Here is a 72,089-nt window from a genome sequence, read left to right as displayed (position 1 = left end):
TTTCATTGACCTGGCCAAGGCTTTCGACTCTGTCAACCACCGCATTCTTATTGGCAGACTAAATAGCCTTGGTTTCTCAAATGACTGCCTCGCCTGGTTCACCAACTACTTCTCAGATAGAGTTCAATGTGTCAAATCGGAGGGCCTGTTGTCTGGACCTATGGCAGTCTCTATGGGGGTGCCACAGGGTTCAATTCTTGGGCCGACTCTTTTCTCTGTGTATATCAATGACGTCGCTCTTGCTTCTGGTGACTCTCAGATCCACCTCTACGCAGACGACACCATTTTGTATACATCTGGCCCTTCATTGGACACTGTGTTAACAAACCTCCAAACGAGCTTCAATTCCATACAACACTCCTTCAGTAGCCTCCAACTGCTCTTAAACACTAGTAAAACTAAATGCATGCTCTTCAACCGAACGCTGCTTGCACCCGCCCACCCGACTAGAATCACTACTCTCGACGGGTCTGACCTAGAGTATGTGGACAACTACAAATATCTAGGTGTCTGGTTAGACTGTAAACTCTCCTTCCAGACTCACATTAAGAATCTCCAATCCAAAGTTAAATCTAGAATCGGTTTCCTATTTCGCAACAAAGCCTCCTTCACTCATGCTGCCAAACATGCCCTCGTAAAACTGACTATCCTACCGATCCTTGACTTCGGCGATGTCATTTACAAAATAGCCTCCAACACTCTACTCAGCAAATTGGATGTAGTCTATCACAGTGCCATCCGTTTTGTCTCCAAAGCCCCATATAATACCCACCACTGTGACCTGTACGCTCTTGTTGGCTGGTCCTCACTACATATTCGTCGCCAAACCCACTGGCTCCAGGCCATCTATAAATCACTGCTAGGCAAATCCCCGCCTTATCTTAGCTCATTGGTCACCATAGCAACACCCACCCGTAGTCTGCGCTCCAGCGGGTATATCTCACTGGTCATCCCCAAAGCCAACACCTCCTTTGGCCGCAATTCCTTCCAGTTCTCTGCTGCCAATGACTGGAACAAATTGCAAAAATCTCTGAAGCTGGAGACACTTATCTCCCTCACTAACTTTAAGCATCAGTTGTCAGAGCACCTTACCGATCACTGCACCTGTACACAGCCCATCTGAAATTAGCCCGCCCAACTACCTCATCCCTATATTGTTATTTATTTTGCTCATTTGTACCCCAGTATCTCTATTTGCACATCATCTCTTGCACATCTATCATTCCAGTGTTAATACTAATTGTAATTATTTTGCACTATAGCCTATTTTATTGCCTTACCTCCATAACTTGCTAAATTTGCACACACTGTATATTATATGTATTTCTGTTGTATTTTTGACTTTGTTTTGTTTTACCCCATATGTAACTCTGTGTTGTTGTTTTTATCGCACTGCTTTGCTTTATCTTGGCCAGGTCGCAGTTGTAAATGAGAACTTGTTCTCAACTGGTTTACCTGGTTAAATAAAGGTTAAATAAAAAAATAAAATTAAAAAAAAATTAAAAAACGTAGCCATGGAGCAATACAATTGTAAAGGGTCGGCATTAGGACCCATACATGAACTGTGCCTGGTATGCTCTTCTACAAGCATGTGATCGTGTGTCAGAAAGCCAGTCAGAAAGCCAGTCATGCTCAAAGCAAAGCAGTCAGAACCCACTTATAATCAGAACAGAGACCAACACGATCGCATTTGACGACCAGCTCCCACCACCATATCAACATGGATTGCGGAATTATTACATCCAAAACAGTCCTTTTGCTTCTAAGTTTAATATTTTGGGTAAGTGTTTGGTCGACATTCTGTTGCTCCTTTGATTTCTGTGTTGACTTCTTTCCACTGCTCTTAACAGCTACCTAACTTCGTCTATGGTGAGCAGTTGTTGATGAAATGAAACTACTGGTTGGGCAATGGGCATGGTAGGTTGTTGATTGTTATAGCCTGTACGGTTTCTAATATCGATTTCAAATCGTGATAAATAATGTTCGTGACTTATTGAACATTACCAAAAGGTTAGAGGCAGGAATCATTGTTCTTGGTTTGTATTTATGCTTAAATTTCAACATCACCTTACTCGCAGTACACTCATTCTCAAACGTCTCTGAAGTGGACCTACTTCCATGTGCATACAGCGTGGTCTCAAAGACTAGACGTAGTACATTTATATCCGGGACAGCCAAATTAGTATGATATGTTACATTTGGTATGGATACATAAGACCGATGGTTACTTAAGGCAAAAACGGTAGTAGGGTAGTTGGTTGATGGGTGGGTGTATATAACGGAAACGTCTAGCAACCCAAAGGCTGTGAGTTCTAATCTCATCACGGACAACTTTAGCATTTTAGCTAATGAGCAACTTTACAACTACTTAGCATGTTAGCTAACCCTAACGTTAACCCTTTTAGCTAACCCTAACCTTTAACCTAACTCCTAAAATGAACCCCTAGCCTAGCTAATGTTAACCAGCTAGCAAACGTTAGCCACTTAGCTAGAATTCATAACATATAGTCAGTTTTGCATATAGTACGTTTTGCAAATGCGGAAACATATTGTACGTTTTGCAAATGTGTAACATAAAATGTGAATTGTAATTCGTAAAATCAAATGAAATGGGTGATAGACATCCACAAATTAATACATACCATACTAAATGGAGTGTCCTGATTTATGTACAGAATATTACGAAATCCTTTGAGACGAGGTTGATCAAAAATGCACATAAAAGTGACACCACCAACACCACATTTGTCAATTGGAGATTAATCCAGGGATGGACTAGCTAGGGGAGTTCTGGCAAATGCCAGATGGGCAGGTCCATCTTTAGCCAAGTGGGCCTGTCTAAATTGTATTTGTTATTTTAATGAAGAATGACCATTTATTTGGCTAATAATGATGCTTCAAGGAAAAAAATTGACCGGTATGGGGGCCTCAAGGAAAAAAATGGGCCTGTGTGTTAGAAAAAATGACAAACAAATTTGAAATAAGAAGGAATTGGAAAAGAGTTACAACCCTGTCTGTGTATTCACCAGGGGAAATAAACATAGGTCTGTTTGTGGTCAAAGCCACATATATTTTCTCTCTCTCTGAACATATGCTCTGTTGTTCAAATGTAATTCTATACAATTTCTAAATCAGGAAATGCAGCCAATACAGGAGGTAATCTGGTCGAATGCTAGTTGGACGTTGACAAAAAAATTAACAAAATAACAAGAAATCGAAACCAACAGTCTGTTTTTTGGGGCTCTTTTTATTTTCTCACTCATATGAGGCACAAGATCCAAGTTCCTGGAAGGATTAGGAGGGGGGGTGTTCCACTCGGGGTGGGCTGGTGGTGGATCTCGTGACTGAGGACTCATTGTGAGAGAACCGGGTCATGTGCTCTGGAGCCTCGAATCTAAAGGATTATTAGGCAATGAGCAGCTCACCACCTGATCAATGCATTTGGCCAGCACCCTTGTGTCTGTATCATCATGACATAAAAGCATGACCAACTTAAAAGGATTGTTCACCCAAATTACTAAATTACATATTGGTTTCCTTATTCTAATATCAGGAATATCCACATGCATTGGTTTTTGTGCCATAAATGCTAAAAGGTTAGCATTTGGAGACAGTAGTCAGGTGAACAAAACCAAAGCATGGATTCCTGTCTTACCTTGTCCTTATTTTTTATTATTTAACTGGGCAAGTCAGTTAAGAACAAATTCTTATTTACAATGACGGCCTACCCCAGCCAAACCCGGACGACGCTGGGCCAATTGTGCGCCGCCCTATGGGACTCCCAATCACGGCCGGATTGTGATACAGCCTGGAATCGAACCAGGGTCTGTAGTTATGCCTCTAGCACTGAGATGCAGTGCCTTAGACTGCTGCTCCACTCGGGAGCCCACTTCCTTACAGGGTAAGGAAACCAATATGTAATTTGGATGAAATATTCATTTAAACTCTGAATAAACCTCCAGTGGCGTTGAGAGAAAGAAAGGGAAGGAGAACTGCTAAAGGCAGTTACGAATGGCATTCTGAATCCCTTCACGTTATCATCCAAACTTGTTTTTGACAAATCTATCTCTTTCGATACCATGTGCAATAATCACGTTTTCAATGATTTTACAGAGATTAGTTCTATAAGACCAGGGAATTGATTATATACACTGCAATTCATAGGACAATACTGCAATTGTATGAGTTGGCCTCACCCATGATGCATCCCAATTTTCCACCCTTCTCCTAAAGTGTGCACTTGCATACTTTCTGAAATGGATTTAACAATGGTGGAAACTCCCTTCAGCCAATGCTTACACCAATCCTATGCACGTGCACAATTTGGGCAAAGTGTGGAGAATAGGCAACACAGCCTTGATGATCTGTATAAAGTGCTCATGTTGTTGTGTTCTTCATTCTAGGCTGCGGGGGGTGCCCTTGCCTATGTAGGCTCTTATGTGATCAAGAGCTACAACAACTTTGACAACTTCCTGGAGGATAAGTACACGCTGATCCCTGCAGCCATCATCATAGCTGTGGGAGTGGTGATGTTCGTCATCGGGACTGTGGGCTGCTGCGCCACCCTGAGAGAATCCAAAGTGGGCCTTAGCTTTGTGAGTATAAGCTTAAGACACAGTGGTGGTGGCTGGTGGGTGATGGTGAAAGGAGAGACTGGTGGCGCAGCCAGCTAGGTCTGTCATAAGAACACTGGTGTGTGTCCCAAATGGCACCCTATGTCCTACATAGGGAATAGGGTGCCATTTGGGAGGCATTCACTGCAGGGTTGGGGTCAATTCTATTACAATTCCAGTCAATTCAGGAAGTATGCTGAAATTCCAATTCTCTTCAATGCTTTTCAATGAGAATAATTTTACATTGTAATTTTGTTTACTTTAGGAATTGACTGGAATTGAATAGAATTGACCCCCAACCCTGATACACTGTACGGTCTGAGGATCTTAGTGTTTGGTAAGTCCTGCTGCTGCGCCCCTTGTTCTCGTTCTCCTTGCTGACTATTGTCTTTCCCTCTCTTTCCAGTTCCTGCTGCTCATCCTGGCTATCTTTGCAGCAGAGGTCGCTGCTCTAGTGTTTGGGTTCATCTACCAAAGCAGGGTGAGTGAATTCCACATTTGTCTAATAGGTTACAATGAAATAATATACTACGTATTCAATTTGTGCAGGTGCATTACATGTGTAGTAGAGTATCAGTGCAATATTTGAATAGACGTAGATTTATTTTGTTTTGTATGCCTCATCTTTACAGATAAAAGGGGACTTGGAGCGGTCAATGAGTGATGTGTTCATGAAGTATGATGGTGAGAACTCTGACACCCGGGCTGTGGATTACTTGCAGTCTCAGGTCAGTATCATGCCATCTCTGAGCGAGCAGGGGCTTACTAGGTTTTAAACCGAGATTCTGAATGTGCGATTACTTCCTGTAAATAGGCCATTGATGGTGGTCAGAGTCTTTGTTGCGGGCGTTACAGGAAGAAATCACGTGTTCAGTCTCTCGATTTTAAAACCTCTCTGGCGCTAGCAAGCACTGGTTGGCACCAATAATGTATACACTAGATTGCTGATGCTATCTATGTATTGGCTAATGAGAGGCTTTGAAGACACAGGTCGGCTGTATTGGTACTCCTCAGAAGGGGCAGTCCTCCATAAGTATAAGCAGGTTGGCATTTATTGAGATGACTCATGTACTGGAGGCAGCTCTGCAGAATGGTCACTAGCTGGCACAGCCACAGTCATAACATCTGATTTTAAACCTAACCTTAACCACACTGCTAACCCTAATGCCTAACCTTACAATTTTGAATTTGCAGCTGGCCCATCTAGTGGAAACCTCTGAGTTCTGCCTCCAGGGCAAGACCTGCTAGGAATTAATGGAATTCTACTGTATTTCAATTAAACGTCTCAAGGACTAATTTACATGTATTTAAGTATTTTTTTTGTTGACAGTAACACTAGTACACTCTAAAAATGATACTTTATGGAAAATGTTTTTAAAATATATATTTGTATGTTTAGCTCTCATAATATAATTTAAAAGTATGCATTAAGGTGCCTGTAATAAAATAAATGTGGCAAAAACGAATGTAGACATTAATAAATGTATTTTATAGCTTTTTTACAATGGTGGGGGAGTACTAAAATGGAGGTGCAGTGGCTTTAAAACAGTGCCTTGCGCAAAGATTACATGATACAGGAAACTAGGCTTTTGCAAGCTTGGAGCTGATTTAGGACCTATAAATAGGCCTACACATGAACCACATGAAGTCGCTATGAAATGAAACTACCAAACGTTGTTCTTCTCTCTGTATACAGTTGCAGTGTTGTGGAGTGCAGACCTACCTGAACTGGACCACCACCCCCTGGTTCAGCAGCAGGAACAACACTGTGCCCATCTCCTGTTGTAAAGGGAACAACACTGAGTGTACAGGCAGACTGGACCAGCTAGACCTGCTCAATACCCGGGTATGGATCAATGCAGTAAACGTCTAACTAATGCCACCTCTTAAGCTAACTAAACTCGCTGGGGAGACGTAGCCTTTAGGCAGAGATCTAGGATCAGTTTGCCCTCCCCAAAACCTTACTTTACAAAAATAAAAAGCATGACTGGATTTAGATCCGTTTTTGATAGTCTGTCTTATTCCTACCTATTTTCTGTATTTATATTTGATAGTCCTTACACTCTGACTTGAACTTGTTTGTGTGTGTGTGTGTCCAGGGTTGTGAGGGTAAGCTGGAACAGCTCCTTCAGGATGTGATGAGTTATGCCATGCTGGTCATCCTTGGATTTGCCATCATCAAGGTACTGTACCTGGCAGTCCTCTGACTTAACATTTCCAATATCAGACTTTGCACCGGTGTTTGGCCTAAAGCTGCATGCTTTTGTGTTTCCACCTCTGAGGCCACCCCCCCCTCCCCCCACAAAAAAATGGTATTGGTCTGTGAAAGTCTTGGGGCCAGAATGGGGATAGTGGGACTTTTTTTGAGATGCGTGAACCTACTTTAATCTTTGGTGCCAGACAATTTACTCTGTACTGAATTTTACTGCATTTCTTTGTCCTTTCCTTTCAGTTTTTCGGGATGCTCAGTGTGTGCGTGATCACATGTAAAAGTGGCAGGCGAAGTGGCTACCAGCTCCTGCATGCCTGATCCTGCCTGATCCTGCTGGCTTTAAGGATACTTCCAAGGCTTGTCATGCAATATCTCCTGGCCCCTGACTTCTCTCCCCTTTCCAGCACTGAGACCATAGAGCCTTAGGACTTATGTTCCCCACTCCAAGATTTTAGGATCCTTTCAGGAACATTCTTACAGTTTTCATTCAGCTTTCCTCTGCAGTTGTCAGCCCACCAAACTTTGGGCAAACCACTGCTAACATTTGAAGCATTGGAAACCACAAGATGGCATTTTTTAAAAGATAGTTGCAAATAGGAATTACCACTCAAACTTTTAAACAATGAAATTGGTTTTGTAATTTCCTACTGTACAAACTGAAAAAACAAGAAAGGGTTTTCACAGTGATATATCAGTATATGGGGTACACTCCATTTAAAGAGGCAATCTGGGACTCAAACAACAACAAAGTGGCTAACCCTGCAATTATTTAGGTAAACAGCTGATGGATGGTGCTGGAGAAATGTAACCATTCTCAAATTCATAGACAGATCTATGGATGCAAGGACATACCATCCATTAGATCAAAATTAAAGTTGTAGTCTTTTTTTTTTATTTTTTTTAAGCTGTACAGTGTTTGTTTACAATTCTATTTTGGGTTCTGATGGGGTTAGGCAGTTGAACTAAGCTCATGAGGCGTTTAAGTTATTTTTTTCAATAATCAATTGCTATATATCATTAATTTATTGACCAAAAATGTATGTGCCACTCCCAGATTGCCCCTTTAAGGATTGAAATGTTATGTTGAAACTGCCAAGGACTTTTTAAGACTCACTACATCAGCTAGTAGGCTCTGTTTAATCAAGACTGGATTGTCTAGGATATACTGTATTACGTTACAAAAGGACTGTCAAGATTATTTTGGAAATTATTTGATAAACTAAGGGACAGTTTGAAATGTACTGGGGGGTGGGGTGGTGTCATAAAGAAAATGCACCCCCCTCCTCAAAGTAAAAATCTTTTCACATGACCCTCCCCTTGTACTGTAGAAAAACATTGCACACCCTCCCCACTCATAGAATTAACTCAAAATAATGTTTAAGTCCACAAATAACTATAACTGTAGTGACCCTGTGTTTATAAACGTGGATATCGACTTTGCCAATTAGGTATGCTTTTGTGGCACGATGCTACAGGGCTATGGGCCAGAAGGTTGAGGGTTCGCCCACCACCATGGATGAGCTTACTCTCCCTGCCTGTTTCATTAGGGCTTACACTATGATCAGAGCCGGCTGTAGACAATGATCAGCTAGGGGAATCAGATTTTCAACATTTTGATGCTATAATTATATCAAATATATGCGAATTTTCCACCGACAGGTTTCTGTGCTAATGCACCACACAACCAATAAACAAAGCATACCGACTTCGGGCGTTTCAATATCATGGTTTGCGTTTTCAACATCACAATAAATAGACTATGTCAATCTCGCCAATCAGATGAAGAAGGCACAGTGATGCCGAAACGTTGGTGGTTTTTTACCCCATAAATTACTGGGAGGTTATACACATGGAGTGTGCGACTCTTTGTTTTTATAGTTTACAGTTTATTCCCCGTTAGTCAGCACTTCTACACTAAATCATTTTCTCTGGGTGTGCGCCAGCTCATGCATTTTTTATTAATCTCGACAAACAGAAAATAAATCCCTCCCTACCTTGTAGGCCTACCCAGTCTACCCAGTATCGAAGACTTGGCTTGACAATCTCCAAATGTCATTAAACTTTTTGGTGTTTTGTAACAGATGTCTCTTTCCATTCATCAAATGGCTGTTGCACAGTTTGGATTAATTGATAGATTTTATTTGGCAGTAAAAAAATTAAATGCATACAGACACAGTACAAAGATTTTTAAAAGCGACCGGGATTGCACGATAATGTCGGGGACTTATTTCCATTGTGGTCACTATTTTTAACATAACTACATATACAATTACATAGAGACAAAAAAGGTTATACTTTTGACACATTAGCCAGCTTTTTACATTATTTTTTAAAGTGGTTATGGTTGGTATGGCTTTGAGTTGCTGTGGTAGTTTGTTGCAATAACACAGGTATATACAAATTTGTTCTTACCAGATAGACTTTTATATTTAAAACAGTGAACATTAGAGTCTCCGGCTCTGGTATTATGCTGGTGGACATCTCTAACAAATGAAAAATGTGGTACATGGGGGCTGAGTCCGTGGTAATTCTGTGGACCAGACCAAGTAGAATTAATAAAATAAAACAAATTCACAGATAGCTAGCCTAGCTGCTTAAAATGCTCAACCTCCAGATGAGTATGAGGGCGGAGTTTAAGTACAATTCTTACAAGCTTGTTTTGGCTGATCTGTAGCTTAGATGTTTCGGGCTGCTGGTGAACCATGATGCCCAGGCATAATCAAAGTGCCACTGGACTAGTGCACTTGCCAGAGTCTAGGGTGTCTATAGCTAGGTTTCCATCCAATTGGGGAAAGATTTTCATGCAAATATTCAAAAATCTGCATAAAAACAATATGCGCATTTTCCCATCAGAGTTGTGTTTCTATCTAATTGACTTGTTGCGGATAAGTCTGTGCATAAACACATAGTGGACATTCAAATAAATGTTGCGGTTCAATTCCCATGTACCGAAAAATATATATATATATATTTAAATGGGTTTCATCGCATTTTCAACTCTAGGCCTACTGATTGTTTTGTCACTAAAAATGTTGCATAGGTATAGCGAATGTGCCCACTCTGGTATTGGCACATGCGCTCTAGCCAACAGCTCGCAGATACATTCCGGGTATAGCCTACATAAGATTATTATGGACAAAAGTGTGAAATTATTTTTATTTGTCAAATGGCAGCCGAACATCGATCATCATATTGTCACCAGAGTAAGACCCTTGCTATTTATTGAAAGGAGCATCAAGCTTATCACCTTGCACTTTCACCACCCTGTGAAGTTCCTCATCATTTATTTTATCTTCATGCTTTCCAAAGTCGTAGTGGGAGACCACACAACATATTCTCGTGTGACTCCCAAGTTTACTTCAATATGATGGTTATTAAATCAATATTTGCGCATTAAAAGAGTTTCCACTGCCATTTCTCGCATACATTTTACACACACAAACAGATCCCACCTTGTCTAGTGTATTTTGTTTTGTCTACATTTTTATCCAACATGTATTTTACTCGCATAAAAAGTTTGGATGGAAACCTGGTTAATATTGAGGATGCTGGAATTATATTTTCCTACAGGAGACTTTTGAAGTAGCCTAATCAGATTAAAGCATTGTGACTGGTTGTGTTTATGCCACATATAAAAGGTAATACATTTTAAAAGTTAAATGACAAATATTTGGACTAAATTGAAGCTTTAGGTTCTAGGTGCGCGAGGCATTAAGCTTGCATTAAGCTTTCCTGAATAACTGGGCCTGCCGGGAGCATATGTGGCCACATCTTTATAGGATGACTTGGGGGAATGATTATTCGCAACAGACAGTGCACCGCAGTATGACAGGTAAAAAAACTGCCAGACTGGCATGCTACTGTGCCTTTCTAAACCTTATCAACAGTCGAGAGTAGACCCACAACTGATCCAAATGGAATGAAACATTCAAATCACAGGGCTTTTGCGCTGTTATTCCAATGACGTTTCCACTGCAGCCTAGAGTTGAATGTTGTACTCACTTGAAAACAATAATGCAATTATTCATTGCATGCGCACATGTCGCTTTGGATAAAAGCGTCTGCTAAATGGCATAATATCATCCCAGGCACCCTGGACCCACTCCAATTTGCATACCGCACCAACAGACCCACAGATGATGCAATCTCTATTGCACTAAACACTGCCCTCACCCACCTGGACAAAAGGTATACCAATGTAAGAATGATGTTCATTGACTACAGCTCAGCATTCAACACCATAGTCCCCTCCAAGCTCATCACCAAGCTCAGGACCCTGGGACTGAACACCTCAATGCCAGCAAGACAAAGGAGCTGATCGTGGACCACAGGAAACGGAGAGGCGAGCACGCCCCCATCCACATCGATGGGGTTGTAGTGGAGCAGATCGAGAACTTCAAGTTCCTCGGTGAACATATCACTAAGGAATTAACATGGTCCACACACACTCACACAGTTGTGAAGACAGCACCTCTCCCCCTTAGGAGGCTGAAAAGACTTGCCATGGGCCCTCAGATCCTCAAAAAGTCTGCACCATTGAGAGCATCTTGACTGACTGCATCACAACTTGGTACGGCAACTGTAAGGCAACCAACCGCAAGGCGCTACAGAGGGTGGTGAGTATGGACCAGTACATCGCTGGGGCCGAGCTCCCTACCAGCTAGGACCTCAATACCAGGCGGTGTCAGAGGAAGGCCCAACAAATTGTCAAAGACTCCAGCCAGCAATTGCCCTGCCAATGCATTGTTGTTCGGGCCATTAAAAAATGTATATATTAAAAAATTTGAGGTAGGCTATATGATCACACCGGTAGTAGATCCGTTGTTGTATTACTTGTGAAGCACAGCTGAGTGAACATACATTTAAATAATTAGCTTTTTATTTTTATTTTACTGGGCTGATGGTGCCTGCATCTGATGGCCAGTCTCAGCGGAGGGAGAGAGCAGCAGACTGAGGGTCTACCTCTCAACATCCCTACACTTTCCCTTTCCTCCACTGACACTGACCAAAAAGGGACACCGTCTTCCAGCTGATGGCGAAACTCGAGTCGCATCGCATTATTTCTGCTTCATGCACAAATTCAGAGAAAGTGAAATATTCCTGATATTAAAAAAGACCCCAGGAGACAAAATGGCGCCCTAGAGTAAACACTGTGTTTCAGCGAACTCCCGTGGCATTCGTTAATTTCTCTCTTTATATTAATTTCTTAGCTTGAAAAAGTGGTAGAATTAGCTAAATAAGTTACCCTATAATGAGTCTTGACGGCTATTTCTCAAAAGTTTCCGACAACATGCCCAGTAGAACTGCCAAGAACTCGACCAAAACCACCACCCCTGTAGATGTGCAGGATGAGCTAACTAACGTTAGCGAAGCCTACACCGTTGCGGATCCATACACAATGGATCTGGTGATCCAAAAGATTACTGACAACATTACTAAAGTGATTGATGTCAAGATAGGAACGGTCTTGGAAGCAAAAGCAGGCCATTCAGCCAAACTACAGAAGGTGGTCAAGCGTGTTGATGAGGTGGAAGGAAGAATTACTACTGTGGAAACTTCAACTACATCAATGGACACTAAGATAAAGGCAGGTGCGCGAAATGGCTGAGCACATTGATGACTTGGCTAATCAAGGTTGCAGATGCAATTCCGTGTGGTGGGTCTCCCGGAAAATACTGAAGGGACACGCTCAGTTAAATTCTTTGAGGAATGGATTCCTGGCTACCTACAGATGGATACTAAGGCTGGACGTTTGAAGTTGGATAGAGCCCATTGCTCTCAAACATCGTTACCCGGTCCCAACCAGTGCCCACGACCAGTGGTTATAAAGTTCCACAACTTCACCGACAAGCAGCGCGTCACAGACGCGACCAGACGCATCGGATCTGATGGTATTAGGTGGAAGAGCCTCAATGTTCTTTTATTGAGTTTCGTTTTCATATGTATACATGATGAGGCTATAGAGTGGTTATGCAGAATTAAGAGTCTACACTGGAGAGTTGAAATCCCCTGCATGTTAGCTAGTGGGGAAAAACCCATTTTGGAACTTTACATGTTTATTTTTCGAGTGTATTATAGTTCGGGTTCAGGGTTCAAATAGTTTGTTTAGGCTCGGTGAGAAAGGGGAGAGTTCAAAACATGGGGAAAAGGTACCACCCTATCTTTACAGTAGGATTCAGTCTGCATATTGGTTGGTCATAGTGCAATGGCAGGTAACAGACTGTGTCCATGGAACATTAGAGGGAGCCATAATCCCATTGAAAGGAAAAAAAGTACTATTAAAAAAATATATATATATATTGATATTGCTCTGTTGCAAGGGGGGTTTGGAAAAGTGTTTTTCTCATCATTTACATCCAGAAGTAGAGGAGTGGCAATTCTTGGGAAAAAAGAACCTACCACTGAAGGTGTTGAAATGTGTAAAACATTAATTTGGTCATTTTGTTATAATTAAAGCTACTTTACAAGGGCAAGACATTTCCATAATTAATATTTACTTCCTCCCTGCCCACCCCCCTGATTTCCTCTCTAAGGTATTTCTAGACTTCTCAGAATTAAACTCAGACAATGCTGTGGTTGGAGGAGATTTTAATTGTTTGTTGAACCCCCTTATTGACAAGTTTCCCAGCAGCATAGCTTCACCCTCTCCTCAAGCTAGGTCACTTAAAGCTATTTGTGATGATCTGGGGGTATGCTGTTGTCTGGAGAACCTTTCATCCCTCCAACAGAGAGTTTTCCCTTTTCTCTGCACCCCATGGAAGTCAGACTAGAATATATTAATGTTTTATGCCAAGGGCGTCTTTGCAGTCTGTTTTATCTGCTAATATGGGAAGCATAGTCATATCTGATCATGCTGAGGTGATCCTGGACATAAAACTCAAAGGGATACCCAATACATCAAGACACTGGAGCTTGAATACAACCATTCTTAAAGACCATACATTTACATCATATTTTATCACAGAGTTTAAAGCATTTTTGTCTATTAACTCTCAATCAACAGATAACCCCTCACTCCTTTGGGAAACCTGTTAAGCATATGCCAGGGGTCTGATTATGTCATACTCAGCCACTAAGAGGCAGAAAAAACGTGAAAAGCAAAGAACGTTAGAGGGTGAATTGGCAACTAAAGAGAAGGACTACATAAAAATTCCCACTCCTGCCCTATTAAAGGAAATATCAGTCCTTAGATCAACGTTGGACTCTCTCCTAACACAGGACGCTGAAAAGAAAATGAGATTTGGCGGGCAAAAGCTTTATGAACATGGCAATAAACCAGGAAAATTGTCACGTTCGCAGAAGGAGGAAGAGGACCAAGGCGCAGCGTGGAAGGTGAACATAATTATTTATTAAATGATTACACGAACAAAACAACAAATCGATACGTGACGTCCAAAGGTGCAAAACACAAACCTACACAGGAACAAGATCCCACAAACACTGTGGGAAAACAGCCTGTCTAAATATGTTTCCCAATCAGAGACAACCAGCAACAGCTGACACTCGTTGCCTCTGATTGAGAACCACTCTGGCCAACATAGATATACATGAACTAGAATAAACAAAGAACACTCACACCCTGGCTCAACATACAAGCGTCCACAGAGCCAGGGCGTGACAGTACCCCCCCCCCCCAAAGGCGCGGACTCCGACCGCGCCAACCAAATACCACAGGGGAGGGACCGGGTGGGCACTCCGCCTTGGCGGCGGATCCGGCTCCGGGCATGATTCCCACTCCCTCTCTAACCCCCCAAAGTACCCCTGGTCCAGTCTGGCCCTGCTGGCCGGAGCTGGACTGAACACCGGTGGAGCGGACTGCTCTAGCTCCGGCGTGGAGCAGCTGGCTGTGCCGGACTGACGACGCACACCACTGGCTTGGTGTGGGGAGCAGGAACAGGCCGGACCGGGCTGGCGACGCGCACCACCGACTTGGTGCGGGGAGCAGGAACGGGCCGGACCGGGCTGACGACGCGCATCACTGGCTTGGTGCGGGGAGCAGGAATGGGCCGAACCGGGCTGACGACGCGCACCACTGGCTTGGTGCGGGGAGCAGGAATGGGCCGAACCGGGCTGGCGACGCGCATCACCGACTTGGTGCGGGGAGCAGGAACGGGCCGGACCGGGCTGACGACGCGTACCACTGGCTTGGTGCGGGGAGCAGGAATGGGCCGAACCGGGCTGACAACGTGCACCACTGGCTTGGTGCGTGGAGCAGGAACAGGCCGGGCCGGGCTGACGACGCGCACCACAGGCTCGATGCGAGGAACAGGAACAGGCCGGACCGTACTGGGGAAACACACCACTGGCCCTATGCGGGGATCAGGAACGGGCCGGACCGGACTGGTAACACACCCCAGTACCTCTCGCCGTGCCTCTACACTTTCCCTCCCCTCTGTGACCAGTGGCCCCCTTAACCTGGCGGCCTCCTCTGCAAACCCGCTGGACCGCTCTATCGCGGCCTCCTGCTGCCCCGTCGTCCACGGCGTGAGCCCCCCCCCCTAAAAAAGTTCTGGGGGTCTCTCCTCCCCGTGGGCCAGGCCTCCATAGCTCTCGCCAGACTTTCGCTCCTCTGCTTCCAAGTCCAGCCTCTCTCCTCCTCACACGGCTTGACCCAGTCGAGGAGGCAAAGGAGATCCGCTAGAGATTCCCTTGGTGATGGCTCCTGGACACGCTGCTTGGTCCAGTTTTGGTGGGATCTTCTGTCACGTTCGCGGAAGGAGGAAGAGGACCAAGGCGCAGCGTGGAAGGTGAACATACTTATTTATTAAATGATTACACGAACAAAACAACAAATCGATACGTGACGTCCAAAGGTGCAAAACACAAACCTACACAGGAACAAGATCCCACAAACACTGTGGGAAAACAGCCTGTCTAAATATGGTTCCCAATCAGAGACAACCAGCAACAGCTGACACTCGTTGCCTCTGATTGAGAACCACTCTGGCAAACATAGATATACATGAACTAGAATAAACAAAGAACACTCACACCCTGGCTCAACATACAAGCGTCCCCAGAGCCAGGGCGTGACAAAAATATTTGGCGTACCTAGCTAAAAAGAGAGCAGACTCCCAGTCAATTGCTACTATTACTGATTCTGATGGCAACAATTTGTATGAAAATAAATGGATAAATTAGTCATTTAAGAAATGTTATGCAAATCTTTATGCCTCAGAACTGACAAATGATGCACCCAAACTAATAGAGGACTTATTTTCTAAGATTGAGCTCCCAACTATTACAGAAGAACAGAGGTCTCTCCTCAATGCCCCTATTACCAAGGAAGAGATCATGTTTGCAATTGAGAATGGTAGGGCCCCAGGACCAGAAGGGTTTTGTAGTGAGTTCTATAAGGAGTTCCATGGCCTGATCCTTGAGCCATCGCTTGATATATTTAACCACTCATTTTCAAATGACCATCTCCCTCAAACTCTGAGGGAAGCTAACATATCACTTATTCTCAAAAAGAGAAAATGCCCAGAGTCTTGTTCCTCGTACAAACCTATTGCCTTTCTGAACGTGGATAGAAAATTGCTTTCTAAAATCCGAGCCACACGACTAGAGGACTTATTGCCACTAATTGTGAAAGGGGACCAAACTGGCTTCATTAACTCATGTAATAATGTCAGGCGGCTTCTTAATGTTACTCAAGCCTACCAACGAAGTACTGTGGATGGTCTTGTGCTCTCCCTAGATGCTGAAAAAGCATTTTGACCGTGTGGAGTGGTCTTACCTATTATTTTCACTGACTAAATCTGGTCTAGGTGACAACTTTATAAAATGGGTTAAGGTTTTATAAGATGACCCTCAGGCTACTGTCCTTACTAATGGGCTAAGGTCAAATAGCTTCTCCACACACAGAGGTACCAGACAAGGCTGTCCTTTGTCCCCTCTCCTATTTGTGCTCGCTATGGAACCATTGGCCGAGGCCATCAAATCAAATCAAATCAAATTTTATTGGTCACATGCGCCGAATACAACAGGTGCAGACATTACAGTGAAATGCTTACTTACAGCCCTTAACCAACAGTGCATTTATTTTAAACAAAAAAAGTAAGAATAAAACAACAACAAAAAAAGTGTTGAGAAAAAAAGAGCAGAAGTAAAATAAAGTGACAGTAGGGAGGCTATATATACAGGGGGGTACCGTTGCAGAGTCAATGTGCGGGGGCACCGGCTAGTTGAGGTAGTTGAGGTAATATGTACATGTGGGTAGAGTTAAAGTGACTATGCATAAATACTTAACAGAGTAGCAGCAGCATAAAAAGGATGGGGTGGGGGGGCAGTGCAAATAGTCCGGGTAGCCATGATTAGCTGTTCAGGAGTCTTATGGCTTGGGGGTAGAAGCTGTTGAGAAGTCTTTTGGACCTAGACTTGGCACTCCGGTACCGCTTGCCGTGCGGTAGCAGAGAGAACAGTCTATGACTAGGGTGGCTGGAGTCTTTGACAATTTTGAGGGCCTTCCTCTGACACCGCCTGGTATAGAGGTCCTGGATGGCAGGAAGCTTTGCCCCAGTGATGTACTGGGCCGTACGCACTACCCTCTGTAGTGCCTTGCGGTCAGAGGCCAAGCAGTTGCCATACCAGGCGGTGATGCAACCAGTCAGGATGCTCTCGATGGTGCAGCTGTAGAATTTTTTGAGGGTCTGAGGACCCATGCCAAATCTTTTTAGTCTCCTGAGGGGGAATAGGCTTTGTCGTGCCCTCTTCACGACTGTCTTGGTGTGTTTGGACCATAATAGTTCGTTGGTGATGTGGACACCAAGGAACTTGAAGCTCTCAACCTGTTCCACTACAGCCCCGTCGATGAGAATCAGAGTAACGCTTGCTATACAGGGTCTGCTCATTGGTGACGTTCATCATAAAATAAGATTGCTGATGATATTTTGATATTAATCTCTAGCCCTGAGACTTCAATTACATCTCTTGTTAATATTATTGAATTATTCAGTGTATTCTCTCTTTACAACATCCTTACCTTTGCAGCGAGGAAAAACATCCTCTTACAGTGGATTAGTGACAAGGTCCCTTCTATTAAAGATTGGCATAAGATACTATTTGAATGGGTTCCATTGGAATATTTGACTTGTACATTACATTCTGAAACAGATCAGTTGTACAAAGTGTGGGAACCTTATTTGAATGACCTAGAACCTGATTTATCAGCTATTATGCTGCAATGATTTTCTTAGAATGGTGGTTGTTTACTTGTCTCAGGATTACACTGTACATTCCATGTGTTGGACCTAATTTCTTTATTTAAACTGAGCTTTTGTGTTTAATTTCTTTCTGTTTGTTCGTTTAATTTGTATTTTCTTTGTTATTCATATTTTAATCTTTGTTACTGTACTGCTTAATGTGGGAGAAAATTGTGAAATTCCAATAAAAATACTATTTAAAAAATGGAGGTCTGGATGACTCCAAATCCAGACCTCCATGGGTTGATAAATTTGATTTCCATTGATAATTTTTGTGTGATTTTGTTGTCAGCACATTCAACTATGTAAAGAAAAAAGTATTTAATAAGATTATTTCATTCATTCAGATCTAGGATGTGTTATTTTAGTGTTCCCTTTATTTTTTTGAGCAGTGTATAAGGCAGAATGGCAGTCTAGTCTCCCAAGAGTCCGTGTCACTTGTACATAAATCAATTACTGTGAAACTGTGTTTCTGTTTAATTAGCAGTTATTGCTACACCCTTCATTCGGTGATAGGGGGCACTTTTGTCATGATGACAAGTTGACGGTGCTTTCTACTCAAATGGCACAACAGAATCATTCAGACTGACTAAGGCACAGAATATGACAACCATTTTGTCTAACTGAGGGATGTCTCCTTTCATATCTGGAAAAGGATGAAGTAGAAATTGCTGCTGCTGCAGCATTGCTCATCTTCACAGTGGGAATCCAGTCGACATGGGTGTCTTGATATAGGTTAGCTGGTGAACCTACAGTACATAAACAAATGAAAAGCACACCTGATGTTAGGATATCACTTCTTCAGGTCACCTATACCATCAGGGCTCTTGATTGTTTGGTTGTGTTTAATTCATTCAGGTGTTTTAGTGTCATATAAAGATTAAGGGCTCTATTCAATCTGTAAAGCTGAAGCATTACGGATTCTGCGATATCAATTTAAAGGTAATTTCAGATTGAGCCGATATATGCCGGTTTTTTTACGTGAATGCAATGTCTGCTAAAGTGGGAACATTGCCTTTAAATTTCAATCATGCTGTAAAACTGAACTTCTGTGATGCGGATTAAATAGAGCCCTAAATCTATTGTTGGGCTGGAACAACCAATAGTCAACACAGCAGGTTGTCGTATCCCTTTGAGGCCTTTGTCCTATACTCTAATGTCCATACATTTTCCCTCTTATGAATAAAGTTCTCAATAAATTATCATTGGGTCAGTGCCGCTGGAGAGTTTTTTTTGGGGATAATAATGTCCTCATCCAGGTTAGATGGACGTCATATTGTACAATTTGTGTCTCCCCTTTTCGTAGACCTGGATTAAATGGTACCATTCAAGACAAGGTCGTTTTTATTGATCTGTTTGTCAGTGTCAGCAGAGTAGGCCTAGGTTACCCTGTGATTTGTCGTATTAAAAAATATTGTAGGATTGCATGAAATGTGTTTGAAATTGAGTTATATTAATAGCCTACATTATGACTATCCAATCTACTCATCACATTAGGAATAGTAGGCTTACATTAGTCTGAAAATGCGATGAAAGATGCATGCAATGCTTTATTATTAAGGTGCATTTTTATGGGGGAAAAATAGCTTCCCCAAAACTGGAAACTCACGCACCACCTATGAGAGAGACGCATGCCAAATAGATTACAAGCTATCTAGCTAATGTTGGCTAACTTAGTATTGTTGGTAACACTTGGTTAGCATAACAGCTAACAGTTAAACTAAACACAAACTCAATCAGACTTACCAGTGATGAAATCATTGGAGCAAACCCTGTACAGACAGCTGTCTCAGTTCAGGTCTTGACTGGTAAAAAGTTTTCTTGACCATGGTGATGAATCAAGTAGTTTTAGGCACTGTTATCAAGAAGCTTGGGGTAGCCACTCAGCTGTTGTTGTCAGAAGAATTGATGCGGTGGTCTTCCAACATGGCCGCCAGGAGGTGTTGTACATCACCTGGTAACCCTCTATAGGCTGTTTCATCGTCGTCGGTGATCAGTCCTACCACTGTCGTGTTGTCAGTAAACTTGATGATGGTGTTGGAGTCGTGTGCGGCCAAGCAGTCGTGGGTGAACAGGGACTAAGCACACACCCCTGAGGGGCTCCCGTGTTGAAGGTCAGCATGGCGGATGTGCTGTTGCCTACCTTCACCGCCTGGGGATGGCCCGTCAGGAAGTCCAGGATCCAATCGCAGAGGGAGGTGTTCAGTCCCAGGATCCTGAGCTTAGTGATGAGCTTGGAGGGGACTATGGTGTTGAATGTTGAGCTGTAGTCAATGAACAGCATTCTTCCATCAGTATTCCTTTTGTCCAGGTGGGTGATGGCAGTGTGGAGTGCAATAGAGATAGTGTCATCTGTAGATCTGTTGGGACGGTATGTGAAGTGGAGTGGGTCCAAGGTGTCTGAGATGATGGTGTTGATGTGAGCCATAACCAGCCTTTCAAAGCATTTTATGGCCATAGATGTAAGTGCTACATCCCATAGCAGATAGTCATTTAAGAAGGTTACCTTGGCGTTCTTGGGCACAGGGACAATGAAGGTTTGCTTAAAACAAGTTGGTATTACAGACTGGGTCAGGGATAGGCTGAAAATGTCAGTAAAGACACTTGCTAGCTGGTCAGCGCATGCTCTAAGTACGTGTCCTGGTATTCCGTCTGGCCCTGCGGCATGGCGAATGTAAGCCTGTTTAAAGGTCTTACTCAAATCGGCTACGGAGAGCGAGAGCACACAGTCGTCCGGAACAGCTGGTGCTCTCATGCATGGTTCAGTGTTGCTTGCCTCGAAGCGAGCATAGACGGCATTTAGCTCGTCTGGTATAGTCCCACATAATTGTGCATGTCAGCAGTAGAGTTTTCAAGATAGAGCACTTTCAGCACCAACCAAAAAGTGTAATGATGATAAGTTTAGCATCACATGAAATCAGATCTCTCTCAACGTGTACCGCAGCTCACCTCTACTGTCCCCCTCTCCCCAGTCCTCACTGGTGGGGAAAGTTCAGACCTGCTCTTAATTTATTTATTTCCCACCACTTCTGAACAGAGTGTTCGGGCCAGTAACCTGACCCACAGGATGTTGATGCTGCCGCTGTGGGAGAGCGGCCAAACATACTGCCTCTCAAAGGGTATCCAAGGACTCTGCAGATCCCATCTCTGCCAATGGATTCTTCTGTTATTATGCTTAGCCTACTCCCCTACCCTAAAAGCTTTTGTTTGGTCAATGTCGCAAATGATCAGCTCTTTTTACGTCTGTAGCTTTATTTTATAGTAATGACAATATACATTTTGGTCTCAAAACCCACAGACTTTTGTTTGAATCCTCAGCTGAGATGTTACATGATTATTACTGTTTACTCATGTCATAACTCTGCTACATAGGTCAAAGGACGGAGTTGTCCATGAAAATATAGGTTATACGTAATTTACTGCTGTTTACAGCTACCTCGTTCTTTTCGTAATACCAAAATGGTAAAACAAATAATTGAAAGGCAATGTTCCCGCGTCGGTGGATACTGTATTTGCGGTAAACACTGCATATGTCGGCTCAATTGGAAATTACCTTTACATTTATATCACGCAATCTGTAACGCTTCAGCGATACAGGTTGAATAGAGTCCTAAGATCTGTGATGTTGAGGTGATCCCTGCCATGTTTGTCTGTGGAGAAGCAGCAGGAACATTATGCTGAATTCTCATTGGCAGGGACATTAAGTTGGCATCTCTGGATGGTGCTCTCTTCCCTAGTGTTTGTGCTATGCATGAAACCCTAGACTCCAGCCTTCCAAGCAGCGTCCACGCTGTCAAGAATGCTCATGACCTCACGCTCACAGAGTTGCTCCCTGGCAAGCTACATGACCAAACACAAGCAGCCGTCAATGCAGTGGCTGAGTGGGGAAAAACCAACTGCCTTTATGTGAATGAAAAGAAAACCAAGGATATGGTCATCAGCTTCAGAAGGGCTGATGACAAGGCCTCTCCACCAGCGGTTGATGTAAATGGCCACCAGGTGCCGTTTCTAGGCGTAAGTGACATACTAGGGGGGGGCGGCCGCAAGCTAGGGGGCCTCCAACCAAAATGTTTTTGAAATATATATATATATATATATTTATATACAGTTGAAGTCGGAAGTTTACAAACACTTGGTAAGTGTTGGAGTCATTAAAACTCGTTTTTCAACCACTCCACACATTTCTTGTTAACAAACTATAGTTTTGGCAAGTCGGTTACGACATCTACTTTGTGCATGACACAAGTAATTTTTCTAACAATTGTTTAGAGACAGATTATTTTACTTATAATTCACTGTATCACAATTCCAGTGGGTCAGAGGTTAACATACACTAAGTTGACTGTGCCTTTAAACAGCTTGGAAAATTCCAGAAAATTATGTCATGGCTTTAGAAGCTTCTGATAGGCTAATTGACATCAATTGAGTAAATTGGAGGTGTACCTGTGGAATTATTTCAAGGCCTACCTTCAAACTCAGTGCCTCTAACTCTTGACATCATGGGAAAATCAAAAGAAATCAGCCAAGACCTTAGAAAAAAAATTGTAGACCTCCACAAGTCTGGTTCATCCTTGGGAGCAATTTCCAAACGCCTGAAGGTACCACGTTCATCTGTACAAACAGTAGTACGCAAGTATAAACACCATGGGACCACGCAGCCGTCATACCGCTCAGGAAGGAGACGCGTTCTGTCTCCTAGAGATGAACGTACTTTGGTGCGAAAAGTGCAAATCAATCCCAGAACAACAGTAAAGGACCTTGTGGAGATGCTGGAGGAAACAGGTACAAAAGTATCTATATCCACAGTAAAACGAGTCCTATATCGACATAACCTGAAAGGCCGCTCAGCAAGGAAGAAGCCACTGCTCCAAAACCGCCATAAAAAAGCCAGGCTACGGTTTGCAACTGCACATGGGGACAAAGATCTTACTTTTTGGAGAAATATCCTCTGGTCTGATTAAACAAAAATAGAACTGTTTGGCCATAATGACCATCGTTATGTTTGGAGGAGGGAGGCTTGCAAGCCGAAGAACACCATCCCAACCGTGAAGCACGGGGGTGGCAGCATCATGCTGTGGGGGTGCTTTGCTGTAGGAGGGACTGGTGCACTTCACAAAATAGATGGCATCATGAGGAAGGAAAATTATGTGGATATATTGAAGCAACATCTCAAGACATCAGAAAGGAAGTTAAAGCTTGGTCGCAAATGGGTCTTCCAAATGGACAATGACCCCAAGCATACTTCCAAAGTTGTGGCAAAATGGCTTAAGGACAACAAAGTCAAGGTATTGGAGTGGCCATCACAAAGCCCTGACCTCAATCCTGTAGAAATTTTGTGGGGAACTGAAAAAGCGTGTGCGAGGAAGGAGGCCTACAAACCTGACTCAGTTACACCAGCTCTGTCAGGAGGAATGGGCCAGAATTCACCCAACTTATTTTGGGAAGCTTGTGGAAGGCTACCCGAAACGTTTGAACCAAGTTAAACAATTTAAAGGCAATGCTACCATATACTAATTGAGTGTATATAAACTTCTGACCCACTGGGAATGTGATGAAATAAATAAAAGCAGAAATAAATCATTCTCTCTACTATTATTCTGACATTTCACATTCTTAAAATAAAGTGGTGATCCTAACTGACCTAAGACAGGGAATTTTTACTAGGAATAAATGTCAGGAATTTCGAAAAACTGAGTTTAAATGTATTTGGCTAAGGTGTGTGTAAACTTAGGACTTCAACAGTGCATATATATATATATATATATATATATATATATATATATACATACACTGAACCAAAATATAAACGCAACATGCAACAATTTCAATTTTTTTTACTGAGTTACAGTTCATATAAGGAAATCAGTCAATTTAAATAAATAAATTAGGCCCTAATCTACGGATTTCACATGATTGAGAATACAGGTATGCATCTGTTGGTCACAAATAACTAATTTTTTAAAGTAGGGGCGTGGATCAGAAAACCAGTCAGTATCTCCTTTGCATAGAGTTGATCAGGCTGTTGATTGTGGCCTGTGGAATGTTGTCCCACTCCTCTTTAATGGCTGTGCGAAGTTGCTAGATATTGGCGGGAACTGGAACACGCTGTCGTACACGTTGATTCAGAGCATCCCAAACATGCTCAATGGGTGACATGTCTGGTGAGTATGCAGGCCATGGAAGAACTGGGCATTTTCAGCTTCCAGGAACTGTGTACAGATCCTTGCTACATGGGGCCGTGCATTATCATGCTGAAACTTATGGTGATGGTGGCGGATGAATGGCACGACAATGGGCCTCAGGATCTCGTCACGGTATCTCTGTGCATTCAAATTGCCATCGATAAAATGCAATTGTGTTCGTTGTCCGTAGCTTATGCCTGCCCATACTGTATTCCCACCGCCAACATGGGGCAGCAAACCGCTCGCCCGGGATTCAGCAATGAAGAGCACACTTCTCCAGCGTGCCAGTGGCCATCGAAGGTGAGCATTTGCCCACTGAAGTCTGTTACGACGCCGAACTGCAGTCAGGTCAAGACCCTGGTGAGGACGACGAGCACACAGATGCACTTCCCTGAGACGGTTTTTGACAGTTTGTACAGAAATTATTTGGTTGTGCAAACCCACAGTTTCATCAGCTTTCCAGGTGACTGGTCTCAGATGATCCCGCAGGTGAAGAATATGGATGTGGAGGTCCTGGGCTGGCGTGGTTACATGTGGTTTGCGGATGTGCGAGCGTTTGGACGTACTGCCAAATTCTCTAAAACAACGTTGAAGGCAGATTATGGTAGAGAAATTAACATTCCATTCTATGGCAACAGCTCTGATGGACATTCCTGCAGTCAGCATGCCAATTGCATGGCCCCTCAAAACTTGAGACATCTGTGGCATTGTGTTGTGTGACAAAACTGCACATTTTAGAGTGGCCTTTTATTGTCCACAGCACAAGGTGCACCTGTGTAATGATCATGCTGTTTAATCAGCTTCTTGATATGCTACACCTGTCAGGTGGATGGATTATCTTGGCAAAGGAGAAATGCTCACTACCAGGGATGTAAACAAATTTGTCCACAAAAGGTGAGAGAAATAAGCTGTTTGTGTGTATGGAAAATTTCAGAGATCTTTTATTTCAGCTCATGAAACATGGGACCAACACTTTATATGTTACGTTGCTATTTTTGTTCAGTGTATATAGATTAAAAGCTAAAATGAGTATGACATCCTGATGAATTGGAACGCCAACTGCGATCCAGGCTTAATCGCCCAACATCAGTGCCTGACCTCACTAATGCTCTTCTGGCTGAATGGAAGCAAGTCCCCGCAGCAATGTTCCAACATCTAGTGGAAAGCCTTCCCATAAGAGTGGAAGCTGTTAGCAGCAAAGGGGGGACCAACTCCATATTAATGTCCATGATTTTGGAATGAGATGGATGTCCACATACTTTTGGTCATGTAGTGTATCGTTCACTGTTGCTAGTAACATTATAATTCAATCACAATGGATTCTTTAAGAACCATTTTGTATGTATAAAAGAAAATGTATAGGAATTGTTTGTTCTAGAGAAGCTGTTTATTTGTATGGAATATCCCTTTACTGCTATTGTGACACCTGGTGGCCACCTTTTGGGTTTACCTGTAGGACAGCATTTAAAGGGTTATGGGTAATGATGGCGTCGGTTGGTTCGTCGCCACAATCAAGGATCAGGGAGCTGGTTTTTTTCTAACATGGAAGAGGAGGACGGGACGTTGATAGATGTCAAGTATAAAAATGGAAAACCGTATTTCAGTAGCTTGGAAGAAAACATGAGGAAGAACGCGGAAAAGTTGAAGAAACAAAGGGAAAAAGCCTGGGACAAGAGAGGATTTTGAGAGAGAAGAACAATAATGGGAAATCATGCTACAGCAGTTTGGAAGGTGAAACTGACAAGAGGAAGATGGGGAAGGGTCGACGGATCATGGAAAAACACAAGGGAAAGAAAAGTTGTTAGGTGTCAAGTACAAAATAGAACACCGTACTTTAGTATTCTCAGAACGTGAAACTGATGAGAGTGACATTGAGTTTGAAGGAGTTGAAAATACAGAGGATGACGTTTTTTTAAATGGCACTGTGACACCCGCTGTTTGGTGCGACGCAGACCCGCTGGAGAACATGGTGAAACACACTGTCTGTCCTGCTGAGTTTTAAAGCAGTCTTTACCCGACAGTCAAGTTAGGATTGTTCAGTTATCCTGTGAGAGCTTTTGTCCCGAACCCATTATGGTGTTTTAGGTGCCAAGCTTATGGTCATGTTGCAGCAGTGTGTAGGAGGGAAATTCCTAGATGTGAGAAGTGTGCAGGAGGGCATGAGACAAAGGAATGTGTAGTATCTGTGGAAAAAGTTGTGTGTTAATTATAGGAGTACCCATGATGCTGGAGATCAGAAGTGTCCGGTGAAGAAAGGCAGGTTGAGGTTGCCAGGATCAGAGTAGTACAGAAAGTGTTGTATGCTGAGGCAGTGAAGAGAGTAGTAGTGGAAGATGGGTCCAGGGCGAGGGATCCTAAGAGGTATCAACTGGACTACAGAAAATAGATGTTGTTTTAGCAGCTGCATAGAAGTACTTGGGTGTACGAGATTGTACTGCAGAAGAAATACATGGTGTGTTGAACGATAGTGTCCCGTCCTCCCAGGCTGCCAGCCTGGTGTAGGATCAGATAGGGCCAAGCAGTGGAATAGTGGTGAGGTTTTAATGGGTGTAGGGTTAGTTGGTAGGGCAATTTTTCTTCCCTTTTCTCCTTCCCTTTTCCCTTCCTTTTTGTGTCAAAAAGTATAACGAATTCACACTCCAGAACAGTATGCGGAAACACTGGGCTAGATAAGAGAAATAGATGAATAGGGAGGCCGCGACAGGCCTCACACTCAAGTACAGTAGGTGGCGTTGTATGCACCTTTCAGTTGGTTGCGATCCGCCAATACAAATTTAAAGAAGAAGATTGCTTCGGTTGAGACAAGGAGTGTAACGTTAGCTACATGAACTGGGACCGACGTTTATTGCTCATATTTTATCGAAAGCGCTATGAATAAGTGTAGAAAGGGAGAAGTAGGAAGGTAAATGGAGTCCCTTGAGAAAGCAAGAAACAGATGTATGTCAGGAGAAGTGCAGTATTATCATAAGGAAACCATTTGTGGTTTCAAGATGGGTGAAAAGAGCATTGGGTAAAGTGGAATCGGTGAGGGTAACCAGAAGTGGTCTAGTGATAATTGTTTGTGTTTCTGTTGGTCAGAGGGAGAAGGCGCTCAGATTTAGACAAATGGGAAAAATAATGGTGAATTGTTTCGCTCTCAAGAAAAGGGCGCCATAGAAAGAAGTGATTACTGGGGTAGCAGTAAATGTAAAAGTTGACCAACTGAAGGGGAAGATGTGTGTGTGATGCTCGTCGTTTGGTGCGACACAAACAGGGGGGCGAGAGTGGGGAAACAGAGGAGTCATTGTCTGTTCTTTTGTCTTTGCCTGATAACGTGAAGTTAGGGTATGTAAGTTAGGGTATGTAAGTGGACTCCTGAGTGGCGCAGTGGTCTAAGGCGCTGCATCGCAGTGCTAACTGTGCCACTAGATCCTGGTTCGAATCCAGGCTCTGTCGCGACCGGGAGACCCATGGGGCGGCGCACAATTGGCCCAGCGTTGTCCAGGGTAGGGGAGGGAATGGCCGGCAGGGATGTAGCTCAGTTGATAGAGCATGGCGTTTGCAACGCCAGGGTTGTGGGTTCGATTCCCACGGGGGGCCAGTATAAAAAAATATGTATTCACTAACTGTAAGTCGCTCTGGATAAGAGCGTCTGCTAAATTACTAAAATGTAAATGTAAGTTATCCTGTACGAGCTTATGTGCCAAATACATTACGATGTTACAGGTGTCAAACTTATGGGCATGTGGCAGCAGTGTGTAGGAGGGAGGTTCCAAGGTGTGAGAAGTGTGCAGAAGGGCATGAGACAAAGGAATGTGTAGCATTGGGGAAAGTAGTGGTATGTGCTAATTGTAGGGGTGCCCATGGGGCTGGGGATCAGAAATGTCCTGTGCGAGAGAGGCAGGTTGAGGTTTCCAGGGTAAGAGTAGTGAAGAAGTTGTCATATGCTGAGGCAGTGAAGAAAGTAGAGGAAGATGGGTCAAGGGGGAGGACTGGTGAGAGTAGTAGAGATGTACCAATGCAGAGGGATAGGACAACAAGTGATATATGTTTCGGTTGAGAACTCATTAGGACAGGTGATTGCAGCTGATGGAAGATGCCTAGTAGCGCTACAGTTTGCTACCATTTCCTTTGGATTTAATTTGCCTGTTGCTACTAATCATTTTGTACTTTGGGATTTTACCTTTTTGCCATTCTGTGAGTAATCAATTACATTTGAACTGCAATAGCCACTCACCTTTCATCAATGGAATCGCGTAAGGAACCAAACCTGTGTTTTGGCGTTTATAGAAGTTGCCTTTTAGAATCTGGAACCTTGGGCATAACATTGTAGAAAAGGTTCCGATTCGGGGACTTTATTGAATGGATTTATGGACAATGCAACGTACGAAGATTCAGGTGGAAATGTTTGCACGGCATTGAATCAATGGAACACTGTGGAATGCATCGCTCACCTTGGAACACAATGGAATCCTGTGCTTGGTTCGCTGTGGAGAGTGGCATCGTGGCAAGTATCAAAAATGCACTCAGTGGTGGAAATACTTGAGTAAAATTAAAGATACCTTAATAGAAAATGACTCAAGTAAAAGTGAGTCACCCAGTGAAATACTACTTGAGGAAAAGTATTTGGTTTTAAATGTACTTAAAGGGATACTTCGAGATTTTGGCAATGAGGCCCTTCATCTACTTCCCCAGAGTCAGATTAACTCGTGGATACCATTTTTATGTCTCTGTGTCCAGTACACTTATGTATATAATCTCTGGATTGCTGACGCTATGTATTGGCCATTGAGAGGCATTGAAGCCACCGGTCGGCCATATTGGCACTCCCCAGTAGGAGCAGTCAACCATAGGAATGAACGGAATGCTACAGTTTTTCAGTTAAATGGACAAAATTACATGTATTTAAGATTTTTTGTTGTATTGGGGACAGTAACATTAGTACTCTCAAAAATACTTTAAGGAAAATGTTTTTATTTTTGTTTAGCTCACATAATATAATTAAGTATGCTTTACAGTGTCTGTAATATAATAAATGTGTCAAACGAATGTACACATTAATAAATGCATTTCTATAGCTTCCAAAATCTTTTTTACAAATACCAAGATGGCTGAGTGGTGGCTTCAATACAGCGACCCCTGTCAGTCATCCATAATTGGTCCAGTATGAAGGAAGTTGAAGGTAGTTTCACGAGCAAATTCTAACTAATGTTAGCACAATGACTGGAAGTCTATGGGTAACACTAGTTAGCATTGGCTCACGAAACTACCTCTAATATAAATACACTGAACAAAAATATAAATGCAACATGTAAAGTGTTGGTCAGAAAATGTCTATATGCACATAAAGCTTATTACTCTCAATTTGTGCACAAAGTTGTTTACATTCCTGTTAGTGAGCATTTCTCCTTTGCTAAGATAATCCATCCACCTGATAGGTGTGGAATATCAAGAAGCTGATTAAACAGCATGATCATTACACAGGTGCACCTTGTGTTGGGGACATTAACAGGCCACTCTAAAATTGCAGTTTTGTCACACAACACAATGCCACAGATGTCTCAAGTTTTAAGGGAGCGTGCAATTGACATGCTGACTGCAGGAATGTTTACCAGAGAATTGAATGTTCATTTCTCTACCATAAGCCACCTCATTTACATTACATTTACATCATTTAGCAGACGCTCTTATCCAGAGCGACTTACAAATTGGTGCATTCAACTTATGATAGCCAGTGGGACAACTACTTTTTATTTTGTTTTTTGTTTTTTGAATGGGGGGGAGGGGGTGGGGTAGAAGGATTACTTTATACTATTCCAGGTATTCCTTAAAGAGGTAGGGTTTCAAGTGTCTCCGGAAGGTGGTCAGTGACTCCGCTGTCCTGGCATCGTGGGGGAGCTTGTTCCACCATTGGGGTGCCAGAGCAGCAAATAGCTTTGACTGGGCTGAGCGGGAACTGTGCTTCCGTAGAGGTAGGGGAGCTAGCAGGCCAGAGGTGGATGAACGCAGTGCCCTCCAATGTAGTCTTTGAGAATTTGACAGTACGTCCAACAGGCCTCACAACCACAGACCATGTGTATGGCGTTGTGTGGGTGAGCAGTTTGCTGATGTCAACATTGTGAACAGAGTGCCCCAAGGTGGCGATAGGGTTATGGTATGGGCAGGCAAAAGCTACGGACAACGAACACAATTGCATTTATATCGATGGAAATTTGAATGCACAAAGATACCGTGACGAGATCATGCCAGTCATCCGTCCCCATCACCTCATGTTTCAGCATGATGATGCACGGCCCCATGTCGAAAGGATCTGTACAGATTTTCTGGAAGCTGAAAATGTCCCAGTTCTTCAATGGCTTGCATACTCACCAGACATGTCTCCCATTGAGCCTGTTTGGGATGCTCTGGATCGATGTGTACGACAGCATGTTCCAGTTCCCGCCAATATCCAGCAACTTTGCACAGCCATTGAAGAGGAGTGGGACAACATTCCACAGGCCACAATCAACAGCCTAATCAACTCTATGCAAAGGAGATGTGTCGCGCTTCATGAGGCAAATGGTGGTCACACCAGATACTGACAGGTTTTTTCTGATCACGCTTTTTTTATTTTATTTTGTGGCCAACATATGCATATCTGTATTCCCAGTCATGTGAAATCCATAGATTAGGGCCTAATTTATTTATTTCAATTCACTGATTTCTTTATGAACAGTAACTCAGTTAAACCTTTTAAATTGTTGCATATTGCATTTATATTTCTGTTCAGTATAGTACAGATACCCCAAAAACGACTTAAGTGGTACTTTAAAGTACTTTTGTGGTGTACTGTAGTGGTGTACTGAATGCACAGCATAGGCTATTGGAACTGTGTGACTTTGGAAGAGCGGCTTCGTGAGCAATATTTGAATGCATTGCATTTTTTAACTTTATGGAATTGCTGTGAAGATTTGCTTCATGCTTGAATGCTTTGCATATTAGAACTTTGATTGTGGTTTGAAAGCCTTGGAAAGTACACTACAGGTCAAAAGTTTTAGAACACCTACTCATTCAAGGGTTTTTCTTTATTTTTACTATTTTCTACATTGTAGAATAATAGTGAAGACATCAAAACTATAAAATAACACATGGAATCATGTAGTAACCAAAAAAGTGTTTAAAAAATCTAAATATATTTGAGATTCTTCAAATAGCCACCCTTTGCTTTGATGACAGCTTTGCACACTTTTGGCATTCTCTCAACCAGCTTCACCTGGAATGCTTTTCCAACAGTCTTGAAGGAGTTCCCACATATGCTGAGCACTTGTTGGCTGCTTTTCCTTCACTGTGGTCTGACTCATCCCAAACCATCTCAATTGGGTTGAGGTCAGGGGATTGTGGAGGCCAGGTCATCTGATGCAGCACTCCATCACTCTCCTACTTGGTCAAATAGCCCTTACACAGCCTGGAGGTTATTGTCCTGTTAAATAACGAAGGTCCCACTAAGCCCAAACCAGATGGGATGGCGTATCGCTGCAGAATTCTGTGGTAGCCATGTTGGTTCAGTGTGCCTTGAATTCTAAATGAATCACAGTGTCACCAGCAAAGCACACCCACACCATAACACCTCCTCATCCATGCTTTACGGTGGGAAACAAACATGCAGAACTCATCCGTTCACCCACACTGCGTCTCACAAAGACACGGCGGTTGGAACCAAAAATCTCAAATTTGGACTCCAGACCAAAGGACTAATTTCCACCGGTCTAATGTCCATTGCTCTTGTTTCTTATTGGTGTCCTTTAGTAGTGGTTCTTTGCATCAATTCGACCATGAAGGCCTAATTTACACAGTCTCCTCTGAACAGTTGATGTTGATGTGTCTGTTACTTGAACTCTGTGAAGCATTTATTTGGGCTGGAATTTCTGAGGCTGGTAACTCTAATGAACTTATCCTCTGCAGCAGAGGTAACTCTGGGTCTTCCATTCCTGTGGTGGTCCTCATGAGAGCCAGTTTCATCATAGCGCTTGATGGTTTTTGCGACTGCACTTTAAACTTTCAAAGTTCTTGATGTTCCGTATTGACTGACCTTTATGTCTTAAAGTAATGATGGACTGTCGTTTCTCTTTGCTTATTTGAGCTGTTCTTGTCATAATATGGACTTGGTCTTTTACCAATTGGGCTATCTTCTGTATACCCGCCTACCTTGGCTCAAACGCATTAAGAAGGAAAGAAATTCCACAAATTAACTTTTAAGAAGGCACACCTGTTAATTGAAATGCATTCCAGGTGACTACCTCATGAAGCTGGTTGAAAGAATGCCAAGAGTGTGCAAAGCTGTCATCAAGGCAAAGGGTGGCTACTTTGACGAGTATAAAATATAAAATATATTTGGATTTGTTTAACACTTTTTTTTTGGTTTCTACATGATTCCATATGTTATTTCATAGTTTTGATTTCTTCCCTATTATTCTACAATGTAGAAAATAGTAGGCCTGAAAATAAAGAAAAACCCTTGAATGAGTAGGTGTTCTAAAACTTTTGACCGGTAGTGTAGATGCATGTCGGATCATATGAAAAATAAATATTGGAAGATTGTTCTCTGGTGATTCATGTCGAACAAGGTTGCTTTCTATTGGATTCATGTGAACTGTTGAACTGCTTTTCAAGTTTTGCTGTGGAACTTTGAATTGTGTTGTTTGAAAACACAAAGACAAGTGACATTTTGTTTGTGGAGATAAGGAGAAGATCTTCAGCTATTTTGAATATGCGCACCACGGCACTCTACGCATCTTCCTTCCTCTCCTGCTCTACCAGCTGTGTTGAACGTTGTGTCCCACCCATGCAATGGAATAGACCGAATTGACACACAAGCTCTGCATGTGAACTGGAAACTGTGACTTCAAGTTGTAAGTGCCAATGGAGTGCGTTCATCAAGTTGAAACGTTGGAAGGTGTTTGCTGCATTTTCTTATGATATATATATTTTTTATGCTAACTGAATCATTGAAATAGAATGATTTCAAGAAGAGGAGAGACAAACTGGAAATGTGAATTCTGAGGGCTATGGACAAAGACAGAGGAGTGTTGCTGCAGCACATGAACACGTTCATTGAACTTCAATATTCAGTGCAGCAATTGTTTGAGGAGGGGTGGAAGCATGTTGATCTTTCTGACTGGTGTCTGCCTAGCTTGACCAAGTCAAGCAGAAGGGGTTTCTTCTATATCTCAAATGTAAGCTGAAGCTGAACATGCAGCTCTTTTGGCGCATGCTGCTGGCTTGAAGCAAAAACATGTATTGGAAAAGGAGCAAGTGGAATTGCAAGCAAGGAAAGAAAAGTTGGCAATGGCAACTGATATTGCAGCCATAACAGCAAAAGTCAAAGCATCGAAGAAACAAAGGAAAGGAGACACTGAAAGGAAACAAGGAAACAATCAAGGAAACAAATCACCCAGAACCGGCATCAGCTCAAAATCCAACCAGACCAAACCAACTCATACCACATCCACAACTCACCTTCCCTGTTCGTTTTCTCGGCTTTGGAGTCCAAGGAAGAGGTTCATGTCCAGATATGGAAATGTACTCAGACTCCCAAGGGGAAGACGACCATCTTGCACATCCGAGGTGAAGAAGAACAACAAGAAAGGAGATGGAGCTACAGAGAGAGAAAGAAGCAGAAACTTATTTGAGCAGTGCTCTGGTCTCACTGGAGACACCGCCTGGTCATACTGGGGCTGGTGACAGTCACACACACTCCAAGGTTAAAACCTCAAATTGTAAACAGTTGTTCACACACACTTTTCATCATACAGGAAGCTCTGACAGGGTTTGTGCAGAAGATTTGAAGAAGTCGTTGAACACTGGAGGAACACACTGTGGACCAGGAGAAACCGGTCAGCAGCACCACTGACACTGGCCTAAAACTCTGCAGAATGGAAGAAGTGGGAAGGACAGAGATGTAGCTCGTGGACATAGGATGTAACAGCCATGCTGTATTGGCCTCCATTACTGAGGCAGAAGGAACCAAGGATGTATCATTGGACAAAGAACACCCTCCCACTGACAGTGCCCTGGGAGTTCAAGGGTGCATGAAAAAGATGCTGGCAAGCAGTGTTGGTACCAGCAAAGAAACTTCAGATGTCAAGCAATGGAGTCAATGTAACATAAGTCTGACAGATGCTGTTTTACTGAATCCCAAAGCTCAGAGCATTGGTCTAGTCTTCCTCACAGGCGAAAGGGAATGACCTAGACCTTCAGTCGAACTCAATTTCACCTCATTTCACAAAGACATCTTTGAAAACTAAAAGAACCCACCTAAGCTGGGTATGGAAAGAAAAATAACTCAAAAAGCACAAACCAGGACAAAGAAAGCAGTTCAATGGAAACTGAAAGTGGAGAAAGAGGAAATGGCTAAAGAGAAGCAGGAATGTGAATGTCAGAAGAGACAGCTCCACATACAAGTCAAACCCTAAGCAAAAACAAGGAACGTCTTAGAATAAGAAAGAATGAACAATGAAAGATGGAACAGGAAGGTAATGCCAGAAGAACCAACAATCCTGTTACCAAAGAACACTTTTACTATAACTAAGAGTTGACTGGAAGACTTTAAGACACTGAACAACAACTACATGACTAACTGACCTGACACACCAGTTCGTCTGTTCCAGTCTTTCCCTTTCAGCTCAAGAACACACACACATACACTACTGGTCAAAAGTTTTAGAACACCTACTCATTCCAGGGTTTTTCTTTATTTTTACTATTTTCTACATTGTAGAATAATAGTGAAGACATCAAAACGATGAAATAACACATATGGAATCATGTAGTAACCAAAAAAGTGTTAAACAAATGAAAATATATTTTATATTGGCATTCTCTCAACCAGCTTCATGAGGTACTCACCTGGAATGCGTTTCAATTAACAGGTGTGCCTTAAGTTAATTTGTGGAATTTCTTTCCTTAATGCATTTGAGCCAATCAGTTGTGACAAGGTAGGGGGGGTATACAGAAGATAGCCCTATTTGGTAAAAGACCAAGTCCATATTATGGCAAAAACAGCTCAAATAAGCAAAGAGAAACAACAGTCCATCATTACTTCAAGACATGAAGGTCAGTCAATACGTAACATTTCAATAACTTTTTGAGAGTTTCTTCAAGTGCAGTCGCAAAAACCAAGTGCTATGATGAAACTGGCTCTCATGAGGACTGCCACAGGAATGGAAGACCCAGAGTTACCTCTGCTGCAGAGGATAAGTTCATTAGAGTTACCAGCCTCAGAAATTGCAGCCCAAATAAATGCTTCACAGAGTTCAAGTAACAGACACATCTCAACATCAACTGTTCAGAGGAGACTGCGTGAATCAGGCCTTCATGGTCGAATTGATGCATAGAAACCACTACTAAAGGACACCAATAAGAAACAAGAGCAATAGACATTAGACCGGTGGAAATTTGTCCTTTGGTCTGGATTCCAAATTTGAGATTTTTGGTTCCAACCGCCGTGTCTTTGTGAAATGCGGTTTGGGTGAACGGATGATCACCGCATGTGTATTTCCCACTGTAAAGCATGGAGGAGGAGGTGTTATGGTGTGGGTGTTCTTTGCTGGTGACACAGTCTGATTTTATTTAGAATTTAAGGCACACTTAGCCAGCATGGCTACCACAGCATTCTGCAGCGATACGCCATCCCATCTGGTTTGGGCTTAGTGGGACTATCATTTCTTTTTCAACAGGACAATGACCCAACACACCACCAGGCTGTGTAAGGGCTATTTGACCAAGACGGAGCGAGATGGAGTGCTGCATCAGATGATCTGGCCTCCACAATCCCCCGAACTCAACCAAATTGATATAGTTTGGGATGAGTCGGACCGCAGAGAAAGGAACAGCAGCCAACAAGTGCTCAGCATATGTGGGAATTCCTTCAAGACTGTTGGAAAAGCGTTCCAGGTGAAGCTGGTTGAGAGAATGCCAAGAGTGTGCAAAGCTGTCATCAAGGCAAAGGGTGGCTATTTGAAGAATCTCAAATATAAAATATTTGTTGATTTGTTTAACACTTTTTTGTTTACTACATGATTCCATGTTTTATTTCATAGTTTTGATGTCTTCACTATTCTACAATGTAGAAAATAGTAAAAATAAAGAAAAACCCTTGAATGAGTAGGTGTTCTAAAACGTTTGACCGGTAGTGTACCTTGCACCTGTTTTACATAAACATTGATCATACACATGTACACGAAGAGACACTCATGCACTCGTTCGTACATGAAGATCAATACATTCACTCGCATATGAAGAACTCACGAGAACTCAAGTATAATGTGTATAGTATGTCATTTTCTTTTGGCCTATTTATTCAAACTAAAGTTTGTAATGGTTTAGCGTCATGCTGTCACAATAATGGGGTCGGTGTTTAAGAACCATTTTGTATGTATAAAAGAAAATGTATAGGAATTGTTTGTTCTAGAGAAGCTGTTTATTTGTATGGAATATCCCTTTACTGCTATTGTGACACCTGGTGGCCACCTTTTGGGTTTACATGTAGGACAGCATTTAAGGGGTCATGGGTGAAGATGGTGTCGTGGATCGAGCCACACTGGAGTGGCCACAGTTCATAGAGATTGAGCGAGGTGAAGGAATCATGGAGAGGTCAGAGATAGCCAGATTTGTAAATTGGGCGAAGGAACAGAAGTTTGGTTTTGGAGAAATGCCATCAGTGTGTGCTCTGCAAGCAATGCAGCGCATCAAGAGCATAGTGAACGGATAGACGTGGTTATTGACCGTGAGGGAGAAGAAGAGCCGAGTGTGGTGGGAAGATGTGTGTTGAGGTAGAATGGCACCAGACATGATAAAAAATAATCTGGACCAGTAGGAGTGGAATTTTTGGAGAAAATGGACCCTTTCCTTTTTGCGGGTTAATTTGTGGTTTCGGGGTGGGTGAGAAAGGAGTTGGGTGCAGTTGAATCAGTGACAGTAACTGTAGTGGACTTGTTTGTGATATTTGTTTGTGTTTCTTCTGACCTTAGGGAGCAGGCGCTCCGTGTCACCCGACTTGGGGCAAGATCTGTTTCTTGCTTTGCTGTTAGGAACAGGGCACCATTGAAAGGAGTGATTTCTGGGGTAGCGTTAAGTGTGGAGTTGGAGTAATGGAAAATTCCTGGTGTTTGTGACGCCTTCCGTTTGGGGTGACGCAGACCCAGTGGGGAGCGTGGTGAAACAAAGGCGTCCTTTTGAGTTTTGAGTCAGAGACTACCAGACAATGTCATGCTAGTATTTATCAGTTATCCTGTAAGAGCTTTTGTTCAGTCGCCACTGTGCTGTTCAGGTGCAACGTTTATGGTCAGGTGGCAGCAGTGTTTAGGAGGGAGATTCCAAGATGTGGGAAGTGTGCATGAGGGCATGGGACAGAGGATTGTGTAGTTTTGGTGTGTAAAGTTGTGTCAACTGTAGGGGTGCTCATGTTGCTGGGGATCGGAAGTGTCCGGTGCGAGAGAGGCAGGTTGAAGTGGCGAGTAGTGTAGAGTCCGAGTAGTGCAGAAGGTGTCGTATGTTGAGGCAGTGAAGAAAATAGAGGAGGATGGGTTAAGGGTGAGGGATCCTGAGAGGATCCCAGTGAGTAGTAGATTTGTGCCAGCAGAGAGGGATAGGGCAATGAGTGATTTATGCTTCAGTAAGGTAGGCTTCTCAGCGTGCATAGCAATGGTCATCAACTTTACCGCAGAAATGGAATGTGTAGTATAAAAAAGTATACTGGATGAAATGTTGGGAACCATAAATTGTGTATGCACAATCCTGCTTTTGTCTATATGCTCATGAGCAGTTGGCAATTATTTTTTTTTGTGATTCAGTTGGAGCAAGTGATTTCTCTGACCCTTTTAGGCTCATCCACACCAGCAAGAACAGTAATTGGACATCATTAGGAAGAGGAACTTGGAGAGAGGGAGGGAGAGATGCATTTACAACTTTAATTTGTTGTAAATGCAAAAACCCACAAAGGCAGCCACCACACTAGTAGGATACTCTGGATACTGTTGCGCAACAGGATCTGTATACGTCTGGCAAAACTTAACATTACATAATAGGCATTACTCCAAGGTAGGCGAATAAGGTAACTAGAAAAAGTACATTTCCTGAAGAAAATGTGTACTTGCTTTAGCTGTCTTAAATAAATATGTTATTGCCTTTAGAAAGCACATTAATTATATTGTAACATATGTAGCTATATAAAATGTTAGAAAGTTCTTACCAGTGTTTTCCAAGGAAAGTGTTAAGTACTCAAAGTGAATTGCACTAGTTTGTGTTTTTTAGCTACATAGTTTAATTAACAAGGCAACTCTTGTAGGCATATGGTCTGTGTGGCCCTACATTCTAAAAAGGAGTGTATCCTACAGGCCTATAACATATTATTCACATTTCCCCATATGACATGTATGTTTTAAGGGGAGCATGACGTTCAGCGCCTGTGAAACGGAGGTAATAGCACATTGACTGCTCTCTGGATTCCCCTCCACTGAGATTGGATGCACCTCACCTCCATGACGACTATTTCCATGAGAGCTCCTCCCCACCCCATTGATATTATGGGCTCCCAGCGTCCACTGTGAGAGACATCTGAGGGGTTTCGGCAGCCCAAGTAACGGGTGTAGGGTGAAGTTGCCCCTTGACACCGATCTTGGGTCAGTTTAGCGTTTTATTGACTAATGTTTAAGGGTAGGATTGGGGGAAGGGAAGCTGATTCTAGATCTGTACCTAGGGAAAACTTCCCCCCTGGACAGAGTGGATGGGACTAGGGCCTCTATTTCTTATCCTTGTGAGACCAGTAGGTCACCCTAGTTGCTAAACTCATTATGAAATCCAGTGTATAAAACATTAGGAACACCTGCCGCGGTGGTGGAGTTTGGGTTTTAGAAGAGGTTACAACGGTCGGTGTGGGAAGTACCTAAAGAAAGAGCGCAGAGGAACACTCAATAATTCATTGTGCAGCCTTCACCAGCCTGTGCATAGACTACCGGAACAGATCGGAAAGAGTGGTAGGTATCCTATTCCTAAATAAATTATTTTATGCAAGCAGCGGATACCTACTGTAACAACAATCTCAGGCACAGCCCCGCTGACTGATTCCATAACAAAAATTAAACGTGATGATTATACTTTCTTTTTGACAGTCAAATAGACTGTAGGATAACTGCCGAAAACACGCATAGATTTTTTTCCATCTCTTGCGACAGGCTGCGATGTTCATGGCAGCATATGCTATATGGTGAGTGCTCTCGCTGTGTTGTGATATCTTGCATGGATGGGCCGATAGATAAAGATAACGCTACACTCGCTGAGCAATAGGGTGGCTACTGGCCCATGTTCATCAGCGGTTTTCACGACCCAAGAAATGTGGGAATGACACGTTTTTACTGGATCTAATTTGTATTTTATTTTATATTTTTCGGGGGTTTGAATGTTTGTTGTTGCGATAAGGGCTTTACAATGTAGCCACCACCACATACAAGGATGCAGCCCGGTGCACTGTGCTACAGTAGCCTATCACTGAGAAACTACACTACATGACCAAAAGTATGTGGACATCTGCTCGTCGAACATCTCATTCAAAAATCATGGGCATTAATATGGAGTTGGTCCCCCCTTTGCTGCTAACAGCATACACTCTTCTGGGAAGGCTTTCCACTAGATGTTGGATCATTGCTGCGGGGACTTGCTTCCATTCAGCCACAAGAGCATTAGGGAGGTCGGGCACTGATGTTGGGCGATTAGGCCTGTCTCGCAGTCGGCGTCCTAATTCATCCCAAACGTGTTCGATGGGGTTGAGGGCAGGGCTCTGTGCAGGCCAGTCAAGATCTTCCAAACTGATCTCGACAAACCATTTCTGTATGGACCTTGCTTTGTGCACGGGGGCATTGTCATGCTGAAACAGGGAAGGGCCTTCCCCAAACTGTTGCCAGAAAGTTGGAAGCACAGAATCGTCTAGAATGAACTAAGGGGCCTAGCCCGAACCATGAAAAACAGCCCCAGACCATTATTCCTCCTCCACCAAACTTTACAGTTGGCGCTATACATTGGGGCAGGTAGCGTTCTCCTGTCATCCGCCAAAAGCACATTCGTCCGTCGGACTGCCAGATGGTGAACCTTGATTCATCACTCCAGAGAATGTGTTTCCAGTGCTCCAGAATCCAATGGGGGCGAGCTTTACACCACTCCAGCAGACGCTTAGCATTGCGCATGGTGATCTTAGGCTTGTGTGCGGCTACGTGCTTCATTACTCGACAGTCCCGTTCTGTGAGCTTGTGTGGTCAACCACTTTGCGCCTGAGCCGTTGATGCTCCTACATGTTTCCAATTCACAATAACAGCACTTACAGTTGACCGAGGCAGCTCTAGCAGGGCAGAAATTTGACAAATTGACTTGTTGGAAAGGTGGCATCCTATGACGGTGCCACGTTGAAAGTCACAGAGCTCTTCAGTAAGACCATTCTACTGCCAATGTTTGTCTATGGAGATTGCCTGGCTGTGTGCTCAAGCAACAGGTGTGGCTGAAATAGCCGAATCCACTCATTTGAAGGGGTGTCCACTTACTGTTGTGTGTGTATGTGTGTATACAGTTGAAGTCGGAGGTTTACATGCACCTTAGCCAAATACATTTAAACTCAGTTTTTCACAATTCCTGACATTTTAATCCTAGTAAAAATTCCCTGTCTTAGGTCAGTTAGGATCACCACTTTATTTTAAGAATGTGAAATGTCAGAATAATAGTAGTGATTTATTTCAGCTTTTATTTATTTAATCACATTCCCAGTGGGTCAGAAATGTATATACACTCAATTAGTATTTGGTAGCATTGCCTTTAAATTGTTTAACTTAGGTCAAACGTTTCGGGTAGCCTTCCACAAGCTTCCCACAATAAGTTGTGTGAATATTGGCCCATTCCTCCTGACAGAACTGGTGTAACTGCGTCAGGTTTGTAGGCCTCCTTGCTCGCACATGCTTTTTCAGTTCTGCCCACAAATGTTCTATAGGATTGTGGTCAGGGCTTTGTGATGGCCACTCCAATACCTTGACTTTGTTGTCCTTAAGCCATTTTGCCACAACTTTGGAAGTATGCTTGGGGTCATTGTCCATTTGGAAGACCCATTTGCGACCAAGCTTTAACTTCCTGACTAATGTCTTGAGATGTTGCTTCAATATATCCACATAATTTTCCTTCCTCATGATGCCATCTGTTTTGTGAAGTGCACCAGTCCCTCCTGCAGCAAAGCACCCCCACAGCATGATGCTGCCACCCCCGTGCTTCACGGTTGGGATGGTGTTCTTCGGCTTGCAAGCTCCCTCTTTTTCTTCCAAACATAACGATGGTCATCAGACCAGAGGACATTTCTCCAAAAAGTACGATCTTTGTCCCCATGTGCAGTTTCAAACCGTAGTCTGGATTTTCGATGGCGGTTTTGGAGCAGTGGCTTCTTCCTTGCTGAGCGGCCTTTCATGTTATGTTGATATAGGACTTGTTTTACTGTGGATATAGATACTTTTGTACCGGTTTCCTCCAGCATCTTCACAAGGTCCTTTGCTGTTGTTCTGGGATTGATTTGCACTTTTCGCACCAATGTACGTACATTCATCTCTAGGAGACAGAACGCGTCTCCTTCCTGAGCGGTATGATGGCTGCGTGGTCCCATGGAGTTTATACTTGCGTACTATTGTTTGTACAGATGAACGTGGTACCTTCAGGCGTTTGGAAATTAATCCCAAAGGATGAACCAGACTTGTGGAGGTCTACATGTTTTTTTCTGAGGTCTTGGCTGATTTCTTTTGATTTTCCCATGATGTCAAGCAAAGAGGCACTGAGTTTGAAGGTAGGCCTTGAAATACATCCACAGGTACACCTCCAATTGACTCAAATGATGTCAATTAGCCTATCAGAAGCTTCTAAAGCCATGACATTTTCTGGAATTTTCCAAGCTGTTTAAAGGCACAGTCAACTTAGTGTATGTAAACGTCTGACCCACTGGAATTGTGATACAGTGAATTATAAGTGAAATAATCTGTCTGTAAACAATTGTTGGAAAAATGACTTGTGTCATGCACAAAGTAGATGTCCTAACCGACTTGGCAAAACTATAGTTTGTTAACAAGAAATTTGTGGAGTGGTTGAAAAACTAGTTTTAATGACTCCAACCTAAGTGTTTGTAAACTTCCGACTTCAACTGTGTGTGTGTGTGTGTATAAACTCAGCAAAAAAAGAAACGTCCCTTTTTCAGGACCCTGTCTTTCAAAGATAATTCGTAAAAATCTAAATAACTTCACAGATCTTCATTGTAAAGGGTTTAAACACTGTTTCCCATGCTTGTTCAATGAACCATAAACAATTAATGAACATGCACCTGTGGAACGGTCGTGAAGACACTAACAGCTTACAGACGGTAGGCAATTATGGTCACAGTTATGAAAACGTAGGCCTTTCTACTGACTCTGAAAAACATCAAAAGAAAGATGCCCACGTCCCCTGCTCATCTGCGTGAACGTGCCTTAGGCATGCTGCAAGGAGGCATGAGGACTGCAGATGTGGCCAGGGCAATAAATTGCAATGTTCGTACTGTGAGATGCCTAAGACAGCGCTACAGGGAGACAGGACGGACAGCTGATCGTCCTCACAGTGGCAGACCACGTGTAACAACACCTGCACAGGATCGGTACATCCGAAAATCACACCTGCGGGACAGGTACAGGATGGCAACAACAACTGCCCGACTTACACCAGGAACGCACAATCCCTCCATCAGTGCTCAGACTGTCTGCAATAGGCTGAGAGAGGCTGGACTGAGGGCTTGTAGGCCTGTTGTAAGGCAGGTCCCCATCAGACATCACCGGCAACAACGTTGCCTATGGGCACAAACCCACCGTCGCTGGACCAGACCGGACTGGCAAAAAATGCTCTTCACTGACGAGTCGCTGTTTTGTCTCACCAGGGGTGATGGTCGGATTCGCGTTTATCGTCAAAGGAATGAGCGTTACACCGAGGCCTGTACTCTGGAGCGGGATAGATTTGGAGGTGGAGGGTCCGTCATGGTCTGGGGAGGTGTGTCACAGCATCATCGGACTGAGCTTGTTGTCATTGCAGGCAATCTCAAGGCTGTGCGTTACAGGGAAGACATCCTCTTCCCTCGTGGTACCCTTCCTGCAGGCTCATCCTGACATGACCCTCCAGCATGACAATGCCACCAGCCATACTGCTCGTTCTGTGCATGATTTCCTGCAAGACAGGAATGTGAGTGTTCTGCCATGGCCAGCGACGAGCCCGGATCTCAATCCCATTGAGCACGTCTGGGACCTGTTTGATCGGAGGGTGAGGACTAGGGCCATTCCCCTTCAGAAATGTCCGGGAACTTGCAGGTGCCTTGGTGGAAGAGTGGGGTAACATCTCGCAGCAAGAACTGGCAAATCTAGTGCAGTCCATGAGGAGGAGATGCACTGCAGTACTTAATGCAGCTGGTGACCACACCAGATACTGACTGTTACTTTTGATTTTGACCCCCCCCCCTTTGTTCGGGAAATATTCAATTTCTGTTAGTCACGTCTGTGGAACTTGTTCAGTTTGTCTCAGTAGTTGAATCTTGTTATGTTCATACAAATATTTACACATGTTAAGTTTGCTGAAAATAAACGCAGTTGACAGTGAGAGGACGTTTATTTTTTTGCTTAGTTAAATGTGTGTGTTTATGTGTGTGTGTGTATATATTAATTTATTAATTTTCAGTTGCCTGTTATTCTATATGATATTTATTATAGTCATATTATAGGCTAATATTACAGTCCATTAAAAATATACTTATGTATATATGTATGTGTATATATGTATATTTTTTATGGCTATAATAAATATCATATTGAATAACAGGCAGACGAAATGTATCCCATATTTTCTGTCATAGGCCCACTAGTGTTTATTTCGCATAGATTACGACTACTTCTAGATCTACAGACTGGTTTATAAACATACAAATCAGTGGAGGCTGCTGAGGGGAAGATGGCTAATAATAATATCTGGAACTGTGCGAATGGAATGGCATCAAACCATGTGTTTGATGTATTTGATACCATTCCACTGATTCCGTTCCAGCCATTACCACGAGCCCGTCCTCCCCAATTAAGGTGCCACCAAACTCCTGTGATACAAAGACCTTAATGAACTTTGTAATAGGCCTATAGGCTTTATGCCTGTGTTACATTATGCCAAACGGACCGCAAGATTCCCAAACAGATATAATATTTGACTTAAACGTAATAATTTCAAACCTCCCTTACATTTGTATATAATCATATCTCTATTATGCGTGGGAATACTTTGTAACAGATTTCCAAAATGTTAAATAACTTGGAGCTGATTTGCTGGTGTTTTTACGTCCAACAATAAAAATAAAAATAAATGTTTTGCTCAGAAAACTTGGGGGGCCAAATAAAATCTCCAGCAGGCCAAATTTGGCCAACGGGCCGCCAGTTGGGGTACCCTGCTCTATACATTTTAATAGATCCAGTGTCAATAGGCCTATCTTTGTTTCCATGGAGGGAAATGCCTATTTTAAAATTGTGTTCTGATATTTGTACCCCAGTAATTGCCTAGTACACCTAGTTATAATTATATCTTACCATTTAAGTAATTGGAATGTTAAAAATAGTCATATTAGGTAAGTCGCTCTGGATAAGAGCGTCTGCTAAATGACTAAAATGTAAAATGTAAATGTAATTAGAATGTGGTGAGATATGTTGTTCTTCCACTAGGCTATGCTATGCAACAGAGGGGCTCTGACATCTCATATAAACATCAGGTAGACCTATACATAAACTATGCTGTGTGTTCCTTGCATCTATTGTATTAGGTAGGAATAAAATGACACCAAGTAGGAGTGCTGTGTCAAATGAGTGTGAATGGGAGGCTAAAAAAAGTGAATTGTGCGTTATCACCATGCAGTCCACATTTAAAATGTCTTCTTTTGTATTTCATGCATAACTTGCTTTATCTCCCCCCTCTGTCGCAGAAGCAGCAGGTGGTGATGGTGGCAAATAGCAGTATCCAGAGTCCAGAGGGAGGCAAGGCTGCAGCTCTAGCCACAGGCTGAGGGATTCCATGGACACTCATTAACTCAATGCCACAAAACCGGGATTGAGTGGGAAGTCTGGGAACATCGGCCAGCGGAGGACTGAATGGGCGGGTCACTAACTGACTGACAGACTGCTATGGAAGGAGCGGGATCCACTAGAATCTCTGTATGTAACTCTCAGCTCATTTCCCCAGGGGGAGTTGAGCTGGGATCGCTCGGCTAGGATTAGAGACCAGTGCAGAGAGTGCCTGCCTCTGCCATTCCATACTTCTATCTGTAGCAGGCACATTTGGGGCATTGCTATGGCAACGGGTGTAGAGTTGTCTCATCACTTGCTCTACTATCTCTGATATCTGCGGTAGATGGCACAAGCTTGACTACTGTACACGTTGTTATATTCTCTTCGTTCAACAGTGATACACTTGAAATTCTATGGAGCTTATTCCAGGAAAAACGTAATCGCAATCAAATCCATGCATGTTGATCTATGCTATTATAAAACACATTTCTATTTTAAGTAATAACCATTTTACAGATGGGATTATTTACTTATGTGTATGTATGACACTAGTTTATTTGCTTTATTTTCAAATCATGTACGTTCCTTTCTGATTTCTTGACCTCGTCATGCAATAACTGGTGGAGGTCACCTGAGCCATGGCCAAACAGGACTCCCTGCTGTTCCTCCATGGCTTTGACCTGGGGGGCCTCTTCATAGATCCCCGGCCCCTGGGCAGCGGGGCCACTGGTCTGGTTCTGTCCGCTGTGGACAAGCGCAGTGGTCAACGGGTGGCTGTGAAGAAGCTGGTGATGCGTGACGTGGTCAGCGTGAAGCACGCCCTGCGGGAGGTCAAGATCACACTGCGCCTGCAGCACGAGAACGTGGTGCGCGTGCACGAGGTGCTGGGCCCCTACGGCCGCCCACTTCATTGCGATCCAGCCCAGCAGAGCGCCCTGTACATCGTCCAGGAGTGCATGGAGACGGACCTAGCTCACCTGCTGGAGCAGGGGCCATTTCCTAGCGGGCACACCACTCTGCTCTTCTACCAGCTCCTTCGAGGCCTCAAGTTCATCCACTCAGCCAACGTGCTGCACCGTGACCTCAAACCAGCCAACATCTTCCTCAACACAGACCAGTTATTGCTCAAGATCGGCGACTTTGGCCTGGCCAGAATCGTTGACCCACACTACTCCCATAAGGTGAGACTATAGTTACAGTTGGCTGCCATTAGAAGGGAACAGATAGCTCTGGTCATTATTCATAAAGCCTCAGAGTAGGAGTTCTGGTCTAGGATCAGGTCCCCACTGTCTGTCGGATTCATTATTATCTGAAACGCAAAATTGGTCCTAGATCAGCACTCTAAATAGCTTCATGAATCAGGGCCCAGGGGTTTTTCCTAACCATGTGACCTGACCAGAAAAAGATCCTGGCCTTAGTCCTAGGGAAAACTCCTGGCTCAACATGTAAGGGGGAGCCATAAAAGACAACGATACCGCCGGCGGGTTTCTAGACACCAGGGATGTCTGCACTGAGAGGGAGATGATATCTGTATTAAGATAGGATTTCCCAGCCTAGACCTTTTGATGTAGCAGGAGAAACGAATAGTGCAGTGTCCTTTTTTACAGTGGGGCTTGTGTGAGTGACAGGCATGCCAAAACCAGGCTCGGATGCCCAGCAAAATATCTAGAAAAATATTCGTAGAATTCACTGCAGGTCTGTTTCAGCCAGTGCTGGAGTTGAGCAGGTGCTTTCCTTTTTCATTCCACTTCAATGACTGCTTTTAGCAATCAAACAAATACTTTTCATTGCTCCATTTGTTCGTATTGGAGGTTGCATCACAGAGCTCAAAGCTGGAAACAGCTGTGAGGATGTAAACTGAACAAAATTGGCACGCTCTTAAGTTTCATAAATGTACAGCATTTCCAAACGACACAGCATTCTACCCATATTAAGATGCCTCTTTGTGCATGTTTATGTGTGGTCGTGGTACATGTATGAACATATCCTTACACCAAGTCACATGCATCAAGTGTTGCCTTGTGGAGACTCTGATTCTTTGCTTTGCATAAATGGAAATGACTGCATTATCATCCGCTTATAGCTAGTGCTAGAGAAACGCTTTCATAACCTTAACCATATTAAGTTACACAGTAATCAAATTGAATGATTTCCCTGTCTGTTTTTTTGGGATAAGCTTCTGAGAGATTCATGTGACAATTTACTGCTCTATTGTACTGCTTTATTATTGTGGTGGAACGCCGTGTGTAACACTAGGAGCCCAGTGAGGGCCCAGTGAAAGGGGAGCTTTGTCCTGGCCGGTCCCAGACCCAGAGATCTGAGCTCGGGGCAGCATGTTGGTGTAGACAGGGGAAAGAGATGGATCAGGCTGTGAGCAAGAGTGTAGCCAGAATAACAATGGGCAGTGCTGTGCTCTGCGTGAAGTCGAACAAAAAATGTGTCTATGCTGCTCTTATGCAGTGGATTGTGCATAGTTGGTTCTGAGACAGGCCAGCTATAGAGTATTCTGTGTATCATCTACACCTCTGGCCTGGCCTCCCTCACTCATCAGAGTATGGGCGCAATGTGTTAGTGGCAACAGCTGATTTTGACTTCAGACCCTTAAGCCTTTGTCAGGTTAAAAATCAGGTTGAATGGATGCCAGAGTGAAAAGAAGGAATAACCCGTGACTATTCCTATTAGAAAGCAGGAAAATAACCTTGTATCTCTCTCCTCTGAATCAACACAGGCCTGTCAGAGGAGTTCAGTACTGAACATTCTGTTCCACTCAGAGAGAGAGAGTGAGGTAGCTAGGTACACACTAAGTACATGGCTATCTGGACTGAGGAGTAGCTATGTAAATAGACGTTGTTTGGACATGAGGGAACGAGGGCAGGCTGAATGGAACAGGAAGAGCAAGGTTGTGTCCCAAATGGCACCCTAATATCTACGTAGTGCCCTTAGGATCCTGGTCAAAGGTAATGCACTTTATAGGGAATAGGGTGTATTTTGGGACACAACCTTGCTCTCCCTGTTCCATTCAGCCTGCTCTCGTTCCCTCATGTTCGAACAGCGTCTTCACATACAGTGCTTTCAGAAAGTATTCAGACCCTTTGCTTTGAGACTCAAAATTGAGCTCAGGTGCATCCTGTTTCCATTGATCATCCTTGAGATGTTTCTAAAACTTGATTGGAGTCCACCTGTGGTAAATTCAATTGATTAGACATGATTTGGAAAGGCACACACCCGTCTATATAAGGTCCCACAGTTGACAGTGCATGTCAGAGTAAAACCAAGCCATGAGGTCGAAGAAATTGTCCGTAGAGCTCCGAATACAGGATTGTGTCGAGAGACTGATCTTGGGAAGGGTACCAAAACATTTCTGCAGCATTGAAGGTCCCCAAGAACACAGTGGCCTCCATCATTCTTAAATGGAAGAAGTTTGGAACCACCAAGACTCTTCCTGGAGCTGGTGGCCCGGCGAAACTAATTAATCGGGGGAGAAGGGCCTTGGTCAGGGAGGTGACCAAGAACCCGATGGTCACTCTGACAGAGCTCCAGAGTTAATCTGTGGAGATGGGAGAACCTTCCAGAAGGACAACCATCTCTGCAGCACTCCACCAATCAGGCCTTTATGGTAGAGTATCCAGACAGAAGCCACTCCTCAGTAAAAGGCACATGACAGCCCGCTTGGCGTTTTGCCAAAAGGCACCTAAAGACTCTCAGAACATGAGAAACAAGATTCTCTGGTCTGATGAAACCAAGATTGAACTCTTTGGCCTGCATGCCAAGCAGGTGGCGGCAGGTAGCTTAGTGGGTAGGAGCGTTGTGCCAGTAACCGAAAGGTCGCTGGTTCTAATCCCCGAGCCGACTAGGTGAAAAATCTGTTGATGTGCCCTTAAGCAAGGCACTTAACCCTAATTGCTCCTGTAAGTCACTCTGGATAAGAGCGTCTGCTAAATGACCCAAAAAACAAACAAACAAAAAAAGCAGCACGTCTGGAGGAAACCTGGCACCATCCCTACGTTGAAGCATGGTGGTGGCAGCATCATGCTGTAGGGATGTTTTCAGCGGCATGGACTGGGAGACTAGTCAGGCTCGAGGGAAAGATGAACGAAGCAAAGTACAGAGAGATCCTTGATGAAAACCTGCTCCAGAGTGCTCAGGACCACAGACTGGGGCGAAGGTTCACCTTCCAACAGGACAACGACCCTAAGCACACAGCCAAGACAACGCAGGAGTGGCTTCGGGACAAGTCTCTGAATGTCCTTGAGTGGTCCAGCCAGAGCCCGGACTTGAACCAGATCGAACATCTCTGGAGAGACCGGAAAATAGCTGTGCAGCGACGCTCCCCATCCAACCTGACAGAGCTTGAGAGGATCTGCAGAGAAGAATGGGAGAAACTCCCCAAATACAGGCGTGCCAAACTTGTAGCGTCATACCCAAGAAGACTCAAGGCTGTAATCGCTGCCAAAAGTGCTTCAACAAAGTACTGAGTAAAGGGTCTGAATACTTAGGTAAATGTGATATTTCAGTTTTTTATATTTAATAAATTTGCAAATATTTCTAAAAACCTCTGTTTGCTTTATCATTATAGGGTATTGTGTGTAGATTGATGACAATTTTTTTAAATTCAAATTTAGAATAAGGCTGTAACGTAACAAAAATTGGAAATAGTCTAGGGGTCTGAATACTTTCCAAATGCACTGTAGCTACTCAGTCCAGACAGTTATGAACTCCTCTGACAGGCCTGTGTTGATTGTGGAGAGATATATGATATATGAGATAGGATCGGATCTGCGTCCTAAATTGCATCGGATCTGCGTCCCTATTCCCTTTTGTTAGGTTCTAAACAAACTCAAACGGATGACTTAGAAAAACTCAAACCCAAGTGTATTTCCCCCTGGGTCAAACAGCTGCAAAGACAAAGACGTTCACACAAGCACATATATTTATACCCTCCTACTAGGCGGAGTCAACTCCTTGCACATCTAGACAGCCAATACATCTGTTGCTAGTCAGGAACTTAATTGGTTCCTCTCATTGGTGTAGCCTACTGCTAGAACCTTCATGGGCGTGGAAATAAATGTGTGTGTGACAAGACTGACTGTTCCTCCTCACTTCATCTGACCTGACCTCGGGGCGAATACCTCACTCCTCCCTACTCCACGGCTGTCCTACCTTATCAGTGACTGAAACCAGACTGTTGCCCTTTGCCCTTTGCCCCCCTCCTTAGGAGCCGTGAGATTATATTTACATTTACATTTTAGTCATTTAGCAGACGCTCTTGTCGACCCATGGGGCGGCGCACAATTGGCCCAGCGTCGTCCAGGGTAGGGGAGGGAATGGCCGGCAGGGATGTAGCTCAGTTGGTAGAGCATGGCGTTTGCAACGCCAGGGTTGTGGGTTCGTTTCCCACGGGGGGTATAAAAAAATAATGTATGCAATTAGTGAGTGCATACATTTTCATACTGGCCCCCCGTGGGAAACGAACCCACAACCCTGGCGTTGCAAGCGCCATGCTCTACCAACTGAGCTACAGGGGACTGTACCAGATTTAACAATACAATTTTAACACAATGTAAACTTTCTGCACTCTCCCTTCCTCACTCAGTAACTTTCCATATACCTAGTTCTTATCCACCCGCCATTGACCCCAACATATACATTCATTATGCATGTATAGTAATCAATAAGTTCTAATATGTTAACATTAATACGTTTATTTCAAGATAGAATCCAACATCTTTATAGTGCACTAGTGCAGCACAACGATTCAGAAGTAATGTGCCAAATAGGGATTAGTGTGTCATTTCCGCAACCACAGCATCTCCGGTTCTCCCTATGCCACGCTTTCTTAGAGAGAGGCTGACAGGCCAATGCTCACCACTGCTGCTGGGATAGTCCTTGCTTGGTAAATGGCAAGTGGTGAGGGGTTTATGGGAGGATGCATGATAGTGCCACCATTAAGAATATTTCATCCTGAATTTAAAGTTGCAAAGAACTTAGCAGCAGACACAACGACGAAAAGACGTCAGGGATTTGTCATCAACCTCCGATGTGGAGAGGAATTTGACAGGCCGTTTTGAATTGTTCATATCGTTTCAGTTGACCTGTGAGTGTGCCGCTGCGCTCGTGAAAGCGTGAGGCAGAGGGTTGTCAGGTTTCCATAAGCATTACGTCTGTTGTCATAATCCGTGCCAATCTCTCATCAATGGTGCTATACAATTATTTTGCCAGTTTTATCATAATGACAGATGCTTTGATTTGAAGTGCTAACAACGCCTAACAACATTTCGTTACTGTCAAATATAGACATTGGATGTGTCCCAAATAGCATCATATTCCCTATTAAATGAACTACTTTTCACCAGGGCCCATAGCGACGCAACAATACACAAAGACCTATCATTGTAAATCTGACTTAGCTTTTGGAACCATCAGTGACTGACTAAACTGTGCTTTTGGACAGTAAGCAGAGATTTGACAGATTGCTTATTCAGAGAGGAGGGGCTGCAGCAAAGGTGACAGGAGGCCTAACTGAATCTCTCCACCTGCTGAGCTAACCCTATTAAATTATTAATCACCTGGAGAGTGGGAGGAGGTGAGAAAGGTTCGTGGGTACCGGAAAAGTTACCACAAGGATAGTAAAACAAGGAACATTTGCCACGAGTACAAAGGCTATTTTAGGGTAGGGGTTAGGGAAAATAGGATTTTTAATGGAAATTAATTTTAAGTCCCCACAATGATAGTAAAGCATATGCTGTTTGTGGGTGTAATGGATGTTATAAATAAAAAAAGAGGCGATAAAGTGGTCTAGTCGTGCTGCTCTAACGAGATGAAGCCAGTGTGTCACTAGGCAGAATAGTGTTAGAGGACCACTTCAAAGGAGGAAGGTGCAGTAATTGGGTAATAAATTATGACAAATGCTTTTTCTCTGACCTTCTGTTCCACCATACTTAGATATGTCTCGAACCATTGTAACTGACATGAAGAAGAATACTGTCTTCTATAGCCTACCCGTAAAATGTGAGCGTGAAGAGTTGGGGGCAGCTGTAAAACAGCCCTCAAGATATCTTAGCAAAAGAGCCATGAAAATGTACAAAGGTAGAGAACCTTCTACATATTCATTTACTCATCATGCTTACCTTGTGTGTGCTGTTGTCTGTGTGTACTGGCCAGGGCTACCTGTCAGAGGGCTTGGTGACTAAATGGTATCGGTCTCCACACCTGTTGCTCTCTCCCAACAACTACACCAAGGCCATTGATATGTGGGCAGCTGGCTGCATCCTCGCAGAGATGCTAACAGGACGCATGCTCTTTGCAGGTAAGAGGTCTATTGAGGTAGAGAGGTGTAGATATGAATGTGATTTGAGAGATCTAGATTGAATGATTCATGATTCAGATAAACTAAGGGTAGTGCCCATTTTTTGTTTTTATGCTGTTGGGCAGTACAGTCTATTTGTCTGTCCAGCATATTTTTGATGTTGTGAAGAGATGGTATACTTTGTTTACCGGGATGTTTGTTTTTTAGCATAATACAGAAATTGCCATTTGTCTGTCCTCTATCCAACCTGCTTAACAGTGTCTATAAGAGTAATTATTAGAAGCAAAATGATCCAGGATATGGGTGTCTCCCAAATGGCACCCTACTTCCTATGTAGTGCATTAATTTCTTACCAGGGCCCATAGGCCTTTGGTCAAAAGTAGTGCACTATAGGGAATAGGGTGCCATTTGGTACAGAGTTGAGCTTTGATGTTGTCTCGCAGTGCCAGTGTCATTATAGCTCCCCCTGCTGTTAAGATTACACTGGCTGAACTCGAAAGAAAAACAGATCATTTGGAGACTTGAACAGAGACTCACATTATATAAGCATTTTAAGATAGTTTCTTTAGGCTTTCGGTGTCATTCTTTAATAATAATTTGGTCATGTACAGATACTTTTATCCAGACTAATTATTCAGTATGTGTTCCATGACCTTGTCAGTAGCTCGTTAGTCATGTGTTCAGCTTTTCTTTTCCCAGTAGCATGCTCCAACCATCTTAATACCAGTCTTTAAAAATACTTCTACTTCTAAGTTAGCCTCAAATTTTCAACACTAGCCTTAAACAATTTCTAAACTTCTTCCACTACCACAAAAGTACTTTTGGACAGCTAAAGCAAGGCACATCATTTTTCTTCATGGAAATGACCTTTTTCTAGTTTTGGAATCATGATTCGATTTAAATGCTTCTTTACTCCTGGTACTCTGTCTTCCTGCCTGGTTCCTCGTGGCTGCTCTGCAGGAGCCCATGAACTGGAGCAGATGCAGCTGATCCTGGACACGGTGCCTGTGTTGAGGGAAGAGGACCGCCTGGACCTCCTGCAGGTCATGCCCTCCTACATCAGCCATGGCTGGAAGGTCAAGAGGTCATTTAGGGAGCTGTTCCCTGAGGTGGATTCGGATGGTGAGCGGGATGGAGGGTGGAGGAACTGTTTTTCTGTTGGATTTTGTCCCTGCTAAAAATCATGAACACACGTGTGTCTAACTAACTTGTTGCCTACTATTCCTAGAAAAATATGTTCCTGATGCGATATGGCATTACTTGCAGCCAGGTATGCACATCATTTGAAACCCTTTTCTGTTCTCCTTTCCCGTCTCTTTGTCCACTAGCCATTGATTTTCTGGAGCGTATCTTGACCTTTAACCCCATGGACCGGCTGACGGCAGAGGAGGCCCTGTCCCATCCCTTCCTGCAGCAGTACTCATTTCCTCAGGACGAGCCCATGTCGCCCCAGCCCTTCCACATAGAGGACGAGCTGGATGATAGCCTGGTCACGGAGCCTGGCCACAGTCACAGCCAGGCCTTTAGCTCTCACTGGGACAGGTGTGTGTCTAGCCTGGTCCCAGATCTGTTTTTATTTTATTTCACCTTTATTTAACCAGGTAAGCCAGTTGAGAACAAGTTCAAGGAGTTGACATGATAGCGCAAACAGATCTGGGACTAGGCTAGTGTGTGTCAGCCATAGAGATACATCTATATAGTACTATGTCATTCATTTCTATTTAATTCTATGGCGTCAGCTAAACTTAACACAGAGACACACACACAGCAGCAAACACACTTAGTGAATAATAACAGCAACGCAACAGAAAGAGATTATGAAATGAACTGTGACATGCTGTGCACAATAAATATAGCAAAGAAAAGTTTAAATAAAGTTGAGTAAGATGTAGCCAAATAAAATGTTGCGTGGATGTTATATATAGAAGCTAATTCATTCTACTCTTAATTAAATATCCTGGTAGACACTTCACCTGCATGCCACTGTTGCCCTCTTAACAGCCAAGTTGTTTATTCTGTCATAGTACACTGAACAAAAATATAAACGCAACCTGCAACAATTTCAACGATTTTACTGAGTTACAGTTCATATAAGGAAATCAGTCAATTGAAATAAATTCAGTAGGCCATAATCTATGGATTTCACATGACTGTGAATAGAGATATGCATCTGTTGGTCACAAATACTTTTACAAAAAAGAGGGGCGTGGATCAGAAAACCAGTCAGTATCTGGTGTGACCAACATTTGCCTCTTGCAGTCCGACACATCTCCTTCGCATAGAGTTGATCAGGCTGTTGATTTTGGCCTGTGGAATGTTGTCCCACTCCTCTTCAATGGCTGTGTGAAGTTGCTGGATATTGGCGGGAACTGGAACACGCTGTCGTACACGTCGATCCAAAGCATCCCAAACATGCTCAATGGGTGAAATGTCTGGTGAGTATGCAGGCCATGGAAGAACTGCTCGTCCACACGACGCCATACACGGTCTGCAATCTGCCCGCTACAGTTGAATCTGGGATTCATCCGTGAAGAGCACACTCGTCCAACATGCCAGTGGCCATCGAAGGTGCCCATTTGCCCACTGAAGGCGGTTACGACGCCGAACTGCAGCCAGGTCAAGACCCTGGTGAGGACGACAAGCACACAGACGAGCTTCCCTGAGACGGTTTCTGACCGTTTGTGCAGAAATTCTTTGGTTGTGCAAACCCACAGTTTCATCAGCTGTCCGGGTGGCTGGTCTCAGACAATCCCGCAGGTAAAGAAGCCGGATGTGAAGGTCCTGGGCTGGCGTGGTTATACGTGGTCTGTGGTTGTGAGGCCGGTTGGACGCACTGCCAAATTCTCTAAAACGATGTTGGAGGCGGCTCATGGTAGAGAAATTAACATTAAATTATCTTGCAACACCTCTGGTGGACATTCCCGCAGTCAGCATGCCAATTGCACGCTCCCTCAATGATCATGCTGTTTAATCAGCTTCTTGATATGCCACACTTGTCAAGTGGATAGATTAACTTGACAAAGGAGAAATGCTCACTAACAGGGATGTAAAGACATTTGTGCATAACATTTGAGAGAAATAAGCTTAAGCAAAACATTTCTGGGATCTTTTATTTCAACTCATGAAACAATGGACCAACACTTTACATGTTGCGTTTATATTTTTGTTCAATATAAGTTGCAGTGTCTACCAGGTGATTTCAGTTTCTTATTCTTTCTTCATTCATAGTGTGTGTGTGTGTGTGTGTGTGTGTGTGTGTGTGTGTGTGTGTGTGTGTGTGTGTGTGTGTGTGTGTGTGTGTGTGTGTGTGTGTGTGTGTGTGTGTGTGTGTGTGTGTGTGTGTGTGTACGTGTATGTAGAAAATGTAACGGGTATAAAGACACATATTTTCTTCACAACAATAGACTGAAATGGCAACTTAGATGTTTCATTGACAAGCCCTTTGTTTCCACTGAGCAGGAATGAGACCAGCCTGTCATCAGACTTGTGCTGGCAGCAGCAGGGTGGATGTCAGTGCATGCCTGGGGTCTCGGAGGTGGGCGGCCCAGAAGAGCAGGAGGTCCTGAGGGATCCTAAGGCAGGCTCTAACCCCTTGTTGGAAGAGGCCCAGGTGGACCCTCGCAAGTATTCCAACAGCAGCTCCGCCGAGCGCTTCCTGGACCACTCCCACTCCTCTCTGGAGCGTGCTTGTGGGAGCGGGGCCTACACTGAGATGGACTGTGGCCGCTCCTGTGACTACAAAGTGGGCTCTCCTTCCTATCTAGATAAGATCGCGTGGAGGGAAGACAAGCCGCAGCACTACTCCGAGCCCAAACTGATCCTGGACCTGTCTCACTGGAAGAGGAACAGCCAGCTGCCGGTGCCTGAGCCTAGAGGGGCCAATGTGGAGGAGCTGCCTGTAAAGGAGTCGCCTGAGGACCTATTCCAGGAGATCTCTCGCTGGGTGGAGAGCACTCAGTCTCGCCTCCACTCCCCCAGCCTGCCCCAGGAACCCCTGCCCTACCCCAGCTCACCCCCGCTGCCCCTCTCTCCTACTTCCCTCCCCGCCCCCCTCTTCCACTGCTGTTCGCCGGTCATACGGCCGTCAGCTGGACTGGACGAGGACGAAACACTCAGCCCACCTGCCTCGTCCCGCTCCCCTCCCTCATCTCCTCCGTCAATGTCACCGCCGATTCCTTCGTCGATCCATGAGCGCCTCCAGATGCTTCCCTCCAGGGGGCAAGGGGGCCCGTTTGACCTGGATGTGTTCATCACTCGAGCCCTGAAGCTGTGTGGTCAGAGTGAGGACCTGGGTGGAAACCCAGACGGGGCCAAACAGGCCAACATCAATGGCGTATCCAGGCTCCCAGAGCGCAGGTCATCCCCAAGTCAGACTCCCAACTCCTGAAAGGATGGGTCCAAGGAAACGCAGAGAGCACTGGTAGACTGAATAGTGAAAGATTGTAGAAAAAGGGAAGTTGCACATGATTTAATGGGTAAAATAGTTTTTTATTTACCCATAAATCATTGGGGTGTGCAACTGTCTTTACTTGTTCGTTTTACAGTATCTAACCGAAAGGTTATGTAATAGGCCTATGTTGCATAAAAGCAGCGATCGTACTCATTACAAGAATGCCTGCAAATGATCAACATTTGGTTGGAGAGAGGAATTCCCAGGTATTCCATAGCAGAATAGGTTGAAGTGAACGCAACCAGCTATATTTATTTAAATGTCTGTTGAAATTACTCTTTTAAACATAACCCTTTCGTTAAGATATCTTCAGAATGTGAGTAGCTATACAGTAGGTCTTCCTGCAGCAAATAGCTATTTAGAATGATACAAATATCTTCCATTTAGTGGGAAGTATTTCCTATAAAGAAAGATGTGTATTTATAGATACACATCATAGCATAATAACAGTTATCGCTGGTCCAGGGCGTTAGTGTGCGTTCCTACACTAAGGAACGTGTTAGTGGAGGAACGCTCACTAATGACCTGGACCAGAGCTAAAGAACAGATAAAGGGAGATGGCCCCTGGGAATCCTAGAATGATGTTGATCCTTTTCAACGTTTTACTGTGAACTCTGCTGCTGAGCTTTCCAACAGTATGCCTTGTAAAATTGTATACATTGAACTACTGTTTCTTGCAGCATCTTCCAGATGCATGTAATTGTTTGTTGACAGTTTAAGGTACAGCTTTTGTGGATTTTTGTTTGTTATTATTTAGCTGAAAAGGAGTTCTCACGGTAATACAGTAAGATATCTCTGTCTAGCTTCTGCACACTCACGTTCTCATCACAGGGAGATATCAACAGAACAGTGACAACACTGTAGTCAGCCTATAGCTGATTATCGTCACCAAGCTGACATCAGAAAGCCTTCGGAGTAGTCATGCACAAGGACCAACAGCTAAAAGGTCACACACTCCTCATCAAGCACTCTACACTCCTTGGCTGCGTCCCAAACTGCACCCTATTATTCCCTTTTCACCAAAGCCCTTTGGGGGTGAAAGGCCCATTAGTCAAAAATGTGATTGTCCTGTGTTTTTATATATATTTCTACAATATGAGGTTGCAATAATATTGTGAAATTGATGATGCCCTTTTAGTGTAAGAGCAGTTTGAAAAGACCGCCTGAAATGTGCCTGTTTTGGTGGGCTGGAGTTTTGGCCTTTCCATGGTGACGTCACCATGAGGTAAATTAGTTAATAGACCAATAAGAAAGAGTTCCAAACCTCTCTGCCAATAACAGCTTGATTTCAGTTTTCCCCTCCCCACTCCCAGACAGTCTAGCGGAATTCTTGCTAAGAAGCTATCTTTGTTGATTTTTGACAATTTTTAATTGAAAACAATCACAGTAAGGTACTTCATTGTTACCCATAAGTGATTTGATATTGAGATAAAAATGGCTCCATTGGACCTTTTTTAAGGTTCCAATTGGGGGACAGCCCTTGTCTCCTGCTTTTACCATCGTTCCTACTAGTCAATTACAGCTAAAGTTCCAGAATGGTTGGAATTCATAATGATATTATACTCCTGAGTCATGAGCAATTAATCATTGCACAATATCACGTGACATTATAAAGGGGACACAATAAGCTAGCATAGTCAATTCTGGGAATTGCAGGGTGCAAACTGTTTTCAGAGCAGTGCAATGTCATTTTAACATACAAAAAGCACATCGGACAGACACTGCCAGGGACCAGGTTCTTAAAGGCCAATTAGGCTTCATGTGCAGTTTCAGATGCTATCTGGGCCAGTCCATGTTATTTTATTGGTAAAAAAGGAGTCTGTAATAATATCAGAAATATCTTATTAGATCCAATGTGCTTGTTGAGACAGAATTATGTTCCTTTTAGTCTGGGAGTCAGGTTATGAATGTGCCTCAGAATAGGCCTACAGCTCAATGCTTCCAGCTCACTGAATGTAATAGCTTGATCCTTGATGAAAACTGTCAAATGATTTTAACTATATAAATTGTGGACCATCTTAACTTGAGGGTGGTCTGCTTGTATCACATATGGTAGAATCTGCAGCTTTCAAAGCAGAAATCAATTTGCACTATCCCTTTCGCAGTTCCTCTTTTGCTGATCAACTAAAAATAAAAGTTTACTAAACATTTTGTGTAGGATGTTTTTTTTAAATTCCCTTTTCCTCAGACTGCTGATATCAACATACAGTGGGGAGAACAAGTATTTGATACACTGCCGATTTTGCAGGTTTTCCTACTTACAAAGCATGTAGAGGTCTGTAATAAAAATCCAGAAAATCACATTGTATGATTCTTAAGTAATTAATTTGCATTTTATTGCATGACATAAGTATTTGATCACCTACCAACCAGTAAGAATTCTGGCTCTCACAGACTGTTAGTTTTTCGTTACCTGTATAAAAGACACCTGTCCACACACTCAATCAAACAGACTCCAACCTCTCCACAATGGCCAAGACCAGAGAGCTGTGTAAGGACATCAGGGATAAAATTATACACCTGCACAAGGCTGGGATGGGCTACAGGACAATAGGCAAGCAGCTTGGTGAGAAGGCAACAACTGTTGGCGCAATTATTAGAAAATGGAAGAAGTTCAAGATGACGGTCAATCACCCTCGGTCTGGGACTCCATGCAAGATCTCACCTCGTGGGGCATCAATGATCATGAGGAAGGTGAGGGATCAGCCCAGAACTACACGGCAGGACCTGGTCAATGACCTGAAGAGAGCTGGGACCACAGTCTCAAAGAAAACCATTAGTAACACACTATGCCGTCATGGATTAAAATTCTGCAGCGCACGCAAGGTCCCCCTGCTCAAGCCAGCGCATGTCCAGGCCCATCTGAAGTTTGCCAATGACCATCTGGATGATCCAGAGTGTCACGGTCGTCATATGGAACAGACCAAGGCGCAGCGTGATGAACAAACATACTTTAATTAGTTAAAGTTTAAACTCAAATACAAAACAAGAAACGACTCGTGACGTCCAACGGTATCAATGACCGAACACGGAACAAAAACCCACAAACCCAAAGGGAAAAACATACAGTTTAAATATGGCTCCCAATCAGAGACAACCAGCCAACAGCTGACACTCGTTGCCTCTGATTGGGAGTCACTCAGGCAAACATAGAATTAAACACAACAGAATTACCAACATAGAAATACACACATAGAATGAACACACCCTGGCTCAACATAATGAGTCCCAGAGCCAGGGTGTGACAGTACCCCCCCCTAAAGGCGCGGACTGCGACCGCGCCTCAACTAAACAAAACAGGGGAGGGCTGGGCGGGCATACCTCCTCGGCGGCGGTTCTGGCTCCGGCCTTGACCACCACCCTCCAATACACCCCCCATAGCGCCCCTGGTCCAGTCTGGCCCCGCCGGCAGGAGCAGGACTGGACTTAGCAGGAGCGGTTAGCTTCAGCTCCTTACCAGGCACCGGTGACCCAGGCACGGGTTGTGCTGGACTGACGACGCGCACCCCTGGCTTGGTGCGTGGAGGAGGAACGGGCCTTACCAGGCTGACGACGCGCACCCCTGGCTCGGTGCGTGGAGGAGGAACGGGCCTTACCAGGCTGACGACTCGCACCCCTGGCTTGGTGCGTGGAGGAGGGACGGGCCTTACCAGGCTGACGACTCGCACCCCTGGCTTGGTGCGTGGAGGAGGAACGGGCCTTACCAGGCTGACTTCTCGCACCCCTGGCTTAGTGCGAGTGGCAGGAACAGGCCGGGCCGGGCTGGCGACGCGCACCGTATACTTGGTGCGAGTGGCAGGAACAGGCCGGGCCGGGCTGGCGACGCGCACCGTATACTTGGTGCGAGTGGCAGGAACAAGCCGGGCCGGGCTGGCGACGCGCACCGTAGACTTGGTGCGAGTGGCAGGAACAGGCCGGGCCGGGCTGGCGACGCGCACCGTATACTTGGTGCGAGTGGCAGGAACAAGCCGGGCCGGGCTGGCGACGCGCACCGTAGACTTGGTGCGAGTGGCAGGAACAGGCCGGGCCGGGCTGGCGACGCGCACCGTATACTTGGTGCGAGTGGCAGGAACAAGCCGGGCCGGGCTGGCGACGCGCACCGTATACTTGGTGCGAGTGGCAGGAACAGGCCGGGCCGGGCTGGCGACGCTCACCGTAGGCTTGGTGCGTGGAGCAGGGACAGGTCGGGCTGGGCTGGCGACGCACACCGTAGGCTTGGTGCGTGGAGCAGGGACAGGCCGGACTGGGCTGGCGACGCACACCGTAGGCTTGGTGCGTGGAGCAGGGACAGGCCGGGCTGGGCTGGCGACGCACACCGTAGGCTTGGTGCGTGGAGCAGGGACAGGCCGGACTGGGCTGGCGACGCACACCGTAGGCTTGGTGCGTGGAGCAGGGACAGGCCGGACTGGGCTGGCGACGCACACCGTAGGCTTGGTGCGTGGAGCAGGGACAGGCCGAACCGGGCTGTGGAGACGGATAGGAGGCCTGGAGTGAAGAGCGGCCACAACCCGTCCTGGCTGAATGCCTACCCTCACACACTCTGTGTGAGGCATCCGCACAGGACGTACAGGGCGGTGTACCCCTGGCCTGGTGGCCTTCTGGATCCGCCCCTCTTTTGCCTCCGTCAGCCCCGTCGTCCATGCCGTGTGCCCCCCCCTAAAAAAATTCTGGGGTTGCCTCTCGACCGCCCGACGACGACCCTGATCACGCCGTTGCTCCTCTCTACGGCGCGCCTCCACCGTCTCTTCTCCCGGCGCTTCCTCCCATGTCCAGCCCAAGAGCTGCCCCTGGACATGCTGCTTGGTCGTTGCATGGTGGGTTTTTCTGTCACGGTCGTCATATGGAACAGACCAAGGCGCAGCGTGATGAACAAACATACTTTAATTAGTTAAAGTTTAAACTCAAATACAAAACAAGAAACGACTCGTGACGTCCAACGGTATCAATGACCGAACACGGAACAAAAACCCACAAACCCAAAGGGAAAAACATACAGTTTAAATATGGCTCCCAATCAGAGACAACCAGCCAACAGCTGACACTCGTTGCCTCTGATTGGGAGTCACTCAGGCAAACATAGAATTAAACACAACAGAATTACCAACATAGAAATACACACATAGAATGAACACACCCTGGCTCAACATAATGAGTCCCAGAGCCAGGGTGTGACACAGAGGAGGAATGGGAGAAGGTCATGTGGTCTGATGAGACAAAAATAGAGCTTTTTGGTCTAAACTCCACTCGCCGTGTTTGGAGGAAGAAGAAGGATGAGTACAACCCCAAGAACACCATCCCAACCGTGAAGCATGGAGGTGGAAACATCATTCTTTGGGGATGCTTTTCTGCAAAGGGGACAGGATGACTGCACCGTATTGAGGGGAGGATGGATGGGGCCATGTATCACGAGATCTTGGCCAACAACCTCCTTCCCTCAGTAAGAGCATTGAAGATGGGTCGTGGCTGGGTCTTCCAGCATGACAACGACCCGAAACACACAGCCAGGGCAACTAAGGAGTGGCTCCGTAAGAAGCATCTCAAGGTCCTGGAGTGGCCTAGCCAGTCTCCAGACCTGAACCCAATAGAAAATCTTTGGAGGGAGCTGAAAGTCCGTATTGCCCAGCGACAGCCCAGAAACCTGAAGGATCTGGAGAGGGTCTGTATGGAGGAGTGGGCCAAAATCCCTGCTGCAGTGTGTGCAAACATGGTCAAGACCTACAGGAAATACAATAGCTGTAGGATCAGCAGAGGCATTCAGGGCAGTTAGAGGGATATAAATTAGGTTACTTATATTGTGTCTACCGACGCCCCTGGTGTAATGTACATTTGCTGAAGCATTTTGACAACTCTACGTCACAATGGTAGGGCTGAGCTGGGCTGGGTCTTTGCTAAATCGTTGTCTCAACACAGCCATATTATGCTGTGAAAGGATCCAGGAACCCAAATGATTTGGGTGGATCCCATCCTCCTTATAAAATGTGTTTTGTTTCCAAAAGGTATCGAAATTGTCAACAAAAGTTACACCTATTGAGCTGCAAGAATCACGTAGCCAGTTGTGAAGAGCAAGAATCCTGCTAAAGCGTTCAATGCCACGATTCAGAGAGGGCACAGGGCCAGATATGATGGGTGTTTTGTTAGTGTCTAGCAGAGAGTCAATCAGTTCTTTAAAATTCAGTTTCAACTGTTCAGAGCTGCCCATCATAATGTAATTAAAACCCACATGGACTTCGATAGAATCGATTTCCATGTCCTGACTTAGTACATTCGGGAGCAGCTTAGTAATGTCATTTACTCGAGCTCTGGGATAGGACATTGTTTTTGCACCAGGAACGGTCACATTTCTTATCATGGAGCTGCCCAAAATCACGGCTGGCGAGAAGGATGAGGAAATCCGCCCACTCCCACGCTTCACAGGATGCAGGCCTCTGACAGATGGAGAAGCTCCGTTCGATCCAGAGCAGGGATGAAAGGTTGCCGACGTCGACTTCGAAATCATAGTAGTAGGCACTGCGGCCGCAGACACCCCCAGCAACGAAGGTGCAGGAAGATCAGGCTCCAGGACGGCAAAACTATTTGCTGTTTGTATCCGCTCTGGGCCTCTCGTTGGGAGTGTAGACTGCTTTGCGGGAGGTCGTTGTCTTCGGCTTCCACGGCTTGTGACATGCGACCATCGTTGAATGCCTTTCTCCTCATGCTGTGCTCCTTCGACGGCACTATCAGATGGGGGAGCTCCGGGCAACACTGGCCAGTCGGATAACGACAAACGACAAGGCGGAGATGCAGCCAACAAGCGTGAACGCCATCCAGCCCCCGGCGTAGAAAATGTAAACATTCCACTCTGTGTTTTCTCCAGTTTCTTGTGTAGGCTGGCGACCTTCGTGATCAAGGAAGCCACCTCAAGCCTATAATCCTTGGCAAGTAAACAATTGCCGCATTGGAACTCCGAGTGATCCGGTTTGTCCCGAAACAAAGCGTAATAGATACAGCTCCTACAGCGCTGGAACCGTTCATTTAGTTCTCCAGACAAAGAGGGCTGCACTGCAAAACTCATCTGGTACCAACTTCGTTAGCTTGATCGCTAGCAGCTTAGCGTCTCTGTCAAGCAGGCTTCAACCTGTCTCTTAAGCGGGATTCCGGGACAAGAAATAGCGGTCCTAGCTCTTGAAAGCTAACCACGTCGTGGAATCCATGGAAAAACAAGTTTTGTATTCGTATTTATGAATAGCGTTTTTGTTTTAATCAAAAATAACTAACCAAGTGTTTTCCAGCATACAATGTTCAGCTGCGCACTCTGATGACGTCTGAATGTATCAAACCAGTTGCTGTGACAACTATTTTGTTGTTGCGCACTCTCCTCAAAGAAATAGCATGGTATTTTTTCACTGTAATAGCTACTGTAAATTGGACAGTGCAGTTAGATTACCAGGAATGTAAGCTTTCTGCCCATATAAGACATGTCTATGTCCTGGAAAGTTTGCTGTTAATTACAGCAGACATGCTAATCACATTAGCGCACGTTAGCTCAACAGTCCCGTATACGGGACACCGATCCCGTAGAGGTTAACAAATGTTGTATTGACAAAACAGCAAGACTAAAGGACATAGCTAGCTAGTTTACTGTAGCTACATGCACCACGTAGCTAGCTAGCTAGAACCTAAGCTAAACACTGTGATAACCTACTTAAAAAAATATATATGAATTGCTCAAAAAATTACTTGTATCCTTTGACTAGCTTGGATCTTTTCGTCTGGGACAGTTTGTCAACTTTTTACAACATTATGTTGGCTGAACTTTGGTAGTTCAGCCAAACATGTAGAGTAGTGTAGGCCTACAGCAGCTTCCATTAGTGCAGCAGCGAAAAACCGGAAACAGTAGTACCCAGAAAACCCACCGCAATTTATAAACTTGATATACACTATAAAAAGCATCTAAACATTATCTCACATTTCTTTTAGACTAACATTTCGTTTTCAACAGCGGAGATCTGTATAAACCTTACTGCCTGTCTCTCTGACATTTGCAACATTGTTTCAATATTCAAATTTGATCTCCAGCTGTCCCATAGTAATGAACGTGTCAGGAGTCGGGATGAGACAGAAAGGCAGGCAGCTTTTCTCAGCCAGTCGAAATCATGAATCAGCTGGCATCATTTGTATGGATATATACAAATAAATGTCAATTGAAAAAAGGTAAAACTGTCAGGGATCCCCCCGGTACTGCTGCTCATTCCGTTCACCAGCTCCAGAGGGCTACGTCACCAGCCTTCTAGGCGTCATTGATCTGGTTCATTACCACCAACCCCGGACTGTCTTGTCTCATTACACACACCTGGTTCCCATGCCCCCTGATTAGTATGTGTATATATGTGCCCTCTGTTCCCCATTGTCCTTGTCGATTATTGTCCCTTGTCCGTTAGTCTTGTGAGTACCATTTATTGTGCTCTATTGTGCTCTTTTGGTCTACAATCTTGGACCTTATTTTGTAGTGTCATACTTTAGAGCCTGAACATTCAAATGAAGTCTGACATACATTAGACGTCTGTTAATATTAACATGTGATTCATTCATCTCCACACAACCGTACCGCAAGATAGCAGATGTAAATGGCTTACAGTATCTTCATATATTTAAAAACATTGAAGCATTCACATCAAAACAACAGACCCTATTATGTGTTGTCAACTTTCAAATGAAGTGTAACATACATTAGACCTCTGTTAACAGATCTCTCCACTCATCCCGCAGTCTCTCCTTCCGGAAGAGGAGGACCTTCCCTCTGTGACAGTAAATAAACACTGAAGCATACAAATTGAGTAAAAATATAATGTTCCTTGTTAGATTAAAGCTAGAATCCTTAATAGAAACAATAAAAAAGCAGTCTTCCTGCCTCTGTTTTGGTAAAAAAGCTGAGGGATGGGCCTGTCATAGACAGATGATCTTTTCTGTTGCATTTCTCTTATTTGTTCCTACAATCCTGTCTCTATAACTCCCCTTCTGTATGTTGTTACTGTAGGAGCGTGCCAACTTAATTTTAAAAAAAGTTACGCATTCTGAAGTGAAGGCCAACTTACAGAGGAGGAATTTCTTGAGGCAATTAAATCCTTTCAGTTTGGAAAAACACCAGGGCTTGATGGTATACCAGTAGAGGTATATCATACCTTTTTTGATGTACTCAAAGATCCATTATTATTATTATATAATGGTAGACTTTCAGATGGTCTGATTTCATTACCACTGAAACAAGACCCAGGTGGTAAGTATAAAGATCCAGTCCATTTAAAAAACTGGAGGCCTCTTTCACTTCAATGTTGTGATGCGAAAATCCTGGCGAAATGCATAGCACATAGAATAAAAAAGGTTTTTTATGATATTGTTCATCCTGATCAGACAGGTTTTTTACATGGACGATATGTTGGAGATAATATACGACAATTACTTGAAACAATTGAACATTATGAAACATCAAAGATACCAGGCTTGGTCTTCATAGTAGATTTTGAAGAGGCGTTTGATAAAGTACGACTAGAATTTATATATAAATGCCTGGACTACTTTAATTTCGGTGAATCTCTTATACAATGGGTTAAAGTTATGTACTGCAACCCCAAGTGTAAAATATTAAATAGGGGTTACTTCTCATAAAGTATTGAGCTGTTAAGAGCAGTAAAACAAGGCTGTCCATTGTCTCAATATCTATTTATTATGGCCATTGAAATGCTAGCTATTAAAATCAGATCCATCAAAAACATCAAGGGTTAGACATCCAGGGATTGTAAAGAAAATGGTCAATGTAGGCCGATGACTGAAGTTTTTTCTTATGTCCGCAATCTGGATCCCTGCATGGTCTCATTAAAGATCTTAATCCCTTTTCTAGCCTCTCTGGACTAAAACCTAATTATGACAAGTGTATCATATTACATATTGGATCGTTAAAAGACACAGTGTTTACACTACCTTGTAGTTTACCAATAAAATGGGTGGATGGTGAAGTAGACATACTTGGTATTCATATCTCAAAAAATATAAATGAACTTACCACCACCAATTTCAGTAGAAGGTTTGCAAAAATAAATATGATTCTGCAACCATGGAGAAGTAAGTACTTGTTTATTTATGTGTCAAGGGCTGATGTGGATGCGGTGTTGGAGTCAGGCGCAGGACACAGAAGCTTAGTCGAACCGACTTTAATTGTCACAAAGACAAAATACAAAATAACGGGCCTCAACACACAGGAGGCGAGCGATTACGCAAACGGTGCGTAAAACACTAAACACTCGAAAACAATAAACATACACCAACGGACAGGCGTTCAACAACACACAACTGCAAACAAAACCAAAGGAAACTTATAGGTGACCTAATCAATACATAATACGAAACAGGTGCACCAACAAGACAAAACCAAACAAACATAGAGAACATCAAGCGGTAGCAGCTAGTACCCCGGGGACGACGAACGCCGAAGCCTGCCTGAACAAGGAGGAGGAGCAGTCTCGGCGGAATTCGTGACAGTACCCCCCCCCTTGACGCGCGGCTCCAGCCGTGCGCCGACCCCGGCCTCGGGTACGGCCAGAAGGACGTGGAGCAGGGCGCGTAGGATGACTCCGGTGGAACTCAGTCAGGAGCCACTCCACAAGATATAGTAGACCCCCCCATCCGACGTCTCGAATCCACGATGGACCGGACTGAGTACGCCGGAGCCCCCTCGATGTCCAGTGGGGGCGGAGGGGTCTCTCTTATCTCACTCTCCTGGAGTGGACCAGCTACCACCGGCCTGAGGAGAGACACATGGAACGAGGGGTTAATGTGATAGTCATTAGGCAGTTGCAACTTGTAACACACCTCGTTCAATCTCCTCAGGACTTTAAATGGCCCCACAAACCGCCGGCCAAGCTTCCGGCAGGGCAGGCGAAGGGGCAGGTTTCGAGTCGAGAGCCAGACTCGATCTCCAGGGGCGTATACTGGACCCTCACTGCGGTGGAGATCGGCGCTCGCCTTCTGCCTGCGGATGGCCCGCTGCAGATGTACGTGTGCAGCGTTCCACGTCTCCTCCGAGCGCCGAAATCACTCATCCACCGCAGGAGCCTCGATCTGGCTCTGATGCCATGGTGCCAGAACCGGCTGATAACCTAACACACACTGAAAAGGGGTCAGGTTAGTAGAGGAGTGGCGGAGAGAGTTCTGAGCCATCTCTGCCCAGGGGATATACCCCGACCACTCCTCCGGCCGGCCCTGGCAATAGGATCTCAGAAACCTACCCACATCCTGGTTCACTCTCTCCACCTGCCCATTACTCTCAGGGTGGTAACCCGAGGTAAGGCTAACCGAGACCCCCAAGCGTTCCATGAACGCCCTCCAGACTCTAGAGGTGAATTGGGGACACCGATCAGACACTATATCCTCGGGAACCCCGTAGTGCCGGAAGACGTGGGTGAACAAAGCCTCAGCGGTCTGTAGGGCAGTAGGGAGACCCGGCATTGGAATGAGACGACAGGCCTTAGAGAACCGATCCACAACGACCAGAATAGTGGTATTCCCCTGAGAGGGGGGAAGGTCCGTGACAAAGTCCACCGAGAGGTGAGACCACGGCCGTTGTGGAACGGGCAGGGGTTGTAACTTCCCCCTGGGCAGGTATCTAGGCGCCTTACACTGAGCGCACACCGAGCAGGAGGAAACATAAACCCTCACGTCCCTAGCCAATGTTGGCCACCAGTACTTAACACTAAGGCAGTGCACTGTCCGCCCAATACCTGGATGTCCAGAGGAGGGTGACGTATGAGCCCAATAAATGAGACGATCACGGACCTCGAGCGGCACGTACGTCCGACCCACTGGACACTCTGGGGGAGTAGGGTCGATGCGGAACGCCCGCTCAATTTCCGCATCGACCTCCCATACCACCGGTGCCACCAGACAAGACTCTGGCAGTATGGGAGTGGGCTCAATGGACCTCTCCTCTGTGTCATACCGCCGGGACAGGGCGTCTGCCTTACCGTTCTGGGACCCTGGGATGTAAGTGATCTTAATAACGAACCGGGTCAGGAACATGTTCCACCTAGCCTGACGAGGGTTCAATCTCCTAGCTGCCCGGATGTACTCCAGGTTTGCCTTGACATACAAGTCATGCTCCAACAGCCTCCCCAACACTCGGCGCACCAGGGCTACATGCTCGGCTCGTGTAGCAGAGTACACTAGGATGTCGTCAATGTACACTACCACTCCCTGCCCATGCAGGTCCCGGAAGATCTCGTCCACAAATGATTGGAAGACTGAAGGAGCATTCATTAACCCGTATGACATGACAAGATACTCATAATGACCTGAGGTGGTACTAAATGCCGTCTTCCATTCATCTCCCTCCCTAATGCGCACCAAGTTATAAGCGCTCCTGAGATCCAGTTTTGTGGAGAAACGCGCTCCGCGTAATGATGCAGTCATACTCGCAATCAGAGGTAGAGGGTAACTGTATTTCACAGTGATCTGATTGAGACTACGGTAATCAATGCACGGGCGTAAACCTCCATCCTTCTTCTTCACAAAAAGAAACTTGAGGACGCAGGGGAAGTGGAGGACCGTATGTATCCCTGTCTCAGGGACTCAGCTATGTATGTCTCCATAGCCGCCGTCTCCTCTTGAAACAGAGGATACACATGGCTCCGCGGGAGTGCCGCATCTGTCTGGAGGTTTATCGCACAATCTCTCTGTCTATGAGGTGGCAATCGCGTCGCCCTCGTCTTGCTGAACACGAGTGCCAAATCCTCATACTCAGGGGGAATGTGCATTGCGGGCACTTGGTTCGGACTCTCCACCGTGGTCGCCCCAATGGAAACACCTAAACATCGCCCAACACACTGGCCAGACCATTCCTTGAGAGCCCTCTGTTGCCACGAAATGGTGGGGTCATGGGTGATTAACCAAGGAAGCCCCAGCACCACGGGATATGCAGGGGAGTCAATTAGGTACAACTGAATAATCTCCTCATGACCCCCCTGCGTCTTCATCTTTAGTGGCGCTGTGACCTACCTAATCAACCCAGATCCCAACGGGCGGCTATCTAGGGCATGGACAGGAAAGGGTGCATCAACGGGCAGGAGGGGAATCCCTAACTTAGAACAAAATTTCCGATCAATAAAATTCCCAGCTGCGCCTGAATCGACTAGCGCCTTATGCTGGGAATGAGATGCAACCTGAGGAAATACCACAGGTATACACAAGTGAACAACAGAGAGCTCTGGGTGAGTGGGGTGCCTACTCACCTGAAATGACTCCCCAGTGCGCGACCTGTTGCCCCGATTCCCTGGAGACCCTCCCCAGCACCTAGCCGCATTGTGTCCTCCACGGCCACAGCTGGTGCAGGGGACGGCCCCCCTCGGGTTCTCTCTCCTTCTCTCTCTAGCGCCAGCACCCCCGAGCTCCATAGGGCTCGGCTCGGAGGTGCTGGGGGATGGAATGGACGGCCCCAACTCGGGACGTCCACGGGTGGCCAGCAGGGTATCCAGACGAATGGACATGTCCACTAGCTGGTCGAAGGACAGGTTGGTGTCCCTGCAGGCCAGCTCTCGACGAACGTCCTCACGCAGGCTACACCGATAGTGGTCGACGAGGGCCCTCTCATTCCACCCCGCATCCGCCGCTAGAGTCCGGAAATCCAGGGCGAACTCCTGTGCGCTCCTCTTCCCCTGTCGGAGGTGGAACAGACGCTCCCCCGCCGCTTTACCCTCAGGAGGGTGATCGAAAACAGCCCTGAAGCGGCGGGAGAACTCCGCGTAGCTGATGGTGGCGGCGTCTATTCCCCTCCATTCGGCGTTGGCCCACTCCAACGCCTTGCCGGAGAGACAGGAGATGAGGGCGGAAACGCTCTCGTATCCCGAGGGCGCCGAGTGTATGGTGGCCAGGTAGAGTTCCACCTGAAGGAGGAACCCCTGACACCCGGCTGCGGTGCCATCATACGCCCTCGGAGCGAGAGCCGAATCCCACTGGATTCCGGAGCTGGTCTGGTGGGGCTGGCCGATGGTGGTGGTAATGTAGGAGGAGGTGTGGGCACGCCTCCCCCTTCCCATCGGCGCAGGGTGTTCATAACCTCCTGCATGGCGGAGCCGAGTTGCTGGATCTGGGCGTCCTGGCAGCTGACCCGATCCTCCAGCGACTCGGTCGCCGCCGCTGCTCCTGCTGACTCCATAGTCCGGTGTGTTGTTCTGTCAAGGGCTGATGTGGATGTGGTGTTGGAGTCAGGCGCAGGACACAGAAGCTTAGTCGAACCGACTTTAATTGTCACAAAGACAAAATACAAAATAACGGGCCTCAACACACAGGAGGCGAGCGATTACGCAAACGGTGCGTAAAACACTAAACACTCGAAAACAATAAACATACACCAACGGACAGGCGTTCAACAACACACAACTGCAAACAAAACCAAAGGAAACTTATAGGTGACCTAATCAATACATAATACGAAACAGGTGCACCAACAAGACAAAACCAAACAAACATAGAGAACATCAAGCGGTAGCAGCTAGTACTCCGGGGACGACGAACGCCGAAGCCTGCCCGAACAAGGAGGAGGAGCAGTCTCGGCGGAATTCGTGACATTTATGGAAAAATCACATTGATTAACTCTTTGGTCCTATCACAGTTAACTTATTTACTAATGGCGCTGCCTACTCCAGACGATTCGTATTTGAAACCATATGAGCAAAAATATTTCACTTTATTTGGAACGCTAAGCCAGACAAAATTAAATGTGCCTATTTATATAATGAATATGAGTTTGGAGGTCTACAATTATTCAACATTAAAGCATTAAACCTCTCACTAAAAGCTTCACTCATACATAAGTTATACTTAAACCCGAACTGCTTCTCCAGTAGATTATTAAGAAAGACTCATCCTTTGTTCAAAAATGGCCTTTTTACGATTATACAGATTCCAACCCTCATTTCCGACTAATTGAAATGAAACTTTGTTTAAAGTGTCACCCTTTCTTAAACAAGCCTTACAAAGCTGGTTACAATTTATCATCCAGAAAAGATAGAACAAATATTA

At 44.6% G+C, this 72,089-nt stretch overlaps 2 protein-coding genes across 2 annotated transcripts; both read left to right on the top strand.

The window, feature by feature from the left end:
• The first annotated feature begins 1,602 nt into the window (after positions 1-1,602).
• On the top strand, positions 1,603-7,717 carry LOC121587508 (tetraspanin-36). The gene is made up of 7 exons (XM_041904503.2): positions 1,603-1,780; positions 4,404-4,595; positions 5,020-5,094; positions 5,246-5,341; positions 6,310-6,459; positions 6,713-6,796; positions 7,066-7,717. The coding sequence occupies exons 1-7, from the start codon at positions 1,721-1,723 to the stop codon at positions 7,141-7,143; spliced, it is 735 nt and encodes a 244-aa protein (XP_041760437.1). The 5' UTR covers positions 1,603-1,720; the 3' UTR covers positions 7,144-7,717.
• Positions 7,718-38,792: 31,075 nt separating this feature from the next.
• mapk4 (mitogen-activated protein kinase 4) lies at positions 38,793-59,190 on the top strand. The gene is made up of 6 exons (XM_041904504.2): positions 38,793-39,198; positions 45,207-46,469; positions 52,450-52,594; positions 53,555-53,716; positions 53,923-54,136; positions 56,054-59,190. The coding sequence occupies exons 2-6, from the start codon at positions 45,927-45,929 to the stop codon at positions 56,979-56,981; spliced, it is 1,992 nt and encodes a 663-aa protein (XP_041760438.1). The 5' UTR covers positions 38,793-39,198; positions 45,207-45,926; the 3' UTR covers positions 56,982-59,190.
• The last annotated feature ends 12,899 nt before the right edge of the window (positions 59,191-72,089 follow it).

This window comes from Coregonus clupeaformis, chromosome 18 (genome assembly GCF_020615455.1).
Source record: "Coregonus clupeaformis isolate EN_2021a chromosome 18, ASM2061545v1, whole genome shotgun sequence".
Taxonomy (NCBI): domain Eukaryota; kingdom Metazoa; phylum Chordata; class Actinopteri; order Salmoniformes; family Salmonidae; genus Coregonus; species Coregonus clupeaformis.
This window is presented reverse-complemented; position numbering and strand designations above follow the sequence as displayed.

What these genes read in the sequence shown, in the direction of transcription:
- mapk4 (XM_041904504.2), top strand. Translation starts at nt 45,927, where the DNA reads ATGGCCAAACAGGACTCCCTGCTGTTCCTCCATGGCTTTGACCTGGGG. An exon ending in CCCTGAGGTGGATTCGGATG is followed by an intron (nt 53,717 to 53,922) that starts GTGAGCGGGATG and finishes TTTGTCCACTAG; the next exon opens with CCATTGATTTTCTGGAGCGT. An exon ending in TTTAGCTCTCACTGGGACAG is followed by an intron (nt 54,137 to 56,053) that starts GTGTGTGTCTAG and finishes TCCACTGAGCAG; the next exon opens with GAATGAGACCAGCCTGTCAT.
- LOC121587508 (XM_041904503.2), top strand. Translation starts at nt 1,721, where the DNA reads ATGGATTGCGGAATTATTACATCCAAAACAGTCCTTTTGCTTCTAAGT. An exon ending in TGGATTACTTGCAGTCTCAG is followed by an intron (nt 5,342 to 6,309) that starts GTCAGTATCATG and finishes CTCTGTATACAG; the next exon opens with TTGCAGTGTTGTGGAGTGCA. An exon ending in TTGGATTTGCCATCATCAAG is followed by an intron (nt 6,797 to 7,065) that starts GTACTGTACCTG and finishes CTTTCCTTTCAG; the next exon opens with TTTTTCGGGATGCTCAGTGT.